The sequence below is a fragment of the Grammomys surdaster genome, unplaced genomic scaffold (assembly GCF_004785775.1).
Source record: "Grammomys surdaster isolate TR1022 unplaced genomic scaffold, NIH_TR_1.0 241, whole genome shotgun sequence".
Taxonomy (NCBI): domain Eukaryota; kingdom Metazoa; phylum Chordata; class Mammalia; order Rodentia; family Muridae; genus Grammomys; species Grammomys surdaster.
The window spans coordinates 1206235-1275593 of record NW_021604686.1 but is presented as its reverse complement, the minus strand read 5'-3'; the positions used below and the strand labels follow the sequence as shown (position 1 = coordinate 1275593).

The following is a 69359-nucleotide window of genomic DNA, read 5'->3' as shown; positions in this document are numbered from 1 at the left end:
TGGAATGGAGCCCCTTGGCTCTAGGCCAAAATTAGGTCAGATTTGGGACTTTCTGAGGAATTTTCCCCTCCCTGCCTGCCTTCATTTTCCTACTGTTAAAGGAACTGACGTCTCACTTGTAACCTCTTCTCCGCTTTGACCTCCATGTAGTTTTCTGTATGGAAGGCTCTGAGGTGGGTGGGGATAGGGCTCCTTCCTGAGGCCTCTGGAATGTTCCTCTTAACCCATGATGCCTGGAAAGCCCCCTGCTAACACTTCCTGCTCTAAGGAATACCCTTGCCCTACTATTTCCCTCTGCTGGGAGGGAACCAGCTCCCTCTCCTGTAATCATGACAGTGAGGTCTCAAAAGGGCCTGGACCTGGGAGGAGAATCTGAAAGAATCTGAAGGCTAGAGGTCAGATGTGATGTGATATAGTGGCTCACACCTTTAATCCCAGCACTCAAGAGGTAGATGCAGATGGATCTCTATCAGGCCAGCCTGGTCTACCTAGTGAGACACTATAAGAAAAAGAAAAGAAAGAGAAAATAAAGGCTAGAGATAGACCAGATCTGCTTCAGGTAACACCAATGTCTCTTGCTGGTTGCAGGTATATGGGAATGTCACAATCCCTGTCTCTGGTTTCTGTCTGTGCACTGGAGGAATTTGTGGTCGTTCTGAGCTGGGCAGAGTGTCCCCAGCAGGAGACTGAGGGAGCATGGGTTGGGGGGGAGGAGTGTGCTGTGATGACAGGGCTTGTTGGCCTTAGTCACATGCCAGGCAGATGTTCCAGACTGAGCTGGGCCCAGCTGCCTCTAGTTTCCTCTCTCACTTTGCTCTGAGAGGGTTGGGAAACAAGGCCTCCCTTTCTGTTCTGAGCAGCTACCAGAACCTGGGATGGGGGTTGGGACCCATGGGTTCCCAATCTTGGCCCAGCCCTGGAAAAGGAGTCTGCTTTGTGCCTATGTAGAGACGGGGGGATGGAGGCAGACCTGATAGCCTGCATCCTGCCCCCGTCTAGGATACAGGAGAGCTGTGCATCTCTGTGCCATAGCTGTGGCACTGCTGCAGCGTTAGACACAGTCCCTTGGTTGTACAGCCACAAACAGACACAAATGCACATAGCCATACGCTTGCCCAAAGGTTACATGTCAGCACTCACACACATGAGTCCTTGTGCTTCCATAGTCACGCTTTGGTCACACTGCCACACTCTGTCGTGTTTTCACAGCTATAAACACGCATGCGTTGCCATCTGTCTGCAGTTAAGTCTCGGCCACTTTGCCACGGCAGTCACAACACAGTCTTCAGCGCACAGTAACAGCCCCACATAGCCAGAGTCACATAGGAAACAAAGGTGGTCCATAAGTATATGCCGTCTGTGTCACTTCATAGGCCCCTTGAGCAAGTCATTAGAGATTCAAGAGAACTTTGAGGGACAAGCAGCCCAGACAGAGCTCCAGTGTTCCTGAGCAGATGCAGAGCAAGTTACAAGAGCACATACAGACATGTGCTCAGAGCATCTGGGTGTCTAATCAAGTTGAACGCACTGCACCAAGTCCCACTTACTGTACAGACAGTGACCCTGAGTACTAGTGAAGGTGGTACCTGACCACCTCACCCAGCAGGGTGGGGGATGCTCTGGGGTGAGAACTCAGCTCTGGATACCCTGAGCCAGTCCTCAAGGACCAGACTGTTCTGAAGGCCCCTGGCTGAACCTACCAACCACACACAGTTCCAGGCTCGGCAAGTTCTGTCTGCAAGTTTCAAAGTCTAAGGAAAAGGAGCCAGGATGTGGTAGGCAGGGCCCGCTCCTGGGCGGGAGGAACATTGCTGTACCCAGTTCTCCAAGAGCATGTGTGGACTGGGCCCACCCTGCCTGCCCCGCTGAGTCAGACCTCTAGAAGCCAAACCTATAGAGCTCTCTCACCCACTCCAACCTGCTTCCCAGCAACTGCCCTTGGGCTTCTCTCTACCACAGGGGCAGGAGGAGACTATTAGTCCTAGCAAGAAGACTACAGAAAAATGTCAGAACTTACCACCCATAGTCAAAGCGTGGAGGATGATTGCAAAACCCAACCCTGGGGATCTACATAGCTCAACATAAACGTTCTTCTCTTGGTTTTTGTTTTATTGGTTAAACCTCAGAGTATTTCAGTCTGTTTAAAAAGCAATGTCTGACACATAGCTGTGGCCTCTTTGCTCTACGGGCCAGAACTGGTCATCCTCTCAGTTTCATTCCCGAGTCAGACTTGGCCAGAGGGAAGAGCATTTGCCCAGGCAGGGCTTCTCATGAAGCCAGCCCTGGCTCTGTTCCTTTAAGCAGTGCTGATGAATTCACTGATGTCTAAAGATCTCAGAGAGCAGATCTCTGCTTTTGAAGTGTGGTAGAACAGGAGGTTGGTGAGAGGTGAGGGAGTTAAGGGTTGGGTGAGGGTGAGGAGAAGTCCCTCTTTACACTCTGCACCCCCAGGGGTGTCAAAAAGGAAAGACACGAACTACACATTACATGGCAGACATCTTTCTGCCTTGGGCTATTTACAAATAGAAGAGACTGAGGAAGCTAACTCATCTTTCATGTTTTGTCTTGAGAAAGGATCTCTTCTTGTTTGTTTTGAGAAAAGATTTCTCTGTGTAACCCTCGCTGTCCTGGAACTCACTCTGTAGACTAGGCTGGCCTCGAAATCAGAGCTCCACTGCCATTGCCTCCTGAGTCCTGGAATTAAAGGGGTGTGCCACCACTACCAAGCTGAGACAGAATCTTAAACTGTAGCTCAAACTGGCCTTGAGCTCACAGCAGCGCTTTCTCTCTGCCTTTCGAGTGCTGGGTTTACAGATGTGAACCACCACACCTGGCTTAGCCTGCCTTGGGCTTCTCTCTATTCTCCCACGTGGTAGAAAAAGAATCTCAAATACCGTGAGGAAGCCTCCTTTTCTAGGGGTTGTAGATAAGTTGGGGGTTGACACATTTGAAGACCTTTTGCATCTTGGTGGCAGAAAAGCTGAATCCCACATATTCAAGTTTGTTCCACGTCAAAGGATTAGGTTTACCATTTGATAGCGTTTGCACCTGTAGATATTTAATTTAAAAGTCCACTTTGATTTGTTTTTTTTTTTCTTCATCTTTTTTCTTCTCTCATTGCTTTTCTCTTTTCCTTGGCCCTGAGTGGCAATGCTGCTGGCTGTTTCCTATATAACTGACTCTGGCATCATGGTTGTAGCTGGTCCTGGTGGTAGTAGATGTTCCCTGTCTTATACCTGTCCTCATGATACCCAACTTTAGGCTCCATGAGCGTGGTCTTTCTCTTCTTCCATTGCTCCTATATCGGGAGGTAGCAAAGGTCCCTCTGTAGCCTGTGGCCCCCTTTGTGACTCATGTCACCATGCCACAGCATAGAAGGCTCTGGAGACTGCTGACAGTCCACACAACTTCCTTGGTATCCTACCTGAGAAGGGGGTGGAAGTCCCACCCCCTTGAATCTCAACCTCTCTGAAGCCTCTACATTTGCCCGGTGCAGTCTGTGGTGGACACTGGAAGGTCATCATTCCACAGCTAGGTGATCAACATTACAGAGGAAAAGGACCAGAGTGAGACAGTACCTTGCCTGAGGTACTTGGGCCACCTGTGCTGAGTTAAGTGGGTACTGTCTAGGGCAGTAGCTGGAGGCTAGCTGGTGTGCAGAAGGACCCAAGCCACCTTGCTGCCTTTTGTCAGAAGCGCTCTGAATAGGAGCGACAATGATATACCACCGTGCAATCTTGCTGTTCCCCAGGCAGCCACAGGCTCTGTCTCCTTTTCCTCCATCACCAGAGGCAGGGCGCTCTGGAGCTGATGAGCCCAGTACAAGTCTTACCCAGTACTTGCTGCACTGATGTACTTAGTTGGTCCAGGCTTCCAATTCCCCTTTATATACCACGGAACTCCAGGTGGCTGTCGGGAGAGTTCTAAACGTCTCCAGTGGGCAGATCTCTCACTGTAAATGCTCTTTGGGGAGTGGCCGATATTATTGGCCTTGGGTGGAGCCAAAGCAGCCCTGGAGAGTGGCACTGCCAAGAACTCTGGCATCCTGCTTCCTAGGTGAGAAGATAAATCGGGGAAGCCCTGTAAAGCCGCAAGCCATAGATAACATGGCTGGACCAGGGGCCGAGTCTCCCACAAGCCCCAGGCCTTGGGTCCTCACCTCTCTATAGTGAGCAGTTTCTGGACATTATGGTACCCACAGTCCAGGTGGGATGATCTTCAGGGTCACTGGCCATCACATACATTGGAACACACAGTACAGTGTACCCTAGGAATAAAGAGACTCAAACTCATATCCAGGTCTCTCATGGATGGGTTCATGGTCACCATGCAGTTTCAGCTTACTCCCCCACCCCCCCACATCAGCCCAACACTGATTATGATTGTAAGAACCACAGGGTTAGAAGTGTGGATTACTTTCCCAGGTGTGATATGTTCTCAGCCAGCCAGCCAAGGCAGGCCTGAGTGTATATCAGTAGCTAGCTTTTAGTCTTACTGTGTACCTTAGGCTAAATCCTGCTGATTTGCCTAGGTTTGCTAACAAGCTCCAGCAGACAGTAGCTTAGGGGCACTGAGTCACTTGTGTGAGACGTGTAACCTTCCTGTGCAATCTAAACGCTGTGCTGAGACCCCGCCTTCATGGCAGCAGGCAGAAAGCAGAGAGTTTGACCCACAGACGAGCTAGACAAATATTTGTTGAATGATCATTTTCTATAGGGCCTCAGGCTGGAGTGTGGGAAGGAGGTCTGTTTGTGGACAGAAGAGGCCAAGGGAAGCAAACCATAGGCAGGGACAAAACTCCATTAAGAACAGTCAGAGCCAAGTGAACCTGGGGAGGCAAAGGCTTTTGGGGGTGGGGGGAGGTGTGCACCTGAGGTTTAGGCAGAAGGATTATTGACAGTTTGAAGCAATGAGGGCTATATAGTGAGTTCCAGGGCCACCAGTTTAAGTCCTGTGGTAACAGCCTGTCTCTAAAACAAAACAAAAGAAGGAACAAAAATCATTGTGAAAACCTTTTCTCCAGGAGACAATACAGGGAAAAAGGAGAAATGGGTCTTGTTAGTGCTGGGGCTAAGCTGGAGAGACGACCGTGAGTCCGGGGGTCATCCATAGGGAAGAGAGAGGCAAGGAAGATGGGTTCCAGATACCCAGAGTGTGTGCTCTTTCTTCTGTGTGGTTTGTGTACACACCAGATAGCGATGTTCAGTGACCTTTGTCTTTCATAGCCATAAAGCTCCTGTTTCCCAGCCTGGAAAGCCCAATACTTTACCTTGGAACTCAGGGCTAGACTTGGAATGATGCTTAGTGATAGGTTATTTCTCTGCAGTTGAAATGAGCCAGTTCAAGACAGATTAGATTATATTAAATACAGGTTTATTGGGAAGCTGCTCTGGGGAGAGTTCAGCTGTTCCAAGGAAGAAGGCTAGGGAAGTCACCATGGGGAACAGGTAGGGAGGGGAGAGGAGGGGGAGGAGGGAGGGAGAGAGGAAGAGGAAGAGAGAGAAAAGAGAGGAGGGAGGGAGGGAGAGGGAGAGGAGAGAGGGAGGAGGGAGAGAGAGGGAGAGAGAGAGAGGAGAGAGAGGAAGGAGGGAGGGAGAGAAGAGGGAAGGATAGAGGAGAGAGGAAGGAAGGAGGGAGAGAGAGGAGAGAGAGGAAGGAGGGAGGGAGAGAGAGGAGAGAGAGGAAGGAGGGAGGGAGAGAAAGAGGGAGGGAGAGAGGGAGAGACAGAGACAGAGAGACAGAGAGAACCAAAATGTCTGGATTATATAGGGAAAAGCTTCTGGGGAAGGGTAGCACATCCCTGGGGTTGGAAAATTCAGGATTTGGGGCAGGGTATACCAGGAAGGGACTGAAGGATGCTGGGAGAACCTGGAGGCCAGGTCTGCTTTGTTGTGTAAAACAGTCCCTAGTCCCGGGGTCTGAAATCAACCCCCTAGCTCTGTTCTTGCTGTGACACGTCACACCGCTTCCTCTCGCAAAGCTTCAAAAGAAATCCCAAGCTGGCACTCTCTCTACTACACTACTGACTTGCCTGGACTGATGCAGCACTCTGCAAACTCCAGTGGGAGCCAGAGTAATCTTTACAGTCCTACTCCAGATCAAACGACGGGTCTCCATGCTCCAGATAGACTGTGGCTCCCCTCTTAGGGAGCCCTCTTATTTCAGGGCTTTCAGGTAACACTTGAGGTTTAATAATAAAGACACTGAGGCATCTGCATAGTTTAAACCTGCCTGCCTTTTGCTGGGGCAGTCTCAGCTAGCTTCTAACCCAACTTCTCTGCCACTTTGTCTTTCCACGTGGCACCCTCTGCCCACCTCCCTGCCTTGTCTCCCTTCTGCCTTCTACTCTGTATCTGCTCGGTCCCCTGCCCTGACGATCGGCTTGCCTTTCTGCCCCAGCTCCAAGCCACCTGCCCTTTATTATGCAAAAAGCCATACCAACCAGTAGACTTTGTTTCCCTGAAGCAGCTTGCCTTTCTTTTTCGAGCAGGTAGGAAAGTGACACACATAATCCTGCCAGCCTGGCCTGGCGCCCGGCGCATTTAATAGTCGGAAACACAGGGACACACTTTTCATAGCCGGTAAATATATTTGTATTATATATATATAAATACATATTTGTGGGCCATCTCAGCACCCTCTGCTCTCATCTTGGGCTCTGCAACTCCAGACTCGGCAGCTCAGCCATCCTCTTACGTTTCCCTCTTCCTTATCCATGTTAGTATCTTATGGCCTTTGTAATTGGAAAGGTCTTCCCTAAGAGAATATATATATATTTGATTTGCAGTTTTTACTTCAGTTTTTATTCATCTATTTAGAGATAGGGGTCTCATGTAGCCCAAGCTAGTCTCGAACTCACTATACAGCCAAGGCTGGCCTCAAATTCCTGATCTTTCTGTCTCCATCTCCTCAGCACTGGGAATTACAGATGCAAACCATCATGGTTAAAAATTCACTTTAAAAAGACTTCCTCGTGGCTCTATCCACTTACCTTGCCCTTACATTTTTTTTTTTTTAGCTCATTTACTACCAGTTGTAATGATAAAATTTAGCTTTTTATATTCCAGGCAGTTTCAAGCATGTACAAAAAAATAGAGAAACGCGTCCAGCGGGTTCCATGAGTCTATCCTTCAGCTTCGTGATGATCAACCATAGGCCGATCTTACTTTCCCTATATCCTTTGCTTTCCAGCAAACTCCAGACATATAATAATCTTACCTGAAATACTTCTTTAAAAAGTTTATATTTATTGTTAATTCTCCACTCATTTTTTTATTTATCTTTCCCCCCTTTTTAAATTTTTTTATTTATTTATTGTTTTTGAGACAAGGCCTCTCTATGTAGCCTTGGCTGTGCTGGAACTCTGTAGACAAGGCTGGGCTTGAACCCCTCGAGTGCTGGGATTAAGGGCATGAGCCATGACATCTGGTTTTAATTTTATTTCTTGAGTCAAGGTCTCTCTCTGCAGCCCAAGCTGGTCTGGAATTCACAATGTAGCCCAGGCTATAACTATAGTATTAATTATGATTATTTTTCTTTATCTCAGGCTCCCATTTCTCCTGTTTCAGCTTTCCAAATATGGTAGTAATTAAAGGGATGAATCACGAGGCCCAATTTTTGTTATACTATCTGTTTATCTTTATTTTATTGATACTAGGTTACATACAGCCTAGGTAAGCCTCACATTTACTATGTAGCCAAGGATGGCCTTAAATTCTTTGCTGCTCTCTCCCAGTGTGCTAGGATTACAGGTGAAAAGCTGTTTGCCCGAGTGTGAGGCAGCATCCATGGTAACTGGGTTTGTCTAGCTTGCTCACTGTTCTACCTCGTGTCTAACACAGTGCCTTGCTCAGAGCAAGTGACTCTGGACGTCTGCGGGTATGTCAGCTCTTCTCAAGACAGTGCCTGTGTAGACTGTGGTTATCAAGTCCCTTGCAGTACCGGTGAGACTCTGCACATGCGTGTGCATGGAGCATGCGACAGTCCTGTGAGTATGTGCTCACCGATTTGTGTCATTGCAGCTGGTGGCTGAGAGCATGCCTCCTTCCTGACATCATCTCCCACACCCCCAAGCCCCAGTGACTCACTCGGGTGTATTTCCCTCTCTCAGTCAGGCATGAGGAGGGAGGGAGATGTACTCTGGCCTTTTCCAGCCCTCTGGAGGTCCAGAGAGCTCCCTCCTGTCCTGTCCTATCATTCTTTGTTTGTTTGCTTGTTTGTTTTTCAAGACAGGGTTTCTCTGTGTAGCCCTGGCTGTCCTGGAACTCACTCTGTAGACCAGGCTGGCCTCAAACTCAGAAATCCGCCTGCCTCTGCCTCCCAAGTGCTGGGATTAAAGACGTGCGCCACCACCGCCCGGCCCTATCATCCTTTAATTATCTGCTATCCCCAACCAGCAGAACTGCAGCATGCTCCTCTCCAGCTTTGGAGCCCCGCCTAGCCGCGCCAGCATCAGCTGAGTAGGATTTGGAGTATATTTGTAGGAAGGATGGCCATGTCCCATCCTGTTGCCTCTCGGTGACGTTGTTGGATAGCTGAGCAACAGCATCTAAGTTGCCCAGCAAAGGCGGGGCAAATGACAACGGAGATCTGTCCCAGAGACTCAGCCACACCCCAACACCACACCAGTCTTGCACCTTAAAAGATTTTTTTTTTTTCCCTGAAAGGTTGACGACAACAAAGATCTGGTCCATCACAGATGGCTTCCATGGTCTACACTCTTGTCAGACCAGGGACACACAGATTTTTCAGTTTGGTTCCCAAACTTCCTTGATGGGACTCAGCCTTAGGCCCAGAGATGAGGAGTAACTCTCTTACAGTCACACAGCAACTCATTGGCAGAGCTGGGTAGAGCTAAAGTGTTTGAAACCTTACAGGCTGCCAAGGCTGTGCCTCTCCTCAGTGTGGGCTTCCCAGCACATGAAGAAACATCAGCAATGGGCCAGAGGTGTCAGACATAGGGGTCAGGGCAGACACTCCTGAGATCCAGGGAAACTTGGGAGGCGGTGGGAGCTGGTCTGTCATAGATACAGGTAGAGACAGGAAATGAGACAGAAGTGAAAGCAAGTGTGACACTCAGGTCAGAAAGCTGGTACTGAGTTCTGCTAGACCTGAGTTCTCCTAGATTGAGAATAACCTCAGCCCAGCTATCCACAGGTGAGTGGGTTTGTACACGTTCTTCAGGAAACAGTCACTGTCCCTGCCCTCCTTCTTTCCATTTAGGGACTCAGTCCCCTGATACTGAGATGAACTTTGAAAAAAAAAAATCATGGGAGCTAGAGAGATGGCTCTGCTGTTAAGAGCACTGGTTGCTCTTCTAGAGGACCTGGGTTCAGTGCCCAGTACCCATATGGCAGCTTGCAACTGTCTATAACTCCAGTTCTGGGGGAAACTGACACCCTCACATCAATGCACATGGAATAACATTAAATAAATTATTTAGAAAAAAATTACAACTTTTGTTCATGTGTGTGTGGTCAGAGGACAGCTTGCAGAGACAGTTCTCTCCCTCTACCATGTGGGTCCCAGGGATCAAACTGAGTGGGTGAGTGGGTGTGGAGGAGTGCGTGGGGGTAGGTGGCTTTCTGTATGTGTGTGTATGTGTGTTTGTTTGTGTGTATTTGTGAGTGTGTGACACCTCAGGTTTTCTGGCTTGCAAGTAGGCATCTTTCCCAGTGGAGCCATCTTGTTTTCTGGGCAGCCTTGAACAGAAGAGCAGAACCCCTCTGAGGGTGTAGAAACTTCTTGTCTAGGACTTGCCATGCCCATAGGTAGAGTCAAGAGTAGTCTTCAGTCTAGCCTGCGTCTTGCTTTCTAAGAGTGGCCCTACTTTCTCTGACAGGTATCAATAGGGTGTGGAGGTTCTCCTATTGTTCTTGGGCTCTCTTGAAGGTCTCTGGTGTGTCCCTTGTCCGCTGCACTTGCCCCAGGAGCCTCTCCACCAGGAAGCCAACTGAAATGCGATGCTGTCGGTGTTTGGTGTTTACAGCCTGAAGAGTCCCAACTCTGGCAGTGAGTCACTGTACGGTTATGGGAGAGACACTCTTCTCTGGGAAGGATGAATGCAAGGCCCTCTGGGAGGGAGAGGTAAGGCCGCCTTGGGTCTGTTCTTCACCCCGCACTTGGTTGCAGTGAGTCCTTCAGAATGGACAGCCTTGCTGGAGCAGGGACTCATGGCACCTAGAGGTTCTGCACAACTATTGTCAGAGCAAGAGAAGACTTCGAGGGGGTCCTGGTGTGTGTTGGCCTCCTGCATTGCTTAATGGCTTCTGTCTCAATATGGTGAGCTCCCATGAAAGATTTGTAAACTGTTTTGCTCACAGAGTTTATAGACAATGAGTAGGAGGGAGGCATGATGAGTGGGGGATGGGGGTGGAGGTGGGCGTGGGTCTGGGAGTGAAAAGCAGACTCTCAGAGAGAAATCCAGACTGTAGTGCTCTACCTGCCTGGGTGCTTGCAGAGCTCCTGCTAACAAGGTAGCAGTTGGAGCCTGATCAATACTCCTGGGGGTGGGGCAGTCAAAGGAACCAAAGTCATTCTCAAAGTGGGAGCTTGGGGACCCTGGAGTCAAAGGCCTTTTGGTTCGAGGGGATCTCTGTGGAAAAGGAAGTGCTATATTTTAGCAATAGCTGTTTACTGCAAACCAGTACGTGCTGGGCAACAGTGACTGGGGCAGACTGGACTCTACTTTGATGGGATGTATAGAATTAACCAGTGTTTTCTACAAGGTGACAAGTGTTGGGCCTTTGCCTGGGCTAGACTCTCAGCAATTCAGAGAAGGAAATGGGGAAGGCCAAGTCTCTTTCTGCACCAGGACAACACACAGGATGGGAGTCACCCAGCCAGATAGTCCTTCCCGGGCCAGGAAGGACAGTGAAACAGCCTCAGTTGCACTGTTTGGTTTTGTTGCTTTGTTTTGACATGGTATCTCACTGGGTAGCCCAGGCTGCTCTGGAATTTGAGGTCCTCCTTCCTTGGATGTCCAAGGAATTACAGAGTGTGCTATTATGATTGGCTACCCACTGGGTCTGGTTGGAGAAGTCCACATAGACTATCTCCTCTTCTCTGATAAATTTTATCCTTTGCTCTCACTGACAACTGCTATTCTTCCGGGCAGAGGCTTTCGAGACGAGCAGAGACCCGATGACTTTGTCCAGAGATCTCTGTCCTTCTCACTGGTAGGTGGGACCTGCCCAGCAGCAGAAGGCAGTGTGTTTGGGGCTGCTGCACTAGCCAGGGGCTGGCCTTTGGGAGGTAAGGGTTGGAGCGGACTCTTTCCTGGAGGCCCTCCACCAGATCAGACCTGGTTGGCTAGCGATCTCTACACAATTTCCTTCTCTTGATCTTGATGGAGTTCCCTGTGGTTAGAACCCTACCCTGAGGTAGGGCATGTGGAGGAATTTATAAACGTTCATGGAGAGACAGATGACATCATGAGGTAAGTCAAAATATTTGGACAGGTTGTATGTCCTGACTCCTTCCTGACCAGCTACTGACTGTGCGACCGTGACCTGCCTTGCTCTAGACCCTCAATATAATGAGCTAGCTCCAGGGTGAGGAGTGGTCTTCAATACACCATAAACTTTATCGTGCAGTGTGTATCGCAATTGCCTGCAGTCTTGTTAAAATCTCACTCAGCCGTCTGGGGAAAAGCCCAGGAGTCTTCGTTTCCCCTCTGTAACCTAGAGCTTTATATAACCGATTAGGCAAAGCCTCTGCCACTGAGCTACAGCCCAGCCTGGTTCTTCATTTCTTTTTTTTATTTTTAAGATACAGCCCAGGCTGGACTTGTTCTCCTGATCCTCCTGCCTCTACCTCCCAAATGCTGAAGTGACAAGTATGTGGCCACCATATCTGTCCTTTATTTCTAACAAGTTCACAAGTAATGATGCTATTAGCTAGCCTACAGAGGACTTTGAGCAGCAAAGAGGATAACCCGTTCCATCTGCACCATCGGGACCCAGAACCTGGGCCTTGGGAGTGCTCTGCAAACAGCCCAACATGGCGTCATAATGTTGGCTTGGGAATAGCTTTAGCCCCTGGCTAATAGTGCTCAGGTCTGGGGACAAAAGATCTCCAGCCCCAGCCTCACTCCTTTTTATGTAGAAAAGTCTTTTCTTGGTTACTGCTCGATTTAGCCAAAGGGTTGTTTCACATCCGAAATGGAAAGGAACACAGTTCAACCCACTCATTATCTTGATGGCCACAGGAGGCCCTCTGAGGAGGTGACGCCCTTTCTGAGGACAGCAGCCATCAGTTAAAGACTATGATTCATTACGCTGAGGATGGAAACATGCTCAATTCCTGTGGCTGCCTGCTCGCACTTCAATGGAAATGCCCAGCTGTCTGTCTGTCAGAGAAGAGAGCAGACAAGAGTCGGCTAGCCCTCCCATTCTGGACTTCTAATTGGCCAGCTCCACTGGCTTGAGGCACATACACCTCACAGTTCCCTAGCTACTTTTTGGAATGTCTGGGCTTCTTCAGGAAGGGTTAAGTGGATTTCTATTTGTATCTACCTCAGCAACCTCAGCTTATTGTGCCAAGACCCGAGTAATCTTAGGGGTAGCTGCAAAGTGCATAGGAGAGCACTTACTGGGAGGGGACCGAGGGCAAGATGGACATCAGGACAACCATACCCACTAGCCAGGACTCCTCCCATGTTGTGCACAGGAAAGGGACCCAACCAAAGAATCTGGAACTCGGCCTTTGGACCGTCCCTCCTTTAAGAGCTGTGTCTTCTGGAAAGTGAGGGAGATGCCAGCTGCTTTAGCAGTCTCTGTTGGTCAGGGGAGGTTAGGCTGGAGTTGGAAGAAGCACTTCTCTGGCTTCCTTTTGGAAGATGAGTGTTCTAACTCAGTGAACTGCACAATTGCCATAGCAACCACACTTAAAGGGCCAGCTTTTAAAGGATTCCCGTCTTTAGACTCTTAAGAGGCAATAGGCAGTTTCCAAGCTGGGAGTCTAGAGATCTGGAGATCTGAGCCCCTCTGGAAAGCCCTCCTTACACCCATGGGGGTTCCTCCTCCTCCTCCTCCTCCTTCTTTCTCTTCCTCCTTCTTTCTCTTCCTCTTCTTCCTCCTCCTCCTCCTCCTCCACTTCTTCTTTTTCCTCTTCCTTTTTTTCCTCTTCTTCCTTCTCCTATTTTTTTTTTTTTGAGACAAGATTTCTCTGTGTATCCCTGGCTGTCTTGGCACTCTATAGACCAGGTTTACCTTGAACTCAGAATTTCATCTGCCTTTGCCTCTCAAGTGCTGGGATTAAAGGCATGTCCCACCACCAAATAAATGGCTTTCTCTTTTCAACATCTAAATGATGTTGATATAGGTCCTTTAAAGGGTAGGATGTCCAGACCCCTTAGCTCCTAGGCCTTTGGGAGGGCCCACAGGCAAAGGGCACATGCTTCCAAAGCTTGTCTACATTTTTTATGGGTTGTATATTATCTAGACACGTACCGATCTCTGTACCGTGTGTCCAAATGTTATGAGAAACACCATGTTCACATATATAACCATGTGTGTTTGTGTATGTGTGTATAAAAAAAAGAGGGTGAAGTTTTCAACATCTTAAAACATTGTTCACAGATCAAGTTCCTATCTATCTCCAATGCCTAGGAGGAACAAGCTCCTTAAGAAAGAAGATGATGTAGCTGTCTTTTTTTTTGTTTGTTTCTTTGTTTTAAAGATTTAATTTTTAAGTACATGGATCTTTTGCTACATGTACGTGTGTGTGCCATGTGTGTGCCTGGTGGCCACCGAAGCCAGAGAAGGGTGTTGGATCCCTAGAACTGGAGTTACAGTTAGTGTGAGCCACCATGTGGGTGTTGGGAATCAGACCTGACTCTCTTAACCACTGAGACATCTTTCCAGCCCTGCATCCTACCACTAAGCGGTATCTCCAACATCCAGGAGCTATTTGGTAGAGAGGATGGGAACTCCTCCGCCCTTAAGTTTTAGGAGTATATCTGAAAGGGTCAAACACACACACACACACACACACACACACACACACACACACACACACTGTTGTGTTCAGTCTCCAGCTTGGCTGTGTCATGAAAGAGTCAGGTCCTAGCACGGGTGTGGGCACAGTGTCTGGGTACAAACTTACCACCTAGCCCAGGCTCAGAGCAGCAGAGCTGTGTCAGCCTGTGCCAGTGCCTGGGGGCAGGGCAGGGCAGGCTGTGTGAATAAAGGGTGTTGTCAGTCCTTTAGGGGAAACAGGAGATGAGGGCAGAGCCTGCCTGGCAGGTTTGTCACCCACATCTCTGCTTACACTTTCAGGGAAGCTCCCTACTCTGGGTGGAGACCGGCTCATGATAGAAAGGCCCTCAGGAGCCAGCCTTAACTTCCTGGGAGTGGCAAGGTAGAGCTATGTTATACAGGGATGCTCTTGGTCGTCTTAACCTGGGGACCAGAGACATCACGTTTATAAAAAGGAAACTAGTGTTGGCAGCTTAAGATGCAGGGTATTTCTGGAGGCCATCTTCAGGGGGAGGGGTGGGGTAATGTTTCCCTGTGTGGCAATACTGAATCCTTTGCTGTTTCTTGTCTATCATTACTCTGCTGTGTGACTCTAGTTGGGTCTCACGCCCTCCCTGATTCTGTCTCCCTGTCCCTCCTGTTCCTCTGGAGACCTTTTTGTCAGTAATCCACCTGTATTCCAAGTTTCCTGCCTGAAGCCCCTGAGAGGGGGGCCAGCTGTTAAAATGGACATCCTACGATGAGGGAATGTTGTCTGGGGGTAGGGTGGTGAGCAGGAATGAGGGTCAAATGTCACAGATGCTGGGACACATGTGGAGCTCATCCTAGTCCCCAGATGCTGCCAAAGGCTACTTTCTGCCTTCCACCTCTAACTTGCCTGTTCTTAGACCCCAGGAAGTCCCAAGTTTTCCCCAGAGCATAGACATCTATTGCCTCCCTCCCTTGCTCTCGGACAAGATCTCTGGTAGCCCAGATTGGCCTTAAGTTTTCTAGGGCCAAGGATGACTTTGAACTTGTCATGCTCCTGTTTCTAAAGTATTGGAATTATAGGCAGGAGACACCCATTCAGCTTTATGTGTTTTCTAATGACTTCAGTCCATCCTCAAGACCAGGTGATCCCCTGGGCTCGAGTGGGGTTCCACTGCCCCTGATCTTGCATCATCTGCAAGATCACCTGGTAGGAAGGGTCGGAGGATTCCATCTGCCGTGTCGCTCACTCATAGAATGGCCTTTCCTTTGGAGACACGGGATCTCAGGACCCAGCGATAACTGAATGCTATGCTCAAGGGTGTGTGGCTTCCCTGTGTCTGCATCGCTTCCTCTCCTTTAGAGAAGTACCTGGGTCTTTCTGGTGAAGGATGGATAGAGACTGTAAAATGTTCCGTATAAAAGTCTGCATGTGCCGGGCAGTGGTGGCACATGCCTTTAATCCCAGCACTTGGGAGGCAGAGGCAGGAGGATTTCTGAGTTCGAGGCTAGCCTGGTCTACAGAGTGAGTTCCAGGACAGCCAGAACTACACAGAGAAACTCTGTCTTGAAAAACCAAAAAAAAAAAAAAAAAAAAAAAGTCTGCATGCCCAAATCTTTCCTTTAGGCACTGTGTCCCAAGCTTTGGCGTCCCCCCACCTCACACCCCCATTTCCCTCACTTTTACTTTTGCAGCCACAATGAAAGGAGGTTGGGGAGAGAAAGAGCTTTGGGGGCCAAAACCCAGGCTAAAGAGTCTATGACTGGGAGCATTTATTTTTATTTTATTTTTCCCTGAAGTTCCCTGTAGCGTAAGGGCTTTGGTCCCGTCTCAACAAACAGCCCATGTGCTGGTACAGGTGAGAGTAGAGGGCTTTGGGAATGCCCCAGGAGATGGAAATTCAAGAGCTTGTCCAGATCTGTCCATCCCCACCCCCATGAAGCTAGGCCACATGCGAGTCCCAGGGGAGCGAAGCTGCCACGGATAAAAGCCCAGTGCACAGTCAAACACGAACAATGCTCAGCTGTCCGGGGGCCTCAGAGGCCTCATTCACCAAGGCTCCACGGAGTCAGGTGCCCCAGTTTGCCTGCTCCCTAGTCTCGAGGAGAGAGAGCATGGCCACCAGAGTGGCCTTCAACGCTCCCAGTCCAAGTGCTGACGGTTGCTCGCCAGTGCTTCAGTGCTCGACCACAGGGCTCTGTGGGTGAAATGGCTTCAGACCTTTGTTCATTCCATGTACTCCAGGGCTTCATTAGGCCTGGCTAGCCCAGCACCATGTTAAATAGCTTTCTTGCCTTAAATTAACCGACCCCAGAGCAACCCCACCCATCTTGCACCTTGAATATATTAATCTATTGCCTAATATTCCTCCCCGGTCAGCTTCAGGAAAACACCAGAGAGGGAGAGTTTGTTCTTCAGAGACAACAAATGACCAGAGCGTACTCTTCTCCCCGACCTTGTCAGTCTGGGTCAGGTCTGACTTACCTAAGGTCACAGTCCCAGGACCCAGAGTTGTGTTCCATCTAGGATGTTATCCTGTTTTCTGCAGTGAGCTGACTTTAGCTGCCTCTCACCTTGGCCCCTGTGGCTCTCCAGGTCTAAGTGAGCTGAGGAAGTTTCCAGCTCTTGACTCCACTCACTCCAGGACCTCTAGACTGTCTCCCAGCTCCCTCCACCCCTGGCATCTGAAGGTCTTTTTGGCTCTGGAGATCCTCAGGCCAGACCAGGGTACAGAAGCAGTGGGCCTGGAGGGTGGGCAGCATCTGGGTACAGGCCAGGTCTCACACCCAGTACTGGCCATTCCTGAGGGCAGGATTGGGTGTCCGGCAAAACTGCAATAGTTCTGGGTCAGGCTGGCCTCCTGGTGGGGGCCCCTGGCCAGGCACAGTTGTGAGTGGAATGGCTTGGCCTGGCATTACCTTTCGAAAGGTCTCTGTGTCACCAGCGAGGCCATTGCGGGGTTTGGCGGTCAACACCTGGACATCATGCTTGCCCGTCTTGTTTTGTTTGCGGAGGTAGAAGAGCAGAGGCAAGATGAGGGCCAGGAGCAGGAGGACCAGGCACACGGGGATGATGATGCTGAACATGTTGGCCTCTAAGAAGCCCAGGAAACCACTTTTGGCCACAGTGGGCATGGGGCTGGAGGCTGCTTGGCCTGGCTGGCCAGTGGGGGTGCTTCTTCCTGGTTTCTCTGTATGAGCAGCCTCAGGGACACTGAGTATGTCCACACTGTAGGATTTGGCCGCATGGTAAGGCTCAGTGGCAAAGTCCAGCAAGGCCACAGCAGGTGGGACACCCCTTGCCCACAGCTCCAGAGTAAGTCTGTCACCAGCTGGCCCAGTGGACCTGCCTTCTGGTCTACCCACTTCTAGCCCTAGCCTTCCCTCTTCCAGGTCCTGCTGAGTGAAATGTTCCACAAGCCGGTTGCTTCTAGATTCTGTTCGGCCTTGGGACACACGGACCACACGGCCATAACGGGGTCCTGCCAGGAGCCGGAAGTGGGGCATACTGCCTGTGCGGTTGGCCAGATCACTGGCATCCAGCACAGTGGGGTTAAGGCGCAGGGTGGTACCCTGAGGCCATGGCCCACCAACCCGCATGCGCAACAGAGCCTGTACTGTGACATTTACGGTGGCTGATGCATTCACTCCCCTGGCCAGAGCCAGGACTTTGAAGTGATCCCGAGAGGAAGAGAAGTTGGTGAAGGCAAAGACTACATCCCCCTGGTCTACCTGCAGCTGGCTGAAGGCCGAGGCGGGCTGCCCCCCCACTAGTAGCTGCCCGTACAGGGGCCCCTGAGTGAGGCGGTAAGATACATCTGGCTCCTCACGATCCGAAATCACCTGGAGCTGCTGCCGGCTCAGTGAGGTACGTCCTAGAGCTTGGGGTACTTCCAGGGGTGCTCGCAGCTGCACCTCAATGGTGGATGGCAAGACATCCACAGCCAGGGACATGGGTATTGGGGGGCTGGCTCCATCAGACATGCTCAACTGGAAGACGCCGGTCACACTGCTCCCATTTGCCACGAAGGCCAGGCGTCCTGCATCCACATCAGCCTGTGTAAAGTGAGTCACAGGCCCAGTGTTGTCCCCAGCCAGGCTCAGGAAGCCATTGTGGGGTGCCCTCTGTACTTTATACTCAATTTCCCCTGGAGCCGAATCTGGGTCGACTACACTCAGCTGGGCTCGTGAGACAGGGGCTCGTGAGCCCCTGGTGACACGGAGAGGAATGGAGGCCTGTGGCTGAGGGGGACGCTCATTCACGTCCCTCACAGTGATGACAAAGGCCTCAGAGGTTTGGGGTCCTGCCACAGAAGTCCCCATTGGTCCCTGGAGGTGGGCACGGAAGCGGAAGCCATCCTGCTGGGTACCCCCACCACCATGGGCATACACCAGCTGTCCTGTAGCCAGGTCAGACTGCAGGAAGTGGGGCCTCCCGGCATGGAGTGGCTCCTCGGACACCAGGAGCTGGCCCCGGGTGGGGAACTGCGTGATCTGGAAGAACACATCATGCCGACTGCGCTGAGATGCTGGTACACTGGCTAGGAGGTTGGCAGCGTCAAGGGCAGCCATAGTGATCTTGGCTCGCTGGCCCTCAGGGACCCAAAGACCTGGGGGATGAGACATAGGCTATGAAGGTCCAGTCCACTGAAAGAAAAGCCATGAATCCTCAGCAAGGAGACCCTGAGACAAGTCTGCACCTCTCCTTTAGACCAGTAATAGCTCCAGGATGGCCCCGGTAGAACAAGGACTTCTGGTGTCAGTGTTCCCCATGCATCAACCCTATATCTCCCTGGGACTAAGAAGCTGCCAGTCAGGCTCTATCCCTCTGGGGCATCCTCTATTTCCCTGTGTCCCCAACCTTGCCATCCCATCATGCTATTCACCTTTGTTCCTCCACAGACGGCTGGGGCGCTGGGGACAGGCAGCATCAAAAGACACCATCACAGCCAGGGTGGCAGCCAGATCCCTGGCAGGTGGTGAGGACAGCAGGAGACCGATGGTGTCATGGGCTTCCCAGAAGGGCTCAGAGGATATCTCATGCTCATACAGAATATTCCCGGCGTTCACCTGGGTGGGGGGACGTAGACATCGTGATTGGGTGTGACAGGTGGGCTCAGGCTGTAGTACCTGGAAGCTCCCTGTCAGGCAGGTAGGGCACTGGCACTCTCTGATCTCCTCAGTGCCTAGCCTTACTTACTCTGAGTTCTTCTGGCTGAACCTAGGTCTCTCTGTGTAGCCTGCTCTCCACCTCATTGGTTCAAGGAGTCTCCCTTAGGGAATTACGTGGCAGGGAACAGCTGGGCTCTGAAGCCTGGGTTTCAGCCCTAGCTTTAGTTGGGGAAATTGGTCATTGATTCATGTTTCTGTTTAAAGTGGGTCCCTCCTCCTTCGAAGCGGCTCCATTCTTGCTTCCCACAGGCACCGCTGCTAGTCTCCGTTCTGTTATGGCGGCTTCCCGCCACCCCCCCCCCCCCCATAGATCCTGTTTTTGTTTTGAACAAGGGTCTTACTATGTTGGCCAGGCTGGCCTTGACTTCCCAAGCTCAAGTGATTCTCCTGTTTCAGCCTCCCAAGTAGCTGGTGTTTTTGTTTTTTTGTTTTTTTTGTTCTTGTTTTTGTTTTTGCTATGCAGCCAAGTTTATTTTTCCTTTCATCTTAAACAAAATCACTTTTTTTTAAAAACAAAATCACTCTTGAATTTACTTTTCTTTTTTTTTTTTTCTTGAGAGGGTTTCATGCACCCTAGTCTGCCCTGGAACTTGCTAAGTTTTCTGTGGTGGCGATGCCTCCATTTGAACGATATCCCCAGACCCCGGTTCATCTTTTCTGCTGGCACTTGTCCCCTCCCTCTTTTCTTTTCTTTTTTTTTTTTAAAGATTTATTTATTTAATTTATGAGTAGTACACTGTAGCTGTCTTCAGACACACCAGAAGAGGACATCCAATCTCATTACGGATGGTTTTGAGCCACCATGTGGTTGCTGGGATTTGAACTCAGGACCTCTGGAAGAACAGTCAGTGCTCTTAACCGCTGAGCCATCTCTCCAGGCCCCTCCCTCTTTTCATTGCAGCAAAATTCCCTAAGAACAGTGTTCGCTGTCACCACACATCCTCAGCCCGCCTGCTCCACTCAGGATTTTGTTCCTATGATGTCATCAATGGCACTAACAGGGCCCTGTGCATTAAACCAGAGACCGGCTTAGGTCTCGCGGCCTGCTGAGTGTCGTTTGATTCGTGTCGTGAGACTTCCAGGATGTGACATTCTGCTTTGGGTCTCCTCAGATCTCACTGTCTCTGCTGGTCCTGCTTCCCAGCATCCTGTGGCATGGTCTCTGGCCTACCTCCTCCACGTAGTCTCAGGGCTTCCAATGGCCCAGTGATGGCTTCCATCAGTCCAGTTTACTCTCACCGGAACCCCAGTCTCAAATTTCCACTGTGTCTTTTGCTCCACAGATGTCTAATGGATGTTTCAAGCTCCCTAGGCCCAGACGTGCCCCAGTGACCTCACCTGAGACTCCATCTCCATGACAGCAGCTCAGCTGCTGAGTGGCTCAGGGGAAATCCCAGAGACTTCCTTGTCTCCTTTCTCCCTCACCATCCAGGTCCTATCTGGGTTACTGCAAACATTCTCTCTCTCATGTTCCCCTCAAGGCCTCTGCCCACTGCCTCTACAGTCAGTCCTAACACAGAGGGAGCCTTTGAAACGTAGGATTGGTTTCCTGTTTTTGTTTTGAACAAGGGTCTTACTATGTTGGCCAGGCTGGCCTTGACTTCCCAAGCTCAGGTGATTCTCCTGCCTCAGCCTCCCAAGTAGCTGTTGTGTGCCACTGTGCCAGGTTGAGCACGGCTCTCGCTCAGTGATGTGTTAGCTCACTATCTGATCACAGACTCCAGGGTTATCCAGGAGACCTTGCATCAACTTTATGACCTATTCTTTAGGGCCATGTGTATGTTCAACACCAAGTAACAGTCTTTGTTTCTGTAAAGAAATCTGTTTCCTGCACCTTCTGATCAAGACATATCCTCATGCTTTATCTTTGTTTTCCTCTTTTAGGAGGGAAACACAGAAAGATTTTTTCCTTTCAGCAAAACAGGACTTGAGCAGTAGTAAAGCAGAAACAGAGCGGTGTGGTTATGAGCAAACAATCTTCGGGTCCTAGAGCATCGCAGTCGGGTTGTGCCGTCTACACTTCGAGCTGATCTGTGCTGAAAAGAGGGGCACCTCCTCAGTGGTTTGCTACAAGAAGGAGCACAGGCCTTTAAAGAATTGGTGGATAAGGTGTCTGTGAACTTTCTTAAGGCTCCAATGCTGACAGCGAATGTTAAGATATTAAATGTAATGCGTATTCAAATAAAACACATCTGTGGGCCAGATGTGTCCTAAAGGGTTGAAGACTGTCATTTGTAACCTCTAGCCCAGGTTGATGGTGGGCATGGTGGGAAATGGAGCCTCCCAGCAGTGGTGGTGGCTCCAGTGTGACAACTGGCTGCTCTCGAGGCCCAAGTGAGAAAAAGGCAAAACTCAGGCCAAGTGTACAGGGGTCACCCAAGTTCTGGGGACAGTGTTCTTAAGTGAAGGCTTAATCCTGGTTTTGTTTCTTACCAGCCATGTCTACTGAATAAAAATCACCTGACCTCCTATGCACTTCTTTGTCTGCAAATTGAGGTTACCTGAGCCCCTCCCTGTCCAGCCCAGCATTTTGAAGGGCAGTGGTACTGTCAAGCCACTGCCTACTGGTGCCTAGCCTATGCCAGTGGAGGAGGGTGTCTGTGCCACGTAGCCTCTTTCCAGTCTTCTTGGGTGGCACTGCCAGGCTGGCCCCCTGGTGGCCATTCACTCCTTTCCTTCATGTTGCTGGCATATGAGGGATTGCTGGCTGGGGGAGGGGCATTTATGGCCTTGTCCCAGTCTCTCCTCCTTCCTGGTCTCTGATAACAAGGTTCCCAGTGACTCCCAGCATATAGCTGCCCTAGCCACTGGCAGATTTCATTGTAGGGAGGAAGCAGACAGGGACTATTGTAGATGCTAAGGCCCAGGAGTAAAGAGAACACAAGCCTAGCAAAAGATACGCCCGACCTGGGGAATCTTATGTGACCCTAGTTCAGGCAGCTTCCTCTGAGCTGCCTGCTGGGTGAGAGTTGCTTCCCCCTGCCAGCTTTTCCTTCCATTACTTCTCAGAGGGGGCACATACCCTGATGGGGTAGAAAGGGACTCGTGGGGCCCACTCCTTTCTCTGAGGGAAAGGAGTGCTGGAAAGAGACCTGGAGGTGGGTCCTGCGTTCTTCAAGGGTGAGGGTAATCCTCTTTGGAGAGTTCTTGGAGCAGCACCACAGTGCAGGGCCAGCCCGTTCTCTTGGCTCCGCCCCCGTGCAGAAAGAACTGGGGTCGTGCTGTGATTTTGTGTGCCTAAGCGGCCTCTAGGTGAGAGCATCAAGTGTGTTGTTTGCTCACGAGGACCTGTTCTCCACCATGGCCCAGAGGAGCTGCTCACAGTGCCTTAGACCCCGTGGGGACCAACTGTGTATGTGGTAGGGTAAGGGTTGACTGCTGGCCCCCCTAGCTAACACGGACAGCCCTGACAGCTCAGCAGTTCAGTCAGCCTCAACTTGAGGGTGGGAATTATAATTTTGATTGGTGGTCCTGGTGTGCCCTAAGAACTCTGCTCTGAAGAGCGGATCACAGTGTCCCTCAGCTTGGCCCACTCTGCCTGTGATTCATCTGCTTCTAGCTTGCTTACATTCTCCGGTACCTTTCCTGAGCCCCAAGCTCAACATTATCCCACACTGTCCCCTTGAAGTGAGCTTGTCCCATCACCAGCCACTGGAATGCCTTCTCAGTGACTAGGCTCTAGCTGGAGCTTCCTCCTGGACGCCTAACCCTGAACTGGGGCAGGATCCAGAGAAGCTAGCTGCCAGAGATGGATATGCTCCATCTGGCCACCTGAGGTAAAGTTGGGGTCTGTGTGGTGGCTGAGGAGTGAAGCCCTTACCTCAGCCTGGGTGAAGTTCACCAAGGTCTCCTCTGCACTTCCCTGCTGGGCATGGAGGAGTCGGCCAAGCTGGGGGCCTCTTACCACCCGGTAGAGCAGATGCCGCGGGTCAGTGCCTGTGCTGGAACTGGCGCTCAGGCTCTGGCTGCTGAGTGGCTGCACAGACTCTGTGAAGCATTAAGGAGCCTGTTAGCTTTTGACAGGAGGATCCTGTGCTACCAGCCTCAATTCCGCCTCAGCTACTCAGCATGCAGACCTACCAGGACAGACAGTCAACTTCCGGCTGCCCTCCAAGGACAGGAGCACCTGCTTCTGGGCCACCACACGGAAGAAATGTCCAGGAGAAGTGTGTGCGCCGTCAGAGAGGTCAAAATGGAAGCCTCCTTCCAGGGCTCCTGAGCACAAGGAATGGAGCTGGATCTTGTTGGTCCAAGGTAGCTCCCTCTCCTCAAGGTACCCCCACTCCAGAGGGCTGAAGAACCCACTCAGCACCCACCTCTGTGTGAGAACAGCACAAGCCCACTGTCCAGCTGGGCCTGTGTGAAGCGGTGGACCTCGGTGTCTGGTGCTTCCCTCAAAGCTATCCGTCCATTGCTGGGCTGCTGGATGGTGTAGACCAAGTCTTCCGGCCCTGAATCGTTGTCTGTTCCCCTGAGGGCCTCAGGAGGGATTGGCACAGTGGCCCCCTCCCAGATCTGGGGATATAGACCTGTGAAAGTTCTGTCCACATTGAACCCATCCCATCCCCTTCCTCCTGGCTCTGGGACTGCCACCAGGCCTCCATCCTGCTCTGTTCAGCTGTCATGGACGCCTGTGGCATTCTGGGCTCCACCGCATAAAGGTTCTACTTTTCTGTCATGCGGGTTCCTTCTCCACCTGGCCTAATCTTAATTGTACCTCAAAGCCAGATCACAACCTCCTGCCTAGAAATGCTCCTGGTTGGCCCTTACTGAGTTCTTACTTCAGAGATCCCTGCCCTTGTTCTAAGGTACTGCTGTGTGTCACTGGTGGGCAGGGATCTCCCTCCCCCCCACCCCCTGCCACGGCATACACCACCTGGCAGGGGTGGGCACAGGACAGACGTAGTGGTGTTAGCCAGCACAGGACACTTAGAAATAGGCTCCCCTGCCAACTGAAGGTCAGAAGAGAGATGCAGAGCGAAGAATAGAGCTGATTTTCTGTACCAGTTAGGAACCTACCCATGCAGACTGCAGGGGAGGCCCCATAGGCTACCCACCCACGCAGGGCAAGGTCCTCTTCTGAAGCCCTGTTCCATGTGGCACAGGGCCAGTCATTGAGGCCACTCTGGGTAGAAGGCCCTCAAATCAGAAAATACCTTCTAATACCCATGAGTGTCTCCTTCCCAGAGTCCTACAGTAAGTTAAAACAGCAGTGTTGGGCTCCAAGGGGCTAACATGGGAGGATATTGCCACCTAGTGGCCAATTTATCACACATCCTTTCCAACCTGTGATCCTAGGCAGCCCTTAGTTCAGTAGACCAAGGCTCACTCCGAAGAGAAATCCTCCCTCAGCCTATAGGGATACAAACTTGGGAAGCTTTGTTGTGACCTTTATTTGCTGTGACCCTCGAGCTCCCAACCTGCAGCCTACAATACAGGGCTTATAATAAATTTCTTTAGGTATTCTGGGCCTGAGACATGAGGGAAAACCTTTCTGCTACATGTGGGTCCAGGGACTATCAAGGCCACGGATGGTCTTTCTAAAACGAGACTGCCCACTGTATTTATATGCAGGCCAGTAACAAAACCTCACAACTGTTCTGTTTCCAGCACAGTATCACACCTCTCCTTCCAATAGCCAGATATGTGGTAGTGAACCCATTTCACAGGGGATGAAACTGAGCCCGAGAGAAAGGGAGAAGTAAGGGACTCTAGTCTCTTCCCGGGAGCGAAGATGGGGTAGGCCCAGGGTGAGCTCACCTGCAGGCCTGTGTTTGTGGTGAGGACAGGGGGTTGGTCATTAACAGGGAGGATGGTGACAGTGAAGGTCATGGGCTGGCTCTGGCGATCCATCTCTGAGGCATTAGCCAACAGGACGAAGCCGTCTGTCTGTGTCTCACTCCCGTCATGCACATAGCGGATCAGCTGCTCTTCCACCTGTTAGGAAAGCCAGGATTGGTTGTCAGGCTTCAGCTAGCCCAAGTCTCAAGAGGGATCTTGGGACCAGCACCCTTAATGTCCCATTGTTGGGTACAGAACCTTTAGAACCCGTTTCCATAGGTAAGAAATGTGTGTGTGTGTGTGTGTGTGTGTGTGTGTGTGTGTGTGTGTGTAAAATGACAACAGTTTCCATTTCTCAGGGGAAGACTGAAATAAACCATAAAGCAATGCCAGTAACTAGGGGCTGTGCTGATGCCCTGGCGTCCCTGGTACCTCTCTCCAGGAGAAAGTGCTGAGGCTCTCATCTTGAGGTCGGTCCTCCTTCTGCAGGGCCCCGTGCTGCGGTGGCTCTAGCACCTGTAGAACAAGGCCTGGCAGTGTGGGGAAGTAAGGCCCAGTGATTTGGACCAGCGGAGGGGCCAGGGTACGGGTGCCACCCTCAGGAACGCTGAAGTTTTGAACATCCAGGGGAATGACTGTGGGCAGCACCTCCAGCTCCACAGAGATGCCTTCAAGAGGGTCACCCAGGCCCGAGGCCACATCCAGGGAGAAGGAATCACTCCAGGCCCCAGGGCGAGAGTGCAGGTAGAGAACTCGGCCTGAATTCACTGCCTCCTGGGAGAAGCTCTGCACAGGGTCCAGGCTGGGCGGCTCATCTGCTGAAGCACCGTGGGATACCATCACCAGGTAGCCGGCGTTTGGGGGGCTTCTCAACGAGAACATGATGTCGGCAGGCAGCACTGCCTCCTGAACTACCTGGTCAACAGAGAGGATGGGGACACACAGGGTCACAGGTCGTTGTAAACCACGTGTTGCTAATGTTCGCTCGGGCTGTTAGAGCTGGCACTATGTACCACAAGGGGGCGCTCTCACCATACCGAACAGTACAGGCTCCCAGATTCCAGGTCTTCAGCAGTTTGCTGAGGACTCTCTCATTGCCTGATCTAGTCACAAAGGACTCTAAGCACCGCTCTTAAATTACACTTCTGATTCTATACCTTTGCAGCACACATTCTTTTTAGCTTGAAATGTCATCTGCTACTTTTCGCTGTCCATACTCCATACTTTTCTCTGCTCCCTCTACCCTTTCTTTCGTGCCTGGTCTGGCGTGGAACTCACTTAATCGACCAGGTTGGCCTTGAACTCAAAGAGCTCCGCCTGCCTCTGCTTCCTGAGTGCTGGGATTAAAGGTGTGCACCACCCTAGCTTGCCTCACATGCTACCTCCTCTGGTTTGGACACTTCCTGACATGCCAAGTCACGGTCTTTCTCGAAGTCCAAACGCTTAGAACTGGAAGGGCCTCAAAAGTGGGGTTTCACAGCGAGCCAGTGAGCCTGCTGGTCAGTGTTGAGCTCCCTGAGTTAATAAACACCTCACAGACCCTCACCATCCTACAAGTGACGAGTACTCTTCAGCTCGGCAGGGCCGTGTGCACCACCTTACCTCTAGCTGGTCCCTTCTGATCTCAGCCGCTTCCCCCTGGAAGACGTAGATCTTTTTGTGTTTCAGCAGTTGTAGTGGGGCCAGGGGGCCTTCCAGGGCAATGGTCACTTGTAAGATGGTGTTAGTTTGTACTGGCCCTGCTGCCACAGAAAGGGCCAGGGTGTCTTGAGGGCTAAGACTGCCATTGTGGCTGTAGAGAATGGCCCCATCCAGCAAGTCCCGTTGGGAGAAGGAAGTGACTGACTGGCCATCCCGGAGCAGCTGCCCCCAGTGAGGGCCAGCTGTGACCTGGTAGTGGACCTCATTTCCACTTCGTATATCCAGGTTGGTGTCCAGGTGGAGCACAGCTGTGTCAATGGTGCCCTGGCCTCCTTGAGGGACCACAAGACTAGAACTGTTGGCTACGCGAAGATAGGGCTCGGAGGCCTGCACCTCCAGCATGGCAGTAGCCTGGTGCTGCCCGTCAGACACCTGTAGCTGGAGCCAGCCATGGTCGGCCCCTGAGTGTACAAACAGGACTTGCTTCTTCCTAAGGTCCTCTTGGGTGAAACGATAGATGGGCCTTGTGGGCTCCTCCATAGCCACGATGCTGCCAAAGAGGAGGTCCTTGCGGGTTAGCACCAGTTGCACATCATTGAAGCCCGAGTCAGCATCACTGAAAGCCACGTCATCCGTCGTCAGCAGCCGCTGTCCACCCCGGGCCACATGGAAGACCCGGCTGATGGTCTGCACAGGGGCGTGGTCATTCACAGGCTGGATGGCCACTCGGAAGACACCGCGCACCTCCTCCCAGGCCATGTCTCCGCTGCCCTCACCCTGGCGTGTGGCCACAAACGGGATATCATCCTCTACGGTCTCAGAGTCGTCATGCTGGTAGACCAGTCGTCCGTGCAGTAGGTCCTCATTGGTGAAGGATGTCACTGGGCTGGCCTTACCCTTTGGGTCCCTCCAAGCCAGCCTGCCATGGTGGGGCTGTTCCATAACCTCGTAGAGGTAGCTGGCACTGTTGAGACTCTTGACAAAGAGATGGTGAGCGGACAGCACTCCCTCCCCTCCCTCCGGTACCGTGAGAAGGACGTTAGTGAGGACGGGAGCGTTTGGGTCGCCACCAATGTGTATGGGGAACGTGTAGAGCGGGGAGAAATGTGGTGGAGATGTGACCCGGAAACGGAAGGAGTCATCAGCTGCCTCAGAGGTCCGCATTGTGGCCCTGTAGGTCACACGACCGGCCTGCAGGTCACTCTGGCTGAAGCTCTGGCCATCTGACAGCCTTGTACCCTGGAGCAGGAGGTTGCCTCTCCTGGGGGCCTGAACCAACTCATAGTGGAAGGTATGAGGGTATGGGCCTCCCTCTTCCTCCTCCAGGGAAGCCTCTAGGTGAGCTGGGGTGAGGGTCTCCTGATGAGGGTTCTGCGTATGCAGAGGCTCAAGTCGCAGCATCCACACTGTGGCCCTCTGGATGGTCACTGGGAAAGACAGATTGCTCAGCGTCTCCTGGCCCACCTGCACCTCCAAGGTCAGGTCCTCCACTGTGTCTCTGGTGTGGTGTTGTGGGTCAGTGCTCAGGTACCTCACCCGGCCTTGCTCTACATCTCGCTGGTGGAAGGCCAGTGTTTCCCACCACTCGTTGCCCTCCACCCCTCCGGCCCCTTGCTTCTGCAGCTCCCCGAACTGCAGGGTGCCAGTGACTCGGAACAGCACACTCACATCCTGTCCTACTGCGTTCGTTTCTACCGACAGGTTGGCGGGTAAGATGGCTGCAGCAGAGCCCTGGGCCAGGTGCAGCCCTGTGTTATGGAGGATCTGTATGGCTGGCCGGACAGCCACGACCTTCAGTGTAGCTGGAGCACTGGCCTGCATTCCATCACTGACTCTGAATGTCAGGTCCTGGGCAGGCCCACCACGGTGGATATAGACTATGTTGCCTGCCTCCAGTTCCTGACAGGAAAACTCAGTTGCTGGCTCTCCGGGCTGGTCTCGGTGTTCCACAGGGACACCAGAGGAGACACTGAGGAGCTGGATGGTGAGACCCTCACAGGCAGAGTCTGGGTCGTAGGCTTGGAAAATCTCGGGTCCCAGAGGCTTCTGTGTGTGTTCCAGGATCACCATGAGGCTGCCGTGCGGGAAGATGATACGAGGTGGGTCGTTGACAGGGTTTACCTGAATAGGTAGAATGTAAATTTGGCCCCTCCGCAGGCAGGAGGGCACAGGTGCCCGAGCAGTCACTGACACCTCCAGCATCAGCTGGTCAGAGGTGTCTTCAGAGCCGTCGTGAACAAAGCGGGCCTTACGGTTCACCACGTCCAACAGGGTAAACATTTTCCGGGTTTGGGCTCCCGGGATGTCCAGTTCCAGCTCACCATGGCGTGCGCCCTGGCTCACGCTGAACAGCACCTGAGACTTGCGCAGCTCTGCCTCTGTCAGGTCCAGCGTGGGCTGCACGTGCCTCCACTCAAGCCAGGCTGTGCCACCCTCGGCCACCACCAGGGGGCTGATGGTAAGCAGCTGGGTGAAGTTTGCAAAGACAGCAGGCAGTCCTGGCTCAGGAATACACGGCTCTGGCAGGTCCATGGCTGGCCAGGCTTCCGGTGCCAGGGTGGAGAAAGTTTCATATGGGCCATAGACCTCCTCCTCATACTCATCCTCCTCAGACCTGCAGCCTGCTGTCATGTCACGGGTCAACCAGGCATCCCGGAGGCCCCGCCTCCTGCCGTTAACGCTGAAATCTTCTATGCAGCCTACCAGGGAGATATTGGCAGCCCCCGGTGCCAGGCCCAGACGGTGTTCTTGGAGGTGTCGAGAGGCCTCTGTGTCCAGCCCCCCAAGGAGGAGACTGCCACGTGGCTCCAGATAGCTGAGGACCCCACGGTTGAAAGTCCGTGTAGGGTATTGGTCTACAGAGATTTCCAGCCGGTGAACATCTATGTGTACGCTGACCTCGTGGGGCTGCCCGTCAGCCACCGGCACGCTGTTACGAAGCAGCATGGTGCCCTGGCCCTTTTCAACCACAGCCCGCAAGTGGCCCTCAAATATGTCCACGTAGATGAAGTTCCCACGCTGGTCCCCTGCTTGGAAGGCCAGGGGTGCTTGCTGACTCCGAGTGGTGAGCGTAAACTCCAGGGTGCCTTCCTCCCTAGTGTTCCAGGCAGGGAAGGCAGCCAGTGAGCGGGGTCCAGAGAAGCCCAGGCTGACTTCATCCCCAGCAGAGAATTCCTCAGCACAACCTTCATGAACATCGGGGGTGAGTGGACGGAGAAGGTTTCGGCCATTGAGAATGGCTGAGTGGAGGCAGCCCCTCAGGGGTCGGCTGATTCCCTTCAGGTAAGGCAGGTCAAGGCTTCCAGAGGAGCCCACAAAGAGTCCATAGGTGGCCTTGAGGTGGGATGCTCTTGGGATGGGGGAAGAGGTGTTCAACACTCCGTCAACAGACAGCACAGCCCAGCTGTCGGAGACAGTGAGCACTACAGTGTGGGGGGCGGAGTCACTCAGCACAGTGTCTGCTGGTGTCTGCAGCCTCAGCTCCTCTTGTCCCAGGACAAGTCTGACCTGAAGAGAGACAGGCAGACCAGGGGTGGGAGTGGCTGATGTTTCTGTGTACCCCATACTGAGCCCCCTTTGAAAGGGAACTAGGACAGGGCTTTTCATGACATCACCCTTACCTCCCTATTGTTTCAACTGGGTAGAGTCATGGCCCCAGTGTGGCTCCGAGACTGTCCCTGGCCCTAGGGATTTACACAAAGCAAGGTTCTCTCCTGAAGCAGCACTTGGCATGGTCTCGTCCTTCCTCTCTTTCCCTGAGTGAGCAGTACCAGAAAACCTACCGTGGGTTCTAGAAAAACTACGTCCGGAAGAGTAATGGGCACTTTGGAGTTCCCTGATGAACCCCCTTAGTGGGCAAAAGTAGCTTGGCTCACTGTAAGGCTAAGAACCTGAAGAGGTAGTCTGTGTTTTCCTTTTTAATGTTTTATCTATTTATTTGTGTGTGTGCATGCGTGAGAGTATGTTTGGGAATTTGTGCATGTGGTGTGAGCATGTGCGCGTGTGTGTGTGTGTGTGTGTGTGTGTGTATTTGTGAGTGTGGTGTGCGTGCGTGCATGTGTGTGTGGGGGTATTTGTGAGTGAGGTGTGCGTGCATCCATGCGTGTGTGTATGGGTATTTGTGAGTGTGGTGTGCGTGCATGCATGTGTGTGTATGGGTATTTGTGAGTGTGGTGTGAGTGTCTGCATGTGTGTATGTGTGTGGGTATTTGTGAGTGTGGTGTGAGTGTCTGCATGTGTGTGTGTGTATGGGTATTTGTGAGTGTGGTGTGAGTGTCTGCATGTGTGTGTGTGTAGGTATTTGTGAGTGTGGTGTGCGTGCGTGCATGTGTGTGTGTGCAGGCACATGTGAAGGTCAGAGGACAACTCTGAGGAGTCAGTCCTCTCCTGTTACGTTGTGGGTTCTGGGCACTCAGCTTCTGTCATTAGGCCTGCACAGAGGTGCATCTACCCACCCAGCCGTCTCCATAGCCCAGATGCTCTGTGTTTGAGGCTCTAGAAGGGCAGGCGTCCTCCATGAGACACAGACACCGGGACTGGAGTGGGTGGTGGCAGAGTACGAGATCTCAGGAATCCAAGCATGGATTCTACTGTAGCTGCTGCCCCAGGCTCAGGCTCAAAGTGACACCTTGTGGCAGTGAGAAGCCATGGCAGCTGTAGGACGATAGGGCCAGGGTCCCTCAGCCGCAGTGGGGCACAAAAGCAGATGGGTCCAAGCCTGGGTTCCTAAGACTGTCCTAAGAGACAGCCAAGTGACCCCTCAAAAATAACACTGGTCTTAAACGACATCTCAGATTGTACCACCTTACTACAGGGAGCCTGGGGGAGTCCCAGTGGAGGAACATAGCCCAGGTGAGTAGCACAGGGATACTCCCTGGGAGCAGGGATACTCCTCACACATAGATGTCAAGGAGAGGGGACTGGCCAGGCATGGGGAAGACAAAGAAAGGCAGGTAAAGGAGGAAAGCAGGGGTAACAGTGAGGAAAGCCTGTCAGTCAGACACTGTGAGGAGATGGATACAGGAAGCTGGGTGAGCTCAGTCCAGATGACCAGCTAGGGCCTACGAAGAGAAGTGAGGCCGGAGACAGCCGGTAGGCAGAGCCACTGTACTGGGAGCTCACTCTGGGATGTTGCTGGCCACTGGCAGTAGACAGACCAAGACCCGAGGGCAGGGGTGACTCGAATGAGGTTGCACAGCCAAAGGCAAGGCCTTCCAACCTGCAGAAGGGGTCCCTAGCCCCGTTCCCAGGGGTGCTACTCACCTGTAGACGTCTGGAGTGGAGCTGGAGCAGGAGATGGTCATCTTGGCCCGCTGCCAAGAGAAGCAGGGCTTCGGGCTGGGATGTGGAGAATTGGAGCAGCAAGTCCACTCTCGTCAGGGCTGAGGGCACAGGAACCTCCAGGTAGTTCTCCCCGAAGAAGGAGGCTGGTGAGAGAGGGAGCTATGGTCAAGGTGAGGTTCTGCTAGGAGGAGGCTGGGTACCACAGAAATAGAGGAGAGGTCCTTCTATGCTGACACACCCCACGGCTCTATAAGGCACTGCCTAGGGGGCCTAGTTAAGATTCCTGCTATTCTGGGTTGGAACGATGGCTTAGCGGTTAAGAACACTGACTGCTCTTCCAGAGGTCCTGAGTTCAATTCCCAGCAACCACATGGTGGCTCACAACCATCTGTAATGGGATCTGATGCCCTCTTCCGCTGTGTCTGAAGGCAGTGTACTTACATACATAAAATAAATAAATAAATAAATATTAAAAAAAGATCCCAGTTATTCAAGTTTTCTTGGGTTCCTGAAGGCCCAGGTTCCCACTATCTCTGGGCCCCAAAGAATATCCATCCTGGGTCTGGTCTCTCCCGATCTTGTCTTGATCATCTGGCTTGGAGGGCACGGGCCCCCGGGAACAGAGTTCTGGGGGGACTCTCACAGGGAAGGCTGATCCCTGATCACATTCTTCTCCTAGGCTGGGCTCCTTGTACTCAACCCTCATTCTCAATCACGACCGTGCTTCATCCCTGTGTTTGGCTGTGGTGCCTGACGGTGGAATGCAGGCAGGTCATTTCTTCTCTTTTCCTAGTGCCTGTGGGGACGGGGTGGGGTGAGGCCGTTTATTGCTCAGAGCCTGCCAAGGAGCAAAGGCTCGCAGGCCAATGGGAAGCACGTGCGGTGTCGGACTCAAAGCGGGCCAAAGTGTCCTCCATCACTCTGTGATTGCTTCCTGCCTCAGCGCTACCCACAGTCTCTAGTGAATACTCACATCCGGCCTCTTTGTTTCCAAACATGCTTAAGGAGCCAGGGAAGACAACAGTGGAGATCCCCTTTTCTAACCCAAGCCAGGGCTAACTCTGCGTACAAGACTGGGGACGCACCACAGGTCGGCCAGCTGGACCGAGAGGGTCTCCTCAGGCAGCAGGACAGATATGCTCTCTCGGGGTTGGTGAGCACCATCCAGACCCCTTTGGACCCCACTGAGAACCTCCTCCTTTGAAGTAGCTTCAGCCCTCCTTAAGGGAATTTCCTAAAACCAGCTTCCTTCCGTCTCCAGCAATTTCTCCACCATTTCTGACCCATTCTTGCAGTGGTTAGAACCTTGACTGCCTGCAGATATCCAGTGTTGGGGAAAGATGGACAGAGCAAAGGAAACTCATCTCAGTCAGGCTTGATCTGCCATCAACCACACTAGGGCTGGGCCCCGGCCAGCTCGAGCCAGCTGACATCATCTGAGAAAGCAGCAGCAGCAGCCACTGCAAGGGTCTGCACCTTTTCTGCCCCAGGAGAGATGGGCAAGAGAGAGAATGCTATTCTCAGGGCTGAGCTGAAATCCTCCCTGGTGGCTCCCGAGTTAAAAGGATGTCGTGAGTGTAAAACCGCCTGCCCGGGCCCTGAGGAATCACATACCTTGTGTCAGGGAACCTCAGACCCGGACACTGGTCAGCAGTAGGTGCTAGTGGGGGTGCCGTGTCTGCTTGAGCAAAACTCAGCAGGCCAAACCATGGGCAGCCACAGAACAGAGGGTTGGGCACACAGCCCCCACAGGATGAAGCCACAACCCTGGTGGGCTGGAGTGGCTTGGAGCAGCTGGCGAGGGCCGAGCAGCAAACCTTCAGGGATTTTGTAGGCCAGGTGACACTGCCCACTCTGAGGGTATTTATATCCCGCAAGGAGGTAAACATTTCAAATCGGGACTGGTCTGCTTGCCACCCACAGGAAGAGGGCACACTCCCCTTAGTGGGTGTGATCCCACCCACACTCCCTTGCCCAGAAGGTATGCCAGCTTCCTAAGTCTTAGATGAAGGCAGGGCTCTGGGTCGGGCCCTAAGGTGCACGGCTGGCCCTAACCACTGAACCACCTGCCTCTGCTCCCTTCCCACAGGAGAGAGCAGCAGCCTGTTTGACTAAATGGGAGGGTGGCAGGAAGCAGAGGTACTTTCCAGAGAGCTGGGGTCTGAATGAGCCCTTTGAGGGACTGGGCCCTGCTGTTTCCTGTGTGGAGAGGCACTCACACTGGCTGCCTTGTGTTGCTGGAGTGTGCAGGCCAGGCAGCCCCCTTGTCAGAACAGAGGCCTCTGAAGCCAAGCTGGCTGGGGCTTTGGAAACTCTGACAGTACCCCCACCTCACCTCCATACTTGGGCTCCTCTCACCCTTCTGACTGGCTGCATCCAGAATTGTTGTCATTAGGTAGGGGGCAGTTGGAGAGGGCCTTCAAATATAAAGAGGGTGCAAGATGAAGAAATAACAAGCTAGAAGTCAATCCCCAAGGACTTCCTGGAGGAGGTGAGGGCGGTATAAACCCTTACAGAGTAGGGAGAAGGATCAGTGGAAGGTTGACTAGCAGGGATGGATAGATCCTTTGGGCTGGGCAGTTGGGGCCTCTGCTTCCCATGCCCCCTACTGGTTCTAGAAAACTTACAGGCAGAGGGTTAGTGGTGTAGGCTGAGGAAGGGGGGCTGTGGTGGTAGTGTGTATAGGCCAAGCCCTCTGTGTGGGAGGGGCAAATGCCCCAGGCTCTGGGAGACGAGCTGCAGAAGGATGCTTGCTGCCTGGGTGGGCTTTTTTTTTTTTCCTTTTGGTGGAGGAAGGTCACAGGTGAGTGTCCAGAGCTACGCAGATGTGTGTGCATGAGTGTGTGGGTGGCTGCTCTGGGGTGTCTTTGGGGTTTGTGTAAGGCTATGTGTTTGTGTATCCACGTAAGGACCCAGGGCTGTTAGGACAGAGGAGCGATTGTGCCCAGCCGGTCCTGCCTCCCTTGCCTGCCTGCCATTACTTAGACAGGCCTGGCTCCCTCAAAGAGGCCATGTGTTCCTGGAGGGCTCCTGCCCCCTCCCATCCCACAGTTCTGCTGAAGGTGGGGAAGTCCTCGTGGCTTCCCACCCTTCCTCTCATGAACAGGGAGCTGCTGTCTGGGCCCCAGGGTGGGGTGGCTCCATGCTTTTCCTGAGACCCAGGGTTAGGATACAGAAAGAGCCAGTGTCTTGCTGCGCTGGTCTCTTTCACAGATGGGCAAGCGAAGCTGTGGTCAGTCTAGCTACTCATCCTTCGGCAGGCCCCGGATTGTGCTGGTACCTCCTAGATCTCTGGGGTGACACTCTTGGGGAGTGTGTCAGTGAGGATCTGGTCCCTGCACAAGGCCGCAGCTCCTCCAGTTCCCCATTTGGTTTTGTTGAGGTAGGGTCTTACATGTATTCAGCGTTGGATGTGTAGTCTGCATCTTCTTGGTTAGGATTCTATGCACATTAGCTTTTTTTCTACTGGGCTGGGAACAAGGTTTCTAGGTTCAAGGCTTTCTCTAGTCCCAGGGGCTGCAGACCCAGCTCCTCGAAATCCTCCGAACTCGGTGCAAGCCAACTGTCTTTCTTTCTATCTGTCCTATCTTTCTCCTTGGCTTCCTCTTCACCCATCTAACTGGGAGTACAACTCCCTGCCCTAGGATGTACTAGAGAGTCAGACCTCTGGCTACTCTCATCCTGGGTGCCCCACCTCTGGGGAGTGAGTTCCACAATATCAAAGTTCTTTGTAGCCCAGACCATATAGGGGACACAGGGGAGAAGGTATCTGACTTGGTCTCAGAAAGGTAAGCTTCAGGTCTCAGCTCAGCTACTGTCTAAAACCTACCCCAGCCTCACCCACAGCACCCTGTTCCCTGGCAGAGAATCCTGGGAGCTCTGCTGCCCCTCATAGCCTAGGGCAGTCAGGCGGGCTCTCCCAGCTGGCTTCCGTGACGGGCAGAGGCAGCATTCCTGCCTGTCTGCCGTAGCCTGACTTTATAAGGGAGAAAATTGGAGCCCAGGGCTGTTGGGCAGGAGTGCCTGCTGCCCGGCTGAGTGCAGGGTGTGCGCACATGGGGGTGACGCCCAGTGCTGCTGCAAGAACGAGCGGTGGACAAGAGACACAGGGGACCAATCTTCACTGATCATTAGTTCATCCATCCACACGCTCGGTCATGCACAAACATACATGCACATATATGTTCCCTAAAGCAGCAACTCGGATGGAAAAGAAGAACCGGCCTGGGAGAAAGACACTGAAAACGAGGCATAGCGACCCCTCTTCACAAGGATAGAACTCAAGGGACACAACCTAGAGTTAGGAAAGGAGACAAAGAAGCCCAGGGAGACAGAGAAGGTGGGACCGACTGCTGTGGTCTGGAATGAGGGGTGTCCAGAGAGTTGGGGGGAAGAGGACCCTGCCTTGGGGAAGCTTGATTTCTCTACTGTACCCTGTGGGGTTTGGCATCAGGAGCTCTATATCCTGGCTCCAGGTCTGAGAAGGCAGGGTGAGGCTGGAGTTTTCAAGGAGGCTGAGGGGTGATGGGATAGATTCTTGGGAGGGCTGAGGCAGAGTTGAAGGGCTCTCTGTCTATACTTATTGGTGTGGGGGCCCACCTGAATACAGCCTTTGTAAAAGCAATGGGCCTAGTGCCCTGCCTGAGCCACTGTATTCTCTCTGAGGTCACCCAGCCCTCAGGCCAGCTTGCCTTCCCTTGTACCTCCAAGGATTCCTCTTCTTTTCTCCACCGTAGTTCTGACTTCAAGCCAAGCAAACCTGAAGGAGGTTTCCCAAAGGCTGGGCAGAGGCTGGTGCCTGAGGCACTAACTGTCTCTGCTCTGGGCTTGGGGAACAGAGTGACAGGCTGTGGAGTCCCCACAGACCCGAGTAGCCAGTGTGTGTGTGCCTGTGTGTGTGCATGTGTGTGTGTGCACGAGCTTGTATGCTCATGCGTGTGCATGTGTGTCTCTGTGCGCATGCACATGTGTGTGTTTGTGTGTGTCCATGCGTGTGTGTATGTGTGCATGTGTGTGCATGTGTGTATGCATGAGCTTGTGTGTGCATGCCTTCATGTGTGTGTGTGTTTATGCATGCATGTGCATGTGTCGGGGGTGTCAGCATACCTGGATAGTACGTGTAGGTGGGTATAGGGTCAGCGGGATGCTGGATACTAGGGACGAAGACTGATAGAACTGTGTTCGAGATCCTGGTTGGCCAGGATTGAAGGATAATCTACCAGCTCTGCCCGGTCCTAAGACCACTTGGCAAGAGAAAAATCTGTCTCATCTTTCCTCGCCTCTGCTACTCTGAAGGTATTCAGGGAAGGTGAAGTGGAACAGATTCAGGTCAGATCATGGGGTCAACGGAGTGACTTCATAGGAGTGACACTGGGTTACCACCAAGTCTATAGCTCTCACTGCTGAGAGCTGCCCAGCGCTGAAAGACTGCACTGGCACAGCTTTCCCAGCTGTGTGGACAACAGCAGGCTAGCTCACAATCACACAGGATTGGAATTTAGAGCTGTTCTCCCTCTCAGGAGACAAGACCTCATCCCAGGGCAGTGATGGACCACCAAGCACTGTGACACCAGGCAAACGACCACCACCATGAACTAGGATTGAAAGACTTTTCCTGGGCTCACGATAATCTCCTTCCTCTCATCTCAAGAACTCTGAGGCCACAAGAATCACAATTGGACCCTGACTCTCTCATTAACTTTTTCGTTCCCTGAAAGTCCAAAGAGGCCAGAACAGAACAGTTTCCTCGATTGTTGCCTGAGCTCTGGCTCTGACACTGGCCCTCTAGACAACCACCCTCAGTCAGCCATGCTGAGGGGTTTATACTAAGGATGATTTCCAAAGTAGCGGGGCCCATGTGGAGGATGAGGGCTCCTGGAGAGAAGGAGGAGAGATCTCTGTGAGCTCTGTAGGGGCAGGCTCAGTGTCCTCGGCTTCCAGCCACATATACCAACCCCGGGGCCATGCTGGGCACAAGAGGAAGTAGGAGGGAAAATGAGAGGCTTTGATGGAACCAATCACTCAGAGTCCACCCAGGCTGGAGGCTGGGATGGGGAGGAAGCGGGCCTCAATGAAGTCTTTGTGGAGCTCCACTGCTCCCCTACCTCAGGCGAAGAGGGTGGGGCTAGTGTGGTGGGGAATAATTCCAAGAGGCTTTTCTCTGCCTTATAATTTTCCTCCTTGTTCAGATGGGTGGATTTCCAGGACCTTTTCCACTTTCCCTATCCCTGGCTGGCCAGACCCTAGTGGGTGTGAGATTTCCATCTCAGTGGGTCCAGCCTGGGATAAGGTTACTGGCATGCAAGAGAAAAAGAAGGGCCCCCTCCTCAGCCCCAGAAGGGTCTCTATGAGACAACTCTCATTTTATAAGAGAAGACACTGAGGTCTATAAAGGTTCACAGGGACAGAGGCCAGGATGGGACTGAAGCCCTGTGGGTGTGGTTCCAGAACTGGGTGTTGTGGGTGCTGGTGAGGAGGTATGTGCACACAGAAGTGGTGGCCGGAGCATGTGAGTCGGAAGTAGAGCATCTGCCCCGGCTGGGGTGGGAGGGAGTGTGAGGGCTGGCTGGCAGCTTGCCTGGGGAAGACACACTTTTTCCCTTCTTGTCCCCCTGAGTCTCCCTCTGTCAGGGCCGGGTGGAAGTGGGAGGAGTGGAGGGCCGGAGGGAACGCATCTGCTTTGGCTGGCAGGGTGAGGCGGCCTGGCTTCTCCTGGAGCAGCTGCGGGTGGGCTCAGGGAGCTGCAGGGAGAGGGAGGGGCTGGCAGGAGGTGGCCCAGTCTTCTCAGGAGCCAGTGACGAAGTGCCAGTGCTGCCCACTGGGGACTAGGGGTGGGGGGGGGGGGGGGTGGGGGTGGGTGGGGGTGGTGGGAAGTAAAGGATCTAGAAAGCAAGCAAGGGTGGAAGCTACTCTGAGTGGCTGTTGGGCCTGGCCCTCTCACAGTCAGGATTCATATGCCAGTGTCCCCTAAGTGTCACAGACCAGTCATGACAGGGTGCTGTGACAGGGCTACTGGGAAGGTGTCTTAGGCTTCCTTGCCTAGAAGGCTGGGTTTGGAGACAGTGAGCATGTGAGCCTGAGTGGGGAACAATGACTGGGGGTCTGGACAGGGCTGAACTTAAGGCTTGGTGGCATTGTGTGTACAGAACAGGTCGTGTTCCTTGGAATATCATGTTCTAACATTTAGGGAAGGAGAGGGGGAGACCTGGATGTAGATTAAGGTTCGTCACTCTTCTAAAACACACACAGAGAAGCAGGCAGGCAGGTGGGCAGACAGACAGAGAGACACACATGCACCTCAACTCAGAGACCAGATCTCCTATATTCTCTCTGGTCTCAGTCTTTCCATCTGTGAAAGGGGACTTAGACGAGGGGGAACTATCCATGCCTGTATTCAGGTCAGCCCAGACACGAGTGGCTGATAGGAAGCTGTGGTCATTAAAGTGTGTCCAGAGGAAGCCTGTGTGTGTGCTAGATCAAACAAGGGCCTTGCTTACACTAAGCATGTGCTTGACTGAGTGGTAACTCCACACGCTAGAAGTCCTTCAGCGTAGGACCCAGGCTTGTGTTCCTGCCTAAGGCACTTCCACATCCACAGGGTCTGAGAGTGTAGACAGAGGAAGAATTTGTAGGTAGAGGAGTAGAAATCAGAAGGAGGTGACATTTGGCCCATGTGAGAATTTTCTTCTTAAAAAACTTTATTTTTCCTATGTGTATGGGTGTTTGCCTGCATGTAAGTCTGGGCATCATATGCATGCAGTCCCTCTGGAGGCCAGAAGAGGGCGTCAGATCCCCTGGAACTGGAGTTATGGCCAGTTGTGATCTACAGGTGGGTGCTGGAAATCAGACTCAAGTCCTCCTGAAGAGCAGCCAGTGCTCCTAACGTCTGAGCCGTCTCTCCAGTCCTGAGAGTTTTCTATCAAGGAGATCTTTGTCACACAGCAGAGTAGGAAAATATCACACTGGCCAGTGCCCCACCCTCGGAGTCCGTGGTTACAAGGTCAAGCCTGGAAACCACAGGGTCTCTGCTAACAGCCTGAAAGCTGGTCAGGTCTTCCATGTCTGCCTGGCTTCTGTCAGGACCCAAATAAAATGAATTGGTTTCCACTGAATTTTCCTGCCACCTGTTGCTCCCAGGAGCTAAATCCTACTTCTGACACAATGTACCCATTTTTTCTCCTTGGGCCTCAGGCATGGACTGCCTCTTTCACTGGGCCCTCAGGCCCTTGGACATCTGGGCCAGAAACTCCCATATCCAGCCCCACTCATAGCAAACAAGGTCCTATTGCCCCAAGCCGCTCACTGGCCCAGTAAAGGTGCCACTACCCAGCCACTTGTAGACAGAAACTGAGTTCTTCTGGACCCACTCTTTCCTCCCTGTCACAGTCAAGGGATATCCATTGTCCATCTGTCCTGCCTTCAAATTCTCCCTCACGTTAATTTCCCTTCCCACTGTGTCATCCTACAAGGCAGATCACCACCGTCCTGTGCCTGTCTTAGATAACTTCCTGCTTTCTCCCACAAGTAGTAGAGTTAAACCGATTTGCCCAGCATCCTCCCTGGCCTGGAAGCTTTGGGTGGCTCTCCATCCTGTGATGAGGCTCCAACCCTGAGCGAGGTGTGGAGAGTCCTGGGTGACCTTGCTCCTACCCACAGCGTTCCCTCTGATCGTTTGATCCCTCTGATCTATGATCATTTCAGGTACCAGCCTCTCTGGGCCTCGGGCTCGGGCTCGTCTGCCCAAATCTAGCTGATACCTATGCCCTGTTTTGAATCCAGCTATTCTCTTCCTTCTCTCTGAGGACAGGTCTCATGCTTCCCTCACCCCCTCATAGCCAAGGCATCTTCATTTTATTTGGGGTGCAGAGACTCAACAGTGGCTTGGGGAGCTGTACCACCTCTCTTTGTTGACACTGTGAGTCTCAAGCACAAGACTGACCTTGCGTGATGGAGGGCTGTATAAAGGGCGGCCCCTAGCCAGTCCAGGTAGTACTTTGGAGACTGCCTTGTCTTTGTTTCATGCTTTCTAGCCCTGCTAACCATCTAAGGCGCCTGGACGCAGTGACTGAGGAGGGGTGGGAGCCTGCTCCAGCCAGGGGTTGCTTTCCTGGCCATGGTCACCCAGTCTGATGCTTGTTTTTTAAAGAAAATAGACTCTGAGCCCCTATTTATAGCAGGAGGCATAACCACAGACAAGGGATGGGGTTTGAAGTTGTGCAGGCTTCTGCTCCAGCAGGACTCAAGGAGGGGCCATTCCCAGGCCCCCTCCCCACCCCCAGGCTTGAAGGAAGTGCCTGTGGGATCCTGACATTCCCTGGGACAGGATGTAGCCTATGCTTTGGGGTAGGGGATGGGGAATGGGTGAGGGGGGGATGGAAAATTTCTCTCGGGATTACTGGTCCCTGGGGCCCAGACTCCCATGTTGGGATGTGTGGTTGTAGGTCTATTTTGTCTACTGAGAAGACAGATGAGGGCCTTGGGGGTGCCAGCTGCGGAGTGAGCACTTCAGACTGTCACCCAAACTGGGTAAAGGATGACACAGAGAAAGAACAGGACCAGAGTTGGGAGAGACAAAGATAAAGGGTCAGCAACGTGAAGGGAGGAGATGGAGAGACAGAGGAACCACAGATAGTCAGGGAGGGACAGGGATGGTCAAGGTGGAGAGACAGAGATGGGACAGAGAAGAGTCTGGGAGAGAGATGGGAAGCCTGAAGCCCGCTGGAAGCAGAGTTAGGCGGGAGCAGCAGGGAAAGCCAGAAGTGGGCATTCCTGCCAACAGGGAGTCTTCAGGGCACTCAGGGCACAGTGTGGGGCCCGAGCTGGAACAGAATAGGTAAGGGCAATAATAGGTGTCTCTGTGGCCTTCCCATTCACCCCTAGACACTGGGCTTGGAGATCCCTCTCATTCTGGTACTCCTGCAGTATAAGCTTAGTTCTGGTGGGATGCAATAAAATGCTACAGGCAAGGCAGGGCCTTTGAGGTCAGCTCCATCTTGGGCTTCCTAGGGAGTATGCTTCCTGGTCCTGATAGGTTGTTACAAAGTAAACCCACCTGCTGCTACTTGCTACACGGATGCTGCCACTGTTGTGCTTTTAGGGGCGACGGGCAACTGTAGCCTGGGCATGTGTGGTGTCGTAGAGCCATAGCCACAACCGGTGACTCAGACAGTTAAAAAAAGGAGCAGTCCCAAGCAGTGACTCAACTGGCTCTGGAAGGGCTGGGTGGGTCTGGCTGGGACAAAAATGGGGTGGTCTGAGTTTATTTTTGGCGGGGTGGGGCCAAGCTAGGGGGTGGAAGATGGGAACTGGGGGCGGGTGGGTGGGGGACTCTCATCCAGGGAGAGCCCCAGGGTCTGGAGCCAACTTTGAAAAGTGATTTCCCAATGCCCAGGAACACTGGCTAACCAGTGCCCTTAAGCCCCGAGGAGGGTCTACTCCAGCCCTACTGTGTGGCTCAGGACGAGCAGCTAGCTAGAAGCTGAGCCCTCTTGTCCTGTTCTTAAGAGCTTGGACTCAGAGTTTTAGAGATGACTTGGGAGATTAAAGTTCCCATACAGAGGCACAGAGAGGGACAGAGGTCTGTTGAAGGCTACACAGAAGGGTCAGATATCTCAACCTGTCACATAGTAAACATGGACCCAAGTTCCCTACCCGTTGATTGTTAGTTACTAAGTGGAGGAAGAAGCCTCCATCTCAGCCCCTACTTCTGGAAAGGCTCAGCTGGGCTACAGATGGGAGGCCTGAAGCACATGAACCCCAGATGCCTGGAGACAGAAACAGCCAGGGGCAGGCGCCTGGATTCTATTAGAACATCCGGGGAGCTGTCTGGGCCCTTCCCAGAATGCTCTAGGATGAAGGCAAAGGTGTCCACACAGAGAGGCTTAGGCCCTGGAGAGTCCTTCATCCCAAGGAGTCCTCTAGAGTTATAAGGCCGGGCTTCTCACCCTGTAGCCATCTCTAGAAAGTCACCTCTCACATGTCCTCACTTAGCTCACGTGGACACCGCCATCACCAGCTTCCCAGAGACATCTTTTCAGCTTCCCTCAGCCTGAATTTCCACCCCTCGTTATGCTGCCACTACTCCTGATTAAAGTGGTGACAGTGGCCCATAGTACTCTGAACCACTTTATGTCAATGTCACTGGGCCCTGGTCAGAATTGGAGAGGGGACCAAGAGAAGGCCCTGTGGAGTCAGCAAAAGGCAAGAAAAAGAGGTTTCTGCGTTCCCTTAATAAATCATACCAGGGCCCATTTTTCCCTTGCCAGTCACTTGCTTTGGGGAAAGAGTCTATCTACCTTTTGGTTACTCCTTGGCACCCTCTGACTGGGTCTCAGCTGTATATCAGCGCATGTGCCGTGTGCAGGGCTGTCTGCTATTGGGAAGCAGGTTCTGGATACCCAGGAGGGACCTACTGCTCTGTCAGTGAGACTTCAGTCCTCAAGTGGTTCAGATGCAGAACCCTGCCTCCACTTTGTAAAGGGTCCTGGGCTGGGGGTGAGGTGGGTGGCTGATAGCCCTCCCAGAGTCCTTGCCTTGGAACCTTTCTTGAAGAGGATCATCCCCCACTGCTGAGCCACCCACCCCGGAAAGACAGTAGAAACAGAATAACTCAAACCTCGGGCACAGATGCCTGGCAGAACTTTTATTCCAGACCATGATCTGACTTCGTTGTCTTCAACACATACGAGAGGTAGGAGTTATTCTCTCCTATTTTATAAAGGGCTAACTGGAGGCTCACCGTGGACCAAGCCAAGGTCCTCGCACAAGGGCTGGGATCTAATTCCAGTGAACGTTCTAACACCATGTTTGTAGCTGCTGTGCTTAGCCTCCTAGCTCCCCATAGAAGGTCTCTGAGGAACCCAGGCTGAGTGCAGGAAAGGTGGGGGCTGAGTTCAAATGAGAATTGGAAAGACGCTCAGCCATAGCCCAGAGACTCCCCAAAATGGTGATTTGTTCTCCCTCTGCCAGGAAGTGGGGGGGGGGCTAGCCTGCCTTGCCCCAGCTGCAGTAGAGCTTCTTGGCCCCGGTGCCTGTGCACGAGACAAGGGGGCAGGGAGGAGCTGATGTCGTGGGAATCAGCATCCTGGGCCCATTGATATTTATAGCTGCCCCTCCTGAAATGTGGGCGGGAAAGGGTTTGCTCTTAGGTGGGAACGGAAGTTGGGCTCCTCTCCCCAGTCTCCTCTGCTCCCCAGAGAGCAGATTGGCCCAGACTTAGTCAGAGGGCCTTTCCTGGCCAGGGTATAGTGTCTTGAATTGGGGGGCTTCCCCTAAGGCTGCTGGCTTGCAGGCTGGACATAGTCTTGGTCAGAGCCCACTGAACAATGAATGCACTGTGCATGTATGTGTACATACACGTATCCACACATGCAGAGCCCTCTGAACACTGTGCTGTGTGTGTGAGTGTGTGTGTGTGTGAGTGTGTGTACACACATATTCATGCATACACACCACTGAGTGTCTAACCATACTCCGGAGGCAGAGGGGAGGTGAATCGGGTGTTTTATAGAGAGCCCCAAGAGAAAGGCTGAGTACAGAGGACGTTAACTAACGGCCAGACATTAGGACGTGACTCATCTCGGCCATCGGGGGAGAGAAGGGCACGGCATAGTAACGAAGTGGTGGAGAGAGCAGCCACGAGACAGTGAGGCTTCTGCTCACTTGGACATTCAGGAATGTTCTATGTGATGACAGGAGTAGCTGAGGGGAAGTCAGGTCAGAAGAAACCTCAGAGTCTGGGTGTGTGGAGGTGTGTTCAGGGGCTACTCTCTGCCTTCAGGCTGCTTGCTGAACGGTCTGGAGAAGGACCCTTTATAGGAAACCCTGCAGTCAGCCTTGAGTGGGATTCTTTGAAACCCAGGTAGCAATCTTCATCAATCCACCAATCTCATTCTTTCTCTTTTTCTCTGCTACAAAATCCTCTTTTAAAACTCTGTTTTGTTTTTGTTTGACACAGGACCTCACGACTGAGCCAAGAACGTCGAAGGGTCTTAGACTCACTATTTAGCCAAGAATGGCTTTGAACTCCAAATCCTGGGATAACAGATGCATGCTCTCACGCTTAGTTTATGCAGTGGGGCTGGGGCCTGAACTCAGCTTTCATGCATGTTAGACAAGGACTCTAGCAGCTAAGCTACATCCTTACCCAACAGTGTTTTTAATAATCATAACTACCACCACCACCATCATCATCACTATTTTGAGACAGGGTCTAGCTATGTAGCCTAGGCTGGCCATGAACTTTCAACCTTCCATCTTCCTCTTGCATATAGGGTTTATAGAAATGTACCATCACTCCTGGCTAAAAACAGATAAAACTCAACCTATAAACATTTGTGCAGGAAGCTACTGTACATGCACTGGTGAGACAAACATCCCATATTCTCAGGAGCATATATATACCTCTGGGTGGGCTGGCGTGTGATTCCCTGGAGCAAAATCCCCAGTCAGCCCCCAGTGGACAAACCCTGTGCTCAACTATGTGGTGGAGAGCCATGAGAAAGGAGGTGAGACACCAGGGGCTGCTGGTCCTACGGGTGAGGTCACCAACACCCATGCCAGGAAGAAGGACAAAGGGCAAGGAAGACCTAGCCCCCAATCCTCTAAAGAAGCACTATGTGACTCCAGGCTAGCAATGTCTTCAGCCCTGCTGTGCCGGGATTGGGGCTGGTCTGGAGTCAGGGTTTCTGCTGTGAGGTCTGTGGAGGCAGAGGGGGAGGGGACAGACCGAAACACTTAAGAAAGCATGAGCCATGGCTGGCAGCCTGGCTAATGCACACCAGAGTTGGCAGAGCTGGTTCCTCCACAGGCTTCGAGTCGGCGGACGTGGGTAGGCACTGAGTGAGGAAAACTGGTCAACAAGACAGGCACTGCTCCTGGCCAGGCTCGCCCACACTCCCTCCAGAACAAGGAGGATCCACACCAATGAGCCACCTTGACAACAGCCGCAGGCGACAACCGTATCAGAGACAAATGTGTGGCTTAAAAAAAAAAAACCCAACTCTAGCTGGAAGTAGGTGGAGGTTTTTAAAATGGGAGATTTGCTTCTGGTATGAGGTAGGAGGACTTGGAATAATGGAGACGGTTGCTAGAGGGACAGCAACAGAGACCTGGACTTCTTTGGAGATATCTCTCTTCGTGGGTGTGAGGTCACGTGTGTGTGCCCCCACTCTGATGGCCTGGTCTGGGATGACCACTCCCTTGGGATGAGTAAGAATGCCTGGAGTGATTGGTGGGGGTGCGGAGGGGTGGGGGTGATGTGGGGTGGGGTCCTTATTTTTCTCTGAGCTCAGTTTCCTTCTCTGTAAAATGGGATTGTTTCCTCCCTTGTACCCCAGCACCCACCATGGCTAGCTCTGGAGGCAAATTCTCAGACTGGGTCATGAACTGGCTTGACCCTCTTCCTGCTAGGAGGTTTGGATTCTCCCGGAGGCCAGAGAGCTATGGAACCTTGCCCTAGAAAGGATCTAAGCACTTAATATCGATGCTAATCCAGTTAATTCCAAGATTCCTTGCAGATTCAGCAATGAAGGTAATACTTGGCACCCAGACCCACTCCATCTTCACTTAGAACAAGAAAGACTTTTATCTCTAGAAAGCTTTGCAGAATTGATATAGGCTAGGATAGAGAGCATGCAGGAGGGATGCTGGACCTGGCCAGCAGTTATAGGGGAGTCAGTAAAACAGCAGAACAGTTAAACCCCAGCCCACAGGCCCCTAGTTCATCTGTTCCTGGTCCTGACCAGGAAGTACAGCTCTGGCCAGCACCCCATGGACCCCAAGGCACCACCCAAGCCTAAGTTTGTCAGGTAGGGGGCTGGTGATGAGGCAGCGGCTACTTCTGCCCTTACTGCCTCTGTCAGGGTCTGTGAGAACAGCTGTACATTACCATGGCCTGAGCCTGTGAGTCCTCATGTATGAGCCCCATCTGTGTGTACCAGCGAACAAGCAAGCATGGACGTCAGGGATATCCAAGTTCCCCCTCCCCTACCCCATCCTGGGCAGCACGCCCAGTTCCCAGACAGCCTATACACTTCCTGCGTGAGTGCCACACATGCCCAATCCCTTCCCTGTGGCCCTTTTCCCTCCTAGTTCCAGCAAACAGCAGCCTAGCCCACCTGGCATGGCTCACCCTCCCCCCCAACCCCTGCCCAGGCAGGCACTGCTAAAAGGCCCTTCTTGTCCTGCCTGGGCATGTGGTCATTGAGCGGCGGGGGTGGGGGAGCTCAGTTATCTTTGGTTCTGGGGAAGCTTTTCTAGAGTCTGGGTGGGCTGGGCTAAGGCCCCAGCCTCTGCCCTGCCTCAGAGTTCTGGGGCAGCGAGCACAGTGCATGCACAAGGTTCGTCTGTCTCCACACCACTGATGCTCCTGGGAATCACTCTCAGAGTCAACCCCACCGACTCTGATTCTCTCTCTTGTATGTCATGCTCTGAAGCCTGGCTGCCTTAAATACCCCATTGCTTCTCCGGGAGGCATGTGAGGCCAGGCCCGAGAAAAGGCATGGCAGTCACTGTCCCCAGTGCCACACTCTGACACACCCCAGGATCTGGGGTTATAGTCAAGCCTTCCTGTACTGGAATGCCACCTTCTTTCTCCTCAGTCTGTTCCTCTGGCCACACTCTCCCAGCTCTCATCCTCTGCGGGGGGGGGGGGTCTCCCACAGAGCTCAGGAGTGGACCCCCTTTTTTCCCTAGGAATTTTCTTTTCTTGGGTGGCTGGGTTTCTAAGGCCTAAGACTTTTGCTTTTTCCCTGGGGGCTCATTTCTCCCGTCCATACAATTGAGATGTTGGTCCAGGTGGTTGCCAAGAAAACTTGCCTCCCAGACCCCATGACCTGGATACTCTGGAATGCAGAGAGGTGTAGGGAGCCACCCAAGTGTGCCTCAGCTGGGACAAGAGAACCCACCTCCAGGAGAGGTGGGCATGATGCTTTCTTCAGGCAGAACTCAGGAGGGGTCTGGGCAGTTTGACACCATGGGTCATAAAAGCCAGACAACCCGGGACAGCTAGAGACCCTACACACAGAAATCAGCCTGGGGGAAGAAATACAGGCCCCTGGACTCCTGGTGCTGGGCTGTGAGTCCAGCCCCCACATAGATCCCCTAGACTGGGTTAGGGGTGACAGAATTGTTATGCAGAAGCTCTGTCTAGCATACAGGATAACATCAGCAACTTCATCCCTTCTCCATGCCCAAGACCTTCCTGAAGTCCAGGGTGGGTTTAATGTCACCAAACAGGCAACATTATAAAACAGGCACATGGTGGCACCTTCTTCTCACCGTCAGTGCCCAGGCTGTGGGCTTCATTTTGCCATTTAAGGTTTCTGTGTCCCAGCCCAATGGCTCTTCCTGTCCTGTGCTCAAAATATGCCTTCCAGTCAGGCTGCTGGTCTTTCTATTTCAACACCCTGTTACACCCACCTCCCGCACTTGTCCTGGGATGCAGACTCCCTTCCTACCCTTCAAGGCTTGACTCAAGGATGATGGCTGGCCCTCTGTCCCACCCATCTTGTTTCTGATTTCCTGCACATTTTCACCTGGATCTTTCCATACACACTCTTTGAATTTTACCTTATTTTTCTATCTCCTAAATTAACACATATTCTCTCTCTTCCCCACCTTCTTCCCCTCCCACTCCCCTTCTTTCTCCCTTTCCCCTCTTCTTCTTCCCCTCCCCCTCCTTCTCCCCCCCTTCTCCTTCCCCCCCCCTCTTTTTTCGTCCCCTGCCCTTTTCTTTTTCTGCTTGTTTTGGAGGCAGGGTGTCATTCTAGCTGAGGTTGATCTGAGACTCATTCTGCAGTCTAGGCTGGCCTTGAACCCACAGTGCAGTCAATCCCCTTCCTCCTACCTCCTCAACACTGACATTACAGGCACACATCGCCACACCCTGACTCAGCCCGCCCATCTTTGTGTGGCTCTAGCATCCCGTCTCAAGTTGCCAGAGCTAAGATGGTGTCTAAGAATTGTTCTCGGTTGAAGCCCAAGCAGGTAGAGGCTGCAGGGAAACCATCTCTCAGCTGTGAACGCCCAGCTACCTCAGTGTTCCTTTCTCACATCCCTCATGTCTCTTCATCTCCGGGGCTGTGAGATTTTAGGAAAGGCAGACAGTCTGTGGAGCGGAGATGAGAAGCCCGGATCTACCCGGAGTCTCCTTAGTGTAGGGGTCCCTCCCTGACTCACTTCCCTTCAGAGTGCCTCGTGATATCCTTCTTTAGAGCTGGTCTCCTCCATCTGACGGGGAGAAAGGGTGTGGTCTGGGCCCCTGGAAGGGAGACTCAAGTTCCTTCTCTGCTTTTAGTAGCTCTTGGAAATGGTCCTGAAAGATGTAGGCTAACTGCCTGATTCACACATTGGTAGTAATGACTGACGGGGCCTCGAGGCCACAGATCTATGGCCTACCCAGACCTCGTCTCCAGGAAGAATGCTGTAGTGCTAGGATTCCTGGGACAACTGTGACAACTGTGGAGTGGATGCCCACTGGCACCTCTTAGAAGGTGCTCTTCACTCAGTCTCTGCTGGTCGGACACTAGAGCTAGAGACAGGGGGTGTGGCCTGGGTTGCCCCATGGCTATCAGAGAGAGATCTGAGAGGAGGCAGCCTTGCCTCTGGAACCTGGAGAGTGGGTGGTTTTGTCTATCACTAGCCAGGTCCTCTCGGTGAGGAGAGCAGGGATGAGGGAAGAAAGGTATAAGGAAGGACGGAGGTAGGGCCAGAAGCCAACTAGCCAGCCCTGAGAACAAAAAGAGGGGTCCAGAGCTCTGAGAGGTGGGGCACAATGCCTCCTCTCCACTTCTCACTTCACAGCACCCCCACTTCTGGCTCAGAGTATCTGTGGCCAGGATGCACACTCAATGCTGCCTCTGGGTATCCTTTGATACTCGCTGTGGTCATTCAAACCTGTCCAGCAAAGAGAATGGATAGCACCGAGGTGGCCTACATGTCCTGGACAATCTGGGTGGGCAGAGCCACACCCTTGGCAATCTGACTCCAGGGGGCCCTTTTCAGAGCCTGACATTCTAGGGTCAGGAAAGCCAGACAACCTTGGATACCCGGAGTTCCCTTAAACAGAGATCAGAGCTTTCCTTCCAGACCCTCAGCCTGGGGAAGAAATACAGGCCCCTGAGCTCTTGATCAGAGACCACGAATGCAGCCTCCATATAGATTTTTTAGGCTAGGTCAGGCTTTCTGCCCCTCACTCACCAGGAGCTGTAGATCTGACCAACAAGGCCAAGGTAAAAGCCAAGGCCAGGGCTGGAGCTGACAGCGGGTGTCCCGGGCCGAGAAGCATCGCGGCGGGCCTGGGCGCCTGGACTTGTAAGGCGAGGGAACAGAGCGTGCTAGGTCTGGACAGCAGCGAGTCGTCGCAAGTCGCAAGTCAAGTCGCAAGTCGAGGGAGCAGGGCTCCTCGCACGGGCTGGGGCGCAAGGGCTGTCCGGTACTTAACTCCAGGGGCGGGGCAGGCGCCGACCCGCGCTTGGATTTCGGGCGGGGGCTCCCTCTGTCTGCTCCCACCTCCAACCTTCTTAAAGGGGCCGTGCTGGGCTCTTGCTCCTGGTTAGGGTTGAAGGACCTTTCCTGCTAAGGCAGACCCATGTCCTATTTTAAGGATTTGGGGGCAATGTTTCTAAGTCTTTAAAGCCCCAGAACATTGTGGACAGGATCTCTTGAGAATGGGGAATAAAAGCGAGAACTACCAGTCCTCTTCTGCCCTTGTGGGGATGTAGAAGTTTAGGTGCCTTCAAGGTCACAGGTCCCTGAGGACTCCACTGGAGCAGACCGCTAGGCAGGGCTCTGGGTTTGCCCTTCTCTTTCCACAGACTGGACATTCTCTGCTTGTAAAGACAAGAGGTCTGGATCTTTTGGTGCAAAAGCTCAGCCCTGTGGTAACGTATGCTTCAAAACGACCCTGCAAGGTAGGGGTTGAGCACCCATCCCTTCATTTTGTGGAAGAGGAGCCCAGCTCAGAATCCAAGGTCAAAGGTAGGCGCCTGGCCATCCTGCCAGGACCCCAGGACTCCTGACGCAAAACTCTTGGTGTTTGCACTTGCCCCACCACCTCCTGGAAATCTGGCCCTGGATTTAGCTCCTACCTAACAGCTTTAGGCTGGGGCCTTCTCCTCCTGGCTCCTTCCCAGGCAAGAGCCTGCCTAGTCCCAACCAGGAGCTGGAAAAAGCAGAGTGAGTTATTGTGGCCTTTCCCAGTGCCTGTGTTTGGCCAGCTTCAGCTGCAATGGGACCTGGCCTGGGTTTTTCCAGGGGATGGATAGCGGAACACCCGTTCCCCTCTCCCATCATACATATTCCCCCACCGGGCTCCCCGCTGTGCCCACACTGCACTGTGCACCCTCCTTCCAATCCTCAGCCCGGAGCAGCAACCTTCATGCCACAAGTACAACATTTCATGACTTTTGATAGAAGTGAGCCCCATTTGGATAGAGAAATGGAAGCTGAGAGAGATTAAGGGGACCGAGCAAGTGGATCCAGGCGAGGGGGCAAGCCAGGTCATCCAGCCCAGGTTCTGTGCTCTTGCTACCATGTCTGGTCCGATGGGCTTCATGGTCCTAATTCTCTTACTTGACTGTCCAGTCTTTAGTCCCTTCTCCTCTGTTCCAGTTCCACACAGGTTTGAGCTTATAAGCATTAAGTGTTTTAATATGTCTCAAATGCCCTACCTCAGGGCCTGGCATACAGTAGATGCTCAACACGTATTGTCTTTTCTTTTTCCTCTCTCATCCCGTATACCCCCGCACTTCACAGTGTGTATACAACGACCTCACACCCTCCCCACGAACCTTCGACGTTCCCCTCTATAGGCAGTTGCATACAGTAGGTGTTCAGTAAGCACCTGTTAAGGTTGACTAAGAAGCTGACTGTTGCTATTCTATGGGGGACTTGACAAACTTAGGGACTATCCAGGCACCCTAGGTAACCTGACACAACGAGCCCATGCCTTGTTTCTTGTTTTCCTTCTTCTGAGTCAGCGCAACACTTGGTCCTAGTTAAGTAATTACTGTCCAAATATGGATCCAGGGTTTGGGAGGGGAGGCTTCTTGGAAGGTGGAGGGAGAAGAGTTCTCTCTTTAAGAATGAGAGGGAGGGGAAGTGTTCACCTTTTTATGAATTGGGAACTAGAGTGGAGATGTGCGCCATCCTATACCATCACCAGTCTTCCTGCATCTCACTCTGTCCCTACCCACAGATTTACCTGCCCACCACCACCAAGAATGATTTTTCTGTCTGGGGAGCTTCCAGACTAGTAGCTGTAGCCCAGCCCACAGCTGAGATTTAAGACAGGCAGGATGAGCTCAGAGCCTTGTTTCTGGTGCGGTTGAGAAACAGACCTAGAAAAAGAATACAACCAGCATGGTGTTCATGACCCAGCTTGTGCAGCTCTGCCGGGGTTTCCCAGTTTGTAAAACATTTAGGGGAAGGAGAATATCTAGGTGGTAGAACACTTGCCTAGCATGCGCAAGGCCCTGGATTCACTCTCAAGCACTGGGGCTGTGGGAGGGATAGGGTAGGATGGGATGGAGCTCTGTAGGTAGAGTGTCTGCCCAGCACCAAGCAGCCCTGTGTTTGCTCTGCGGCATGGCATAAAACCTGGACATAGCATGAAGAGGTAGCTCAGCGATTAAAAAATCCTTCCTGTGTTTGCAGAAGACCTGAGTTGGGTTCTCAGCACCCACATTGAGGGGTTCACAATTGCCTGTAGCTCTAGTTCCAGGGGCTCTGATAGCCTCTTCTAGATTCTATAGGTACCTGTATACGTGTCATACAGTCACATAAACACACACAAAATTAAATTCAATTAAAATGAATTCTTTTTTTTAAAAAAAAAGATGTATTTATGTATATGAGGACGCTGTCTTCATGCACACCAGAAGAGGGTATCAGATCCCGTTACAGATGGTGGTTGTGAGCCACCGTGTGGAAATTGAACTCAGGACCTCTGGAAGAGCTGCCAGTGCTTTTAACCTCTGAGCCATCTCTCCAGCCCCTCTGAAATGAATCTTAAAAAACAAACAAACAAAGACAAAAAAGTGGACATAGCTCAGCAAGGTTTTAATCTTAACACTCAGGAGGCAAGAGAACAGAAATTCAAGGTCATTTTCAACTATAAAGTTACTTCCAGACTAGCCTGAGATGGGGAAAGACAGGAGCAAGAGAAACAGAGAGAGAGAGAAACACACACACACACATACACACACACACACACACACACACACACACAGAGAGAGAGAGAGAGAGAGAGAGAGAGAGAGAGAGAGAGAGAGAGAGAGAGAGAGAGAGACTAAAAATAAGAATCATTCACCTGGGAAATAAACACGTTTCCAGACAAAAGAGAAAACTGAGGCTCTCAGTCCTGTAGACCGCTGGGGTTCTGGATTCTCATGGTTGCCCTCTGTTAGTCTGCAGCGTGAGACTTGAACCCTGAGTTAGCAGAGACATGAGGATTAAGGCCCCATGTAGCTTTAGAATGACTGATCATCTCCCACTGACTCAGAGCGTGCTGTTGGGTGGAGTAGTGCCAGCTTCCCCAGTTGTCCTCACCCCGGTCTCTTGGGCATGCCTGTCTTGAGCAGAGCTGATCCAAACCTTCCTGGCATCCTCAGGGTTGACTCTTGCCTCCATTCTGCCTGCTAACCTTTGCCATGGTTTTCCTTGACTTGGGTTGACTAGACACACACACAGTGACTACTCCAGGGCCCTATCTCCCTGGTTATGTCTTACCTTCCCTCAGGAAGCCCTCGCTGCCTGCTTTCCTTGACAGGTACTTTTCTGTCTGAAGACTCTATGGCGTCTTCTCCCTAGCTAGAGCAGGAAGGTCTAATTCAGTGCTTTCCCCACCCTCTAGACTGACACCGCTTCACAGGACAGGACACCTGGCGAGACAGGAAAGATGACGACTCCGAACATTCCCACCTATAAATCAGAGGATTACAAATCCTCTGAAGCTTCAGTGACTTAGAGTATATGAGGTCTCAGTTTCCCCAAATACTCTAGGGGAATGAGACAACAGATAGTCTAACAATTTCTACTTCCCCAACAATGTGTAGCTCTGCAGGTTGGCTAGGCTCTTCTGGTCACTTTTACTGTCCCCCATCCCCAGTGCATCTGGGACTAAGCGTGCCCACTTTGACAGTGGCAGCCACACCCTGCCCTCAGCCTGGGTGTTTTGCACTATGACCGACTGGCTCCACCCAAGGAGCCTGTGGCCAAAGCCAGCCTGCTGGTAAATGGCGTGGGCTTCTGCCCTCAAAGGGGTGGTGTCTGAACTGCGTTGTTCTTCAACTGCTTGGAACCTGCCCTTAGGGAATTGGCTCTTTGCCACAAAAGACGCAGAATGCAGACTACCCTGCGCAAGGGGACATATGCTTTAGGCATTGATTCCTCAGCTCTACAGTCTCTGAATCAGAAACTCCTCTGCAGCAGCCTCAGGCTAAGCTTCTGCTAGGAGCGGTCTCACTCAGGCTTTTTGGCCCAGGAGCTGGTGGGGCTCCTCCAAGTGCAGGCAGCCAGGCTCAGGCGGGCAGGAGCAGCTAGTCCCGACAATTACACAATTCAGAAGCTGACAAGTTGTCTTTGCTGGTTTGGGAGCATGGCTGTGAATCAGAGGCCCATGGGGAGCTTTGCCTATCTAGCTTGGGTGGGCTCTAGGCCATGCCTCTGCCATACTGGGGCAATGGCATGGTGGCAGGGGTGGGTTACCCTCTCCGGGCTTCTCAGGTTCCCCAGAATAGGCTCTCCCCTGCCACACCATGTCCACAAAGGCTTGTGGCTTCAGTGGCTGAGACCAGCTGGCCACAGCTGACTCCCTTTGGGATGTGCTATTTCTAAATATTAGTTCATGCTGTTAACCCTTGCCACGCTGTTCTAACGGACACTGGATGCCTGCAGAGAAGGGGTCTTGGCTTTGGAAAGGGTCTGAATGGGCCCCAGCTAGGTAGAAAATCTGTGAGTGTAGTCACTCAGGGTCTGGCGTGGGTTGGGCACCTTTGAGGGGCTCTTTTGGGTTCCCGGAAGGATGAGAAATACCTGCTTGGGCCCGGGACCAAGGCTTGCACCGGGCTTTAGATGTGGATCTGAGCTGGCAATCTGGGAAATGGAAGGAATGTAGGGTGAGGAGCCAGGAGCTGGGTCTTGCCAAGCTTCCTCTGTGTGCCTCAGATGAGTCATGTCACCTATCTGTGCTTTTCCCTCATCTGTCCAGAGCCACCATGGTACGGGATGATGACCGTCAACAGAGATACCGAGGCTTTGTAAACTGAAGGGCAGAGCCTGGAGGTTCTGCCAGGGTCTCACTTTTTGTTTAGGACTCTCAGGATTCCCTTTAGGAGAGGGACTCGGAGCAAGCTGGCGGGGCTATTATCAGCCCGTCTAGAGCTCGAAGATGCGGTCTATACAGGCCTACACAGATTTGGCTGCTGCCATCTCCCATCTATTGACCATTTGCCCTTGAAGAGTGAAACACTTCACAATGGAGCTGAGGAGATGATTGATTGCAAGTGGGAGGGTCTGATTTTCTATCCCCAGTACCGGTGTAAGAAGCTAAGCATGGCCTTACCTGCGATCCCAGTTCTGATAGCTAGAGATAGGTAGATTTGGGGGGGGGGGGTTGGTGGTTAGCCAGTTTGTCTTAAAACTATGAGCTCTAGACCCTGTCTCAAAAAATATATAAGGTGCAGTGGGATAGGAGAGATGGCTCAGTGGGTGAGAATGTGCATTGCTCTTCCAGAGGACCTGATTTCAATCCCTAGCACCCACATCTGGCAGCTTTATAACTGCCTGGACCTTCAGCTCCAGGACTCCTGGGGGACTCCGGCATACACGGCATGAGAGCCGCAAAGACACACATATACACAGGATTAACAGTAAGATAAATCTTTAAAAAGTTCAAAAGTGATAGAGGAAGACATCTTACGTTAACTTCTGTCCTCCACGGGCACAAGCAGACACACCCACACATACATGCATACAATATGCACACACACAGTCTCACAGTAGCCACTCTCTGAGATGCTCATAGCTGTCCCTGCCTTGGACAAATAGAGCCGACCCGTGTAGCTAAGAAGGCAGGGCAGAAAGGATACTGCCACCTCCAGGCCAGGGCAGAGTGGCACTGCGGCTTTGGTTTGGCTCCCTCTGCCCCTTTGCTGTGAGTGGCCGTCCCATGAATAAGGACAGGCAGTCTGTAGAAGGCCCGTGTGGGGCGGAGCTGAGGCCTCTCCCTAATAGCCAGCACCAACTCACCTCTTAGGAGAATGAGCCATCTTTGGGTGTGTCTGCCAGCTCCAAACACTCTTTCTGATGACTGCAGGCCCTACCGTCGTCCTGACTGCTGTCTCCCAAGAGCACTAGAACCTGAACCTCCAGCCAGATCTCTCCCAGACTCCTCAACCCCAGGCACTGTGTGAGACAGGAGATTGCTGTAGTAAATTTTGTGTCACTAGATAATGGGTGTAATACTGTGCAGCTGCCTGCCAAGGATAGACCAGTGAGTGAGATAGCCCTGTGTTTGCAGGGACGGATGCTGTGCTCCTGCTGACCGAGCGGCATTCCTCTAATCAACCAGTGGGCTGATTAATTAACTTACTCCAACAGCATTCGTCCATCCCCTCTGCTGAGAATTAAACTCAGGTCTCACCCAAGCTAGACACGAGTCCTACCACTCCTGAGCTGCACTCTCAGCCTCCCAAAATATTTTTTTTCTTGGTATATGTTTATATGTTGTTTACTCATGTGTTCATGTGAGTGCATATGTGGGAACGTGTGTGCGTGTGTGTGTGTGTGTGTATGTACATGCATGATGAGATCAGAGTCCAACATCAGGTATCTTCCTTAATTTCTGTCTACCTTTTTTGTTTGTTGGTTGGTTTTGTTTTCTGAGACAGGGTTTCTCTGACAGCTTTGGCTGTCCTGGAACTCACTCTGTAAACCAGGTTGGCCTTGAAATTACAGAGATCCACCTGCCTCTGCCTTCCAAATGCTGGGATTAAAGGCATGTGCTACCACTGCCCAGATGTCCATCTTATTTTTAATGTTTGTGTGTGCATGTGTGCACAAATACATGTTACAGCACATGTGTGGAGGTCAGAGGACCACTTTCAGGAATAACGGTTTCACTCCTACTGATTGCTTGGGTCTTGGGTCCCACCCAGGGTTCACATCCGTGGCAAGTGTCTTTACCCACGGAGCTGCCTAGGCAGTTCTTCAGCTTCGGTTTGATTTATTTTCTCTTTCATTATTTATGTATCTGTGTGAATGACTGCCACATGTGTGAAGGTGTTGACAGAGGTCAGCTGAGGATGTCAGATCTTCTGCAGCTGGAGTTACAGGCAGCTGTGAGCCAATGACATGGGTGTTACCAACAGAACTCAGGTCTTTGGAAGAGTTTGACTCCTGAGCCAATTCTCCAGTCGCTCCACCCTAGCTTTTTAACACAGGGTCTGTCACTGAACCTGATTTGGATAGAACGACCTGCCTAAGAGTTCCAAGGATCTGCCTTATCTCTGTCCTCAGCTCCTGCCTCTCAGCACTGAAGTTACACAGGTTCGAAACTGTGCCTGGGGTGCTGGGGATCTGAACTCAGGTAATAAAAACTGTGTGGCAGGTAGTTTATCAACAGGTTTATCCCCCACCTCCTGAGAAATATTTCTTAAATGTAGACCAGGTGCCAGGCACTATGCCAGAGTGGGGCATTGGGGATTCTGGGGTGACTGACTAAATTATAGGAGTCAGAATTTTGGGATTTATAAGCTCCCCAAACTGAGTTGGTAATTGGTTGGGCAGAAAGGACAGAAAGGTGTGCTGGACAAGCCCAAAGCTCAGGCACTAAAATGGATGGGTGGGGAGAAGGGAATGAGACACGGAGATGGATTGGGGGTGGGGACATCTCACAAGAAGTTCTTTGGAGGCTAGGAATGTAGCTCAGTTGGTAGAAGGCTTGTTTAGCATGTATGACGTCCCAGGTTTGATCAGATGAACCGAATAAAACCAGACGTAGTGGTGCTCATATTTTTAATTTGAGCACTTGGGAGGTAGAGACAGGAGGATCAGAAGTTCAAGGTTATCCTCAGCTATAAAGTGAGCTGGGCATGTTGATTTTGCAGAGCATGGGAATTCCAAGTGACATGGTGTAGGCACGAGCCTGGTGCCGCTGGGAATACGGAAGAATGGAGACATGTTGAGGAATGAAATTAAAGCCACAGAGGGAGGGACTGCCTTGTGCTGGTGCTCTCTCTCTCTCTCTCTCTCTCCCCCTCTGTGTGTGTGTGTGTGTGTGTTTACTGCTCTATGTGTCAGGCTAGTTGGCCGCCAGCTTCTCAGGATTCTCCTGCCCCTTCCTCTCATCGTGTTGTGGGAATCAAGGATTGTAAACACAGGCTATCGAGCCTGGCTTTATGTGGGTTCTGAAGATTCCAACTTGGGTCCAAAGTCCTTTACTTGCTGAGCCATCTCTCCAGCTTGATATTTTTTCTTTTGATTTTTCTTTTCTTTCTTTCTTTCTTTTTTTTTTCTACACACGGTTTTAGACTTACATAGAAGTGGCAAGATTATTGCAAATAGTTCTCACATAGCCTTCGCCTAGATTTCACAAATGTTAATATTTTACCACACCTTTGTTTGTTTTGAGACTGGGTCTCTATGTAGCGCTGATTATTCAGGTCTACTGTATACATTAGTTTACTCTAGTCTGGTTTCAAACTCAAAATTCTGCCTGCCTCTGCCTCCTAAGTGTTGGGAGTAAAGGCATATACTTTTTATTTTTATCTATCTATGTATCTATCTATGTATCTATGTATGTATCTATGTATGTATGTATGTATGTATGTATGTATGTGTCTGTCTGTCTGTCTGTCTGTCTGTCTATCTATCTATCTATCTATCTATGTATCTATCTATGTATCTATCTATGTATCTATGTATCTATGTATCTATCTATGTATCTATGTATCTATATATCTATGTATGTATGTATGTATGTATGTATGTATGTATGTATCTATCTATCTATCTATCTATCTATCTATGTATCTATGTATCTATGTATCTATCTATGTATCTATCTATGTATCTATCTATGTATCTATCTATGTATCTATCTATGTATCTATCTATGTATCTATCTATGTATCTATCTATGTATCTATCTATCTATCTATCTATCTATCTATCTATCTATCTATCTATGTTTCCAGAACCATTTGAGGAAAAATTTTCCTTTAAACAAGTCAATGTTTTCTAAGAACAAAGACTTTCCCTTTTAGAAATGCAATGATTACCCAAGAAATAAACATGGCTACATTTTGAAATAAGCCATAGATTTATTTCTGCTTTGGCCAATTTTTGTAACAACACTAAAAGCAATCCCTGCCAGGGCTGGAGTGATGGCTCAGTGGTTAAGAGCACCGGCTGCTTTTCCAGAGGTCTCCAGTTCAATTCCCAGCACTAACCTATAAATCCAGTACCAGAGGATCTGACACTCTCACATGCAAGTAAAACACCAAGGTATATGAAATAAAAATAAATAATTAAGAAAAAAAGCAAGCCCTTCCTTCCATGTTACATTGAACTCTCTGGGTTTTTTTTTTTAGTTTTTACAAATCTGGCACAGTTCTTCAGAATTTCTTTGTTTTCTGTGATATTGGTAGTTTTTTGGTTTTGGTTTTTGACTCCAGGCCAGTTACCTTGTGGATGGGTCTTGACCTCAGTTTGTCTGTTATTTTTGTGTTCAGATTTTTATCTTTGGGAAACACAACAGAGTGGTGTCATGGCCTCCTGGTGTATCCTTCCAGGAGGTACCAGTGTCTTCCTTGGTGGGATTTTGTTTTGTTTGCCTCTGTTTTTTTAAAATATTTATTTATTTATTTTACGTATATGAGTACACTGTAGCTGTCTTCAGACTCACCAGAAGAGGGTATTGGATCCCATTACAGATAGTTGTGAGTCACCATGTGGTTGCTGGGAATTGAACTCAGAACTTCTGGAAGAGCAATTAGTGCTCTTAACCACTGAGCCATCTCTCCAGCCCTGTGTTTTGGTTTTTAACTTAAAAATATTGTGGAATGAGTGGTGGTGCATGACTTTAGACCCAGCACTCAGGAGGCAGAGGCAAGCAATATCTATGAGTTCGAGGCCAGCTTGGTCTACATGGCAAGTTCCAGGACAGCCAGGAGTAAATGGTGAGACTTGTACCCCACCTCCCCTCAGCAAGCCAAGATAGTATAATGGGGTAGCTGTACTCACTAGCGTGATGACCTGAGTTCCATCCCTGGATCCCACAGTGGGAGCAGAGCACTGATTCTTAAGAGTTATCCTCTGTGGCATGCACACAGCCATACAACACACAATAATAAAATAGCAGCTTCCGTGTGCGATGTAAATGTATCTACTGCATACCTGTGTAGAAGCCAGAGGTCAGTCACCATTGGGTAGCTTTCAATATTGCTCCTCACCTTCTGTTTTGAGGCAAAGTCTCTCGTTGTACCTGAAGTTCAATGGTTAGGTAAGCTGAAGGGCCAAGCATGCCTCCCCAGTGCTGGGGTTACAGGCACACACTGCTTCACCTCGCTTTCTGTGAGGATCCTGGAGTCCAAGTTCAGCTTCTCACGCCATCGTAAGCGCGTCACCCACTGAGTTTCATCACGTGGGTCACCTGGTTGAGGCTGAGCCTGCCAGACTGTTTTTAAGCAAAGTTTCTGTTTTCCATTTTTGTGATTATAAGCTTTTGCCAGTACTAAAAGGTTAGGGTGAGGAGGAAGACCCAGAAGCAAGCCTGTAAAGGGACAGCCAAAACCAGGGAAGGAAAACCAGGAGAACATCCTGGAGCTAGGAGCGGGTCTGTGTGAAGCAGGAGTCAGCAGTGTTGGTCTAGTGCTACCAAGAGGCCAAACCAGAAGAGGTTGCTAAGAGTCCACTGTGTTCAGCATCTGCGTGCAGGTCTGTGGGCATCTAGTTCAGCTTAGCTTGGGTGGAGCAAGGGGCCTAAAGCCAGCTTTCAGTGAGTCAAGGAGAGAGAGGCAGACTGGCCACCACAGAGAAAACACCCTTTGAGTAAATGTCTGTGAAACGGTAGAGACAGACAAGTAGGCACAGAGAGACACGTGTGGGCTCAAGGGCAGGGTTGATTTATTTTTAAAGAGATCATTTATTCATTTTATGAGTATGTGTGTATGTTTGAACATATGCATATGTACCACATGCATGCAGGGGCTAGATGGTAGAAGAGGGTATTGGGCCCCCTGGAACTGTAGTTATGGGTGGCTGTGAGCTACTCATCGTGGGTTCTGGGAGCTGAACCCCAGTCCTCTGGAAGAACTGCAAGTGCTCTTAGCCAGTGAGCCATCTCTTTAGGCCCCAGAGGCAGAGTTTTTAAGAGATGGAAGGGACCTTGGATATCAGAGGGGAGAAGAGGTGCCAGATGATGAGGAAATCGGAAGAGCTGCCATAACTTCCAGTGGGAAGCGGGCAGGCCTTGCTGAGAGTGCTGCAGCTACAGCACTTCACAGTCTTTGTGTTTTCGCTTGTGCAGGTGGGTAGGACCTGCATGGAGGTCCAGTCTTGTGGACGGGAGTGAGGCATGCTGGAACAACATCTGGGGACAAGGGAGCAAACTGCCTAGAGGTGAGGCTCATTGAGGTTGCCAAATCCAAGGTTGAACACTCTGAAGGCAGAAAGGGCCTGAGGGTGAGGAGGAAGAAGAGAAGGAAGAAGAGGAGGAGGAAGAGGAGGAGGAATAGGAGAAAGAGGAAGAGGAGGAGGAATAGGAAGAAGAGGAAGAGGAGGAGGAAGAGGAGGAGGAAGAGGAAGAGGAGGAAGAAGAGGAGGAGGAGGAAGAAGAGGAAGAGGAGGAGGAAGAAGAGGATGAAGAGGAAGAGGAGGAAGAGGAAGAGGAGGAAGAGGAGAAGGAAGAGGAGGAAGTGGAGGAGGAAGAAGAGGAAGAGGAGGAAGAGGAAGAAGAGGAGGAGGAATAGTAGGAAGAAGAGGAAGAGGAGGAGGAGGGAGAAGAGGAAGAGGAGGAAGAGGAGGAGGAAGATGAGGAGAAAGAAGAGGAAGAGGAGGAAGAAGAGGAAGAGGAGGAAAAAGAGGAGGAGGTGCATCAGTCTGGTACATAAAGACTGTTAGGGAGTAGGAAACAGAGGGTGCTGTCTAGAGGGAGGTGGCAGTCGGTGTTGTGGGAGGAAATGGAAAGCCCAGGACCACTGCTGGGCATAGGGCTTGGGAGGGACTTGGCTGAAGTCTTTGCACGCATGAGGAGGGCTGGGCATTGATTGAGGGGTGGGTCTTAGGCAGGTCAAAGTTACCAGGTCATGGTAGGAGTTAGGAGAAGGGCAGAGGTAGCCATCAACCAGGGCCACCGGGTTGTGAGGAACAGGTGGCCCAGAGAAGCTGAGGCAAGTTACTTCTGGTCACTGGAACCCTGTGACAAAGAGGGGACTTTAAAGAGCCATGAATGGAAGATCTATCAGCTGAGGCCTAAAGCAGCCAAGGGCCTGCTTCAGGGGATCCCAGACTCCATCAGAGGTGGAGTGCAGTGGCAGGAGAGAGAGCAACTTGGGCCAGCTGAAGGTGTGGGAATCCATTTCCTCAAGAAAGCTGTATATGAGAACCTGTGACAGGAACAGAACAGACCTCTGGGAAGGAAGCACTTGGAGAACTCCACCAGGCAGGGGAGGAGGCGGCCTGGAGTGCTTACAGGGAGGGGTGGTGAGCAAGTAGCATCTCGATGTGGTCCCCAGCAGAGGGGCTGCTGCTGCTGACTGGGAGCTTGCTCTGTTGTGAGCCTTTCTGTCCCCAAGACTCTTGATTTCCCAGCATGCCCGGTGATTGGTTGCGCTTGGCGATGCCTTGGGTTCAGAGCACCACCATAATGGCAACTCTGTGAACAGTGAGAGTGACCTGAAGAGATTCCTGTATTGTGTGTCCTGGTTCCCCCTCTTGCCACTGATGAGGCTGGGGACTCGGGATAAATCCTTGCTCCCTGCTATGGTCTCAGTGTCATACTGGGGTGGTCACAGACTCCATTTAAAGGCCCTTGCCACTTGTCCTTTAGTTCCTGTGATGGAGCCCTTCCTTAACCTGGCTCAGATCTAATCCCAGGAGTGGATGTAAGGCTGGGTCCTGGATCCCTCTGAGCTCTTAGAGGTGAAGACATCTCTGGGATTTTCCTAGATCTGGGGCTCATCCCTCCTCCACATGGAGGCTGCATAGCCTCCAATGCTCAGTATTTCCTAACGTGCTCCCTCAGAGGTGTGCTCTCCACAAAGTCATGGGAACCTGCCGCCGTGGACCCCAGTGTGAGCCCTTTATCTTCCTCTGTTTGCTCCTCACACTGTCTGAGATGCCACGACTAGATAAGTATTCTTTTAGCTAGATGTGGGTCTTTGAAGATATCATGCTTTGGCAAAGGAGTCTGGGAAGGGGCTGTGAGACACTTTAGTGGGAAATGGGTTAGCTTAAACAAGTAGATTCTGATAGAAGAGAGGACTTATCCAGAGTCTAGAGGAGATAGGTAGAAGGGACAGGGGTGTGGGGTGTGGGGGTGGGGGATGGGAGATGGGGGGTTGGGGTGGGTAGAAGGTCCCAGGGGCTGCAGGGGTGGGCAGGAGCTGTTCACCCAGGACCTACCCAATCTTTCTGTCCCTGTCCCCAATTATAAAATACCTACTGGTAGTATGTAGCTGGCTCAGGATCCGTGTCACTCACTATCCCCTTCCCAGACCAGGAGTATTGGGGAACGCCCAGGGCATTCAGCCTGGTTGGATATATGAGATGACATGGACCGAGTTTTCCTGTATCTGGGTTCTCAGCAGAGAGCTGCCATGCCACAGTTCGGGCACCACGGCAATGGGGGAAATAAACACTCCGGGCCTCACAGTACAAGTTCTACTGTGATGTGATGTCATCCTCCACCCCAGCCACTGGCCCCACCCCCACCTCCTGTGCTGGCTACACTTCTGTGGTGGCTTCAGCTGCTGAGTCCAGGCATCTTCCCACACAGCCCCCGCCCCCCCAGCTGTTTTGGTGTCTCCGAAGTGGGGTGGGTAGTGGATAGAGGGGCCTGGGCAGGGGTACTGGCTCCTGGTTTCTCAGGCACTGCTTGTAACTGCTACTGTTTTCTCTCAGCCTTCGCTATGAAGCAGTCCAAGGGGGCCAGGAACTATGTGTTCTACGCACAGCACCCAGAGAAGGAGGAAGAGGTGCCCTCATGGTTTGAAATCAAGCAGACCCCTGTTGTCATGGCCACAATCAAAGGTGAGAGCAGCCCTCTCCTAGGGTCCACTCTGCTAGACTGCTGCTGAAGGCCTTTCCTGCCAGCCTCGCCTCCAGCAAAACCCCAGCAAACACTCCTCAAGACCTTAAAGCAACCTGAACCTCCAAGCTAAGGCCGCCCACCGGCTCCGTGAGACGCCAAAAGAAGCTCAGGACAGAGGGACATACAGCATGTTTGGGGGGAAAGGATTAGGGACTTTTAGCTTAGTTTTTTTCTTTTCAGGGTGCTAGGGACTGAACCCTGCGACCCACACGTTGTAGGTGAGGGCTTGACCACTCAGTTACTTCCCCAGCCCTGCCTTTAGTGATTTCTATTTCCTTCGAGTGGAGACCAGGCAAATGAATTCTCACTAAGTTGTCACTGACTGATTATCACTTGGAAAATGTCTTGGAGTGGTGAATGATGAAATGTTTGGGTTCTCTTGAGTCTCACATTGGCAGCTACTGTGACTGGATAGAGTGATTGTCTCTTAGCCTCAGTATTGTTATCTGTAAGATGGAAAAGATGAGAAAATTTGAGAGAATCTGTCTTAATGAGGTTGTCTACAGGCTCAACTGAAATAACCATATCAAGGGGTTAGCATGAGTCTTAATACGGACCAAGTTCCCCGTTGACTGTGACTGTTGCCTTTCTTACAGCCAGCTGTGGATCCACAGGAAACAGCCTTTTATCTCTGCATACTACCTTGTAGGGAATCAGCAGATGCCCAGCATTGTGGCAGTATGCCTTTAGTCAGAGCAAAGCCCCCTGTGTTCTCACGCTGGGCTGGGGGCTGAGGCTAAAGGTTGTCTTGTCTGTCCTCACAGGTCCAGGGCCTGCCAAGTACCTCCGGCCATCCTGTACTGGTTATATAGGCCATGACATCTCCATGTTCCAGGAGCCAGCTTATAGTCTGCACAAACGGCACACTAAGAAACGTGAGCAGTCCCCACTGTCTGTCCCTTATGGGTCAGGTCTACTGTCCAAGATTGCTGCCCCAGGCCACTGGGGGCTTTGGCTGGTGAAGATGGAGACAGAAGGAAACCCCAACATCTGAAGGTAGATCAGGCAGACCTTCCCAGGGAGCCGAGGGGCCTAGACCTGTCACTGGAAGAGCAGGGCTCTCTTTCCCTGGGCCTCTTTGACTCTGGTATCACTTACTCTGCTGGGGAAGCTTACGGTAGTCAACAGTGACCCGATGACCGGTGGCTGACAGCCAAGACCAGTGAGATGAGTGGTTGGGCAGAGATATATGGTCATGTGTTTGGGGCCCTGGGTCTAGGGTGACTGCCTCTCCAAACCTCCCCACCCCCTAACATCCCTTTTGCAGAGGTTTCTCGGCTGGGGCTTAGCCCTTTCTCAATACTCACAGTAGCTGCAGTGGTTGTCACTGCCCTTGGCACCAATCCGGATGTCCTGTCAGCAGCCTCCGGCAGTCTTGCACAAAAGGTCCCATTTTACAGATAAGGAGATCAAAGTCTACAGACCCCCTAAGAGCCAGAGGAGTCTGAAGGGAGCCCTTGCTGGGGTGGCAGCTGTGGCAAGCAAGTCTTTTTTTTGTCCCTTGCAGGGATCATAGACATAAACAGCCCTGGACCTTGCTATTTCTTGGATTCCGGAGCAACTCGTTTTGGAATAGCTACCTGCCCACAGGTCCCTATGGAGGAGCGCATCTCCAACCTACGTAAGATGGGTTGAGAAAGTGGGCCATTGGGAGGATGGGCTGTGTGTGTGTGTGTGTGTGTGTGTGTGTGTGTGTGTGTGTCTATCCTTAGCACCTGGAAAGAGACAAAGCAAGGGGTATACCTGAGAGGGCTGGCATCCCAACATACATTAAGATACAAATGTCAAAGCATTTGGAAAGCAGAGGTAGGATAGCCTGATCTACACAGCCTGTCCTAGGCCTGTCAGGGTTACATAGTAACTTTGTCTTTAAAAAAGAGAAAATGGACACAATGTTGCCATTACCATGTATGTGTCACTGTTTCTGTTCATAGAAGCCAGTGATAATACACACTGTGTTGTGATGTCACAGGGCTCTTGTCAAAGTAGTAATGTTGTCATGCTAATGTGCTCACACATCTAGTGACCTACAGAAAATTTCCTGGTGCTGTCGTGGGGCACAGGGCAATGTCATCATGTTGACTGCCAAGGAATGATTGCTACAATGACAGTGATGGCTTTTGTTTTATGACAACAATGTCACCGTCCTGGGGACTGTCTTGATGTCCTTTCCCTGCCCACAGCCCCATGTAATCCAAATGACTGGGGTCTGCTGCTGTACTGTTTGAAGCCCCTACGGCTGGGCAAGAACTCAACTCTCTTTATGACCCAGCAGCTGGTATTAGGAGCTGTGAGGCTTTCTCTATTTTCCTTACTTTCAGGCATAAGTAGCACGCCAGCCTCCTGCCAGTACAACCTTGAGAAGACTCGACCCTCTGGGGAACGTAGGCCTCCCCAATACACTTTTGGTTACAGGTGTCCATATAGAGTGATGGACCCCAACCCAGGTTCTAACCAGTACAAGCTGCCACTCACGCTGGGGCCCAACACCCCTGTCTTCCGAGCTGCCCCTTGCTACAGTCTGGCTTCCACAAACAAGAATTGGTTCCACAAGGAGAATATAGCAGGAGGACCTGGACCTGCTGTGCATACCCGACCTGAGCCATCCGTCTACCAGAACCGCAGCCCTGTGTTTAGCATGGCCAAGCGCTTTGGCTATCCTCTGGACCACACACTTCGACCTGGCCCTGGTTCCCACAATGTCCAGCCGGTCACTGTGCACAAGCCCCGCATACCTGCCTTCACCATGGGCATCAAACACTCACCTCACTTGTGCCCACTGATTGTGGACATTCATGACTGAGGCCCGTGCTGGTGCAACGCCCCTCCTGCTTCACAGATGCTATTTTCCTACATCACATTGAACAACTTGACCATGGATTCCTGTAGCAGAGTTGGTGCCTGCTGAGTGGCCAGAACACAGAGGCATTGGATAAATATTTTTGTTTATTCATTCCTTTGTTTTGCAAACACTCTCAGCTGCTTCCTCCGGGCCTTGCAATGGGTGAGGGGCTGAGGATCCCTGGTACATTGATCTGGAATACATGGGTTTTCATGCTGGTCACTAGGTGAAGCCACTGTGTGACCTTGGGGGCTCCTGGGCAGGCCCACCTAAGAGTGGCCACTGACAAGCTGTGTGGCCTTTCTCTGCTCGTCTCTGGGTCTCATAGTCCCTTTCCAACAGTACTGGTGATGGCCCTGTATGAAGTCTAAATTCCCCCAGTTCTAGGTACCTGGTTAGATGCAGCCTAACCAGTCTCCAAGGTAGGAGCAGAGGAGCCGAGACATGGTGGAAATGGGAGGGGTCATCTTGGTTTGGGAAAAAACCCACATGGACTCGTGGAGACTGCTGGGGGCAGGTAGAGGTAGAGAGACAGCACACAGGTTGACCAAAGGGTGCAAGCTGAGGTGTTGCTCAAGCGTAGAGCTCCGGCTGTACTCTGAAGGCTTTAGCTAGATGGGTCAGTGGTTTTGTTTGTTTGTCTTGTAGCCTAAGCTCTCCTTAGCCTTCCAAGTGTGGGATTAGTGCATAGCACTACACCCAGTGAAGACACTGTATTCCTGCAGACTTTGGGCGGCTAGAGAAAGCTGGCCAGCAAGGGCAGTTCTGGAGGCTGTGATCGCCCTGTGGGCTCCTGGGAGGGGGTCTGAGTGTCACACGCTATCTTTAAAGAGTCACTGGCTGTGCCCCTAGTCTCAGTAGCTCAGCCTGGTAGTGTGGCCAGAGGAGGGCAGCACTACCTCAGTCTTCAAGGCCAAGCCTGGCTCCACGGGCTTTTGGGTGATAGGTACCCCTAGGCTGGAGCCTTCCAAGCAGACACTTGCCAGTTCTTGACTCTTGAGTCTTCCCTTCCAGATCTCCAATTCACCTCAATCCTTAGAGTGGCTTTCCCCACTCTCGACATATAGGAAGGTGTTAACAGCCCCTGATCTGCAGTTTCCTAGGGTTCAGATCCCCAGCTGCTGGGAACCTGGAAAGGAAAGAGGAAGGGTGATGACCACAGACTTCCCTGGCTCAGCCAGAGGAGGACATTCAGAACCAGAACCAGAACCAGTATCTGGAATCTTGGTTGTTCTGGAACTCACTATGTAGACCAGGCAGGCCTGTGTGTGTTAGGAGTTTATGTGGGCACATACATGTGTGTACGGGTACACATGCATATGTATGCATTTGGGGACCACAGTCAATACTAGGAGTCTGCTTCCATTCCTCTCCACTTTAGTGTCCGAGAGTGAACTAGAAGCTCTTCAGTTTGGCTGTACTGGTTAGCCAGCAGTCCTCCTGTTTCCTGCTCAGTGCTGGGGTGGGTGCCATATCTGATAGGTGCTGGGGATTAAATGCAAGACCTCCTGCTTGCATGACAGGCAGTTTACTGACTGAGTCATCTTTCCAGCTCTAGGATTTTGTTTTCTTTTAAAAAGGCAGGGTTCTGTTGTGCAGCCTACGCTGGTCTTGACCTTATACCCCCCCGCACCCCCCTTCAGTCTCCTGAATGCTAGAATTTCAGGTGTGTGCCACTACACCTGGGTTAACATTGTGATTTTGGCTGAAATGAAAATGGAATTGAATAGACCTAAGTATGAACGGCGAGGCACCGAGATCACTGGTGGAATATTAAAAGAGACCCAGTAATGTTTAGGAAAGAGGCTCGTAGCAACCACCTGGGTTCATACCTTGGCTCAGAGCCCTGAAGTCTCTTCCTCCCAGACCCTGAGTCCACGTTTGTCCCATTATCCTCAAACCTCAGCAAGGCTAGCCTGGGCAGGAGAGAGAGAGAGAGAGAGAGAGAGAGAGAGAGAGAGAGAGAGAGAGAGAGAGAGAGAGAGAGGGAGAGAGCGCCTGCACAGGGACCCATCTGTCTTGCAGCAGATTAGAAAGATGTCATTTTGCCGACAATGCCGTTTATCATACTGGCTGCAAAAATTAGTGATGCTTGGGCTGAAAATGGTGGATGGGGGCAGGGGTGGCGGCTGTGAGTTTCCTGTGTCATCAGGTCAGGTGAGCCTCAGACCAGTATCTGAGCAGGCCTTTTCTTTTGTCTCTTTTGTGGGAGTGGGGGTGGGGTGGGGTGGAGTGGGGTGGGGTTCGAGACAGGATTTCTCTGTGTAACAGAACCCTGGTTGTCTTGGACTTGATTTGTAGACCAGGCTGGGCTTGAATTCAGAGATCCACCTGCCTCTGCCTCTGAGTGCTGGAATTAAAGGCATGTGCCAATATGCCT

The 69359-nt window shown here is 51.8% G+C and overlaps 2 protein-coding genes across 2 annotated transcripts; one reads left to right on the top strand and one right to left on the bottom strand.

Annotated features, from left to right (window-relative positions):
• Positions 1–15705: 15705 nt before the first annotated feature.
• Cspg4 (chondroitin sulfate proteoglycan 4) lies at positions 15706–50173 on the bottom strand. The gene is made up of 10 exons (XM_028774559.1): positions 50022–50173; positions 31803–31966; positions 26502–30047; positions 25332–25814; positions 24879–25055; positions 23435–23633; positions 23199–23333; positions 22939–23105; positions 18833–19016; positions 15706–18556 (listed from the first exon to the last, which is right to left on the bottom strand). The coding sequence occupies exons 1-10, from the start codon at positions 50107–50109 to the stop codon at positions 16728–16730; spliced, it is 6972 nt and encodes a 2323-aa protein (XP_028630392.1). The 5' UTR covers positions 50110–50173; the 3' UTR covers positions 15706–16727.
• A 13593-nt stretch (positions 50174–63766) lies between these two features.
• On the top strand, positions 63767–67090 carry Odf3l1 (outer dense fiber of sperm tails 3 like 1). Its single transcript, XM_028774597.1, has 5 exons — positions 63767–63861; positions 63948–64076; positions 64902–65012; positions 65645–65758; positions 66459–67090. Exons 2-5 carry the CDS (start codon positions 63956–63958, stop codon positions 66938–66940), a joined length of 828 nt encoding a protein of 275 aa, XP_028630430.1. The 5' UTR covers positions 63767–63861; positions 63948–63955; the 3' UTR covers positions 66941–67090.
• The last annotated feature ends 2269 nt before the right edge of the window (positions 67091–69359 follow it).

Excerpts from the sequence above, each read along its gene's own strand:
- Cspg4 (XM_028774559.1), bottom strand. The coding sequence starts at position 50,109 with ATGCTTCTCGGCCCGGGACACCCGCTGTCAGCTCCAGCCCTGGCCTTG. Across the intron at positions 31,967-50,021 it reads GGTCAGATCTACAGCTCCTG|CCTCCTTCTTCGGGGAGAAC; the intron begins GTGAGTGAGGGG and ends CTCTCTCACCAG. Across the intron at positions 23,106-23,198 it reads GAAGTTGACTGTCTGTCCTG|AGTCTGTGCAGCCACTCAGC; the intron begins GTAGGTCTGCAT and ends AATGCTTCACAG.
- Odf3l1 (XM_028774597.1), top strand. The coding sequence starts at position 63,956 with ATGAAGCAGTCCAAGGGGGCCAGGAACTATGTGTTCTACGCACAGCAC. Across the intron at positions 65,013-65,644 it reads CAAACGGCACACTAAGAAAC|GGATCATAGACATAAACAGC; the intron begins GTGAGCAGTCCC and ends TGTCCCTTGCAG. Across the intron at positions 65,759-66,458 it reads GGAGCGCATCTCCAACCTAC|GCATAAGTAGCACGCCAGCC; the intron begins GTAAGATGGGTT and ends CCTTACTTTCAG.